The 72,089-nt window shown below is 37.1% G+C and overlaps 3 protein-coding genes across 8 annotated transcripts in view; all 3 read right to left on the bottom strand.

The window, feature by feature from the left end:
* The window catches only part of TMEM267 (transmembrane protein 267), a 12,719-nt gene extending 11,711 nt beyond the window's left edge, over nucleotides 1-1,008 (bottom strand). Inside the window, exon 1 of one of the 2 annotated variants that reach the window (XM_019736258.2) lies at nucleotides 166-1,008. The gene's annotated coding sequence lies outside the window, so the exon portion shown is untranslated. The other variant, XM_019736250.2, reaches the window with a different exon arrangement.
* Nucleotides 1,009-2,322: 1,314 nt separating this feature from the next.
* Nucleotides 2,323-25,919, bottom strand: LG03H5orf34 (linkage group 03 C5orf34 homolog). 3 transcript variants are annotated; one of them, XM_074328958.1, is made up of 15 exons: nucleotides 25,539-25,919; nucleotides 24,024-24,062; nucleotides 23,828-23,927; nucleotides 22,130-22,361; nucleotides 21,888-21,977; nucleotides 18,900-19,546; nucleotides 17,318-17,419; nucleotides 16,054-16,177; nucleotides 10,700-10,791; nucleotides 9,770-9,839; nucleotides 8,930-9,100; nucleotides 7,947-8,041; nucleotides 6,632-6,727; nucleotides 3,604-3,644; nucleotides 2,323-2,670 (listed from the first exon to the last, which is right to left on the bottom strand). In XM_074328958.1, exons 4-15 carry the CDS (start codon nucleotides 22,322-22,324, stop codon nucleotides 2,477-2,479), a joined length of 1,917 nt encoding a protein of 638 aa, XP_074185059.1. In that variant the 5' UTR covers nucleotides 22,325-22,361; nucleotides 23,828-23,927; nucleotides 24,024-24,062; nucleotides 25,539-25,919; the 3' UTR covers nucleotides 2,323-2,476. The 3 variants fall into 3 exon arrangements, with proteins under 3 accessions (XP_074185059.1, XP_074185060.1, XP_019591766.2); XM_074328959.1 differs by lacking the exon at nucleotides 23,828-23,927; XM_019736207.2 differs by lacking the exons at nucleotides 23,828-23,927; nucleotides 24,024-24,062.
* A 4,669-nt stretch (nucleotides 25,920-30,588) lies between these two features.
* PAIP1 (poly(A) binding protein interacting protein 1) lies at nucleotides 30,589-58,312 on the bottom strand. Of its 3 annotated transcripts, none has more exons than XM_019736231.2 (11): nucleotides 58,095-58,312; nucleotides 56,610-56,779; nucleotides 49,319-49,504; nucleotides 45,732-45,844; nucleotides 42,251-42,362; nucleotides 40,758-40,883; nucleotides 39,015-39,121; nucleotides 38,418-38,535; nucleotides 37,598-37,652; nucleotides 32,817-32,910; nucleotides 30,589-31,783 (listed from the first exon to the last, which is right to left on the bottom strand). In XM_019736231.2, the coding sequence occupies exons 2-11, from the start codon at nucleotides 56,706-56,708 to the stop codon at nucleotides 31,690-31,692; spliced, it is 1,104 nt and encodes a 367-aa protein (XP_019591790.2). In that variant the 5' UTR covers nucleotides 56,709-56,779; nucleotides 58,095-58,312; the 3' UTR covers nucleotides 30,589-31,689. The 3 variants fall into 3 exon arrangements, with proteins under 3 accessions (XP_019591790.2, XP_019591789.2, XP_019591788.2); XM_019736230.2 differs by lacking the exon at nucleotides 58,095-58,312 and adding an exon at nucleotides 57,600-57,733; XM_019736229.2 differs by lacking the exon at nucleotides 58,095-58,312 and adding an exon at nucleotides 57,360-57,627.
* Nucleotides 58,313-72,089: the final 13,777 nt, after the last annotated feature.

Genomic DNA, 72,089 nt, shown 5'->3' with positions numbered 1-72,089 from the left:
GGGACAACAGGGTAAGAAGTGAAAAGCGCCTTGTTGGTTTACTTCTGTCAAACCTGAGAATTCGTCCTGGGTTTACCCGGCGCCGGGCCACAGATGTGGCCGCTGACATACCCACAACGCACCCAAGTGGCGGCGGGGAAGCTGGGGACGCAGAATTAACCTCACCGAATGTCACATGCACAGGCCTTATGCCCAGACGCTTGAACTAGGAGCCACAGGCCATCGTGGATCCCAAAGGTGTAGAAATAGTTCCGACTTCCTTCAATGGATCCTTCAGGTTGGGTGTCAGAGTTTGTCGCGAGACGGAGAGACCGCGCGACCTTGCAGACCTGACGCTCCTCCGTAGCGCTTCACCGCCCCCTGGGGGATTTCTTGATAATTATTCGTTACTATGCGGGCGTACATGTGAACAGCAGTGACTTGGCTAGAACAGTTTATCATGACTTCTAAATGCCCAAGAGCCGAAAAAGCAACTGCATAGAGGGTAGCTTGATTAACTGGACTGACAAGATGCAGCCTGTTTACCGGTACTGTGGTCTGTTCCCATTCCCGTCACCCTGCCTCCGGGTAGTGGGTGCTCTCAGCACCCAAAGGACATCTAGCTTGACATTTGGCTCTAGGCAGTACTGGCCCAAAAGGGGAGGCTCAAAGAGCAACACTCCTCCTTTCTGCCTACAGTTTCTCAAAACAAGTGTCAGGGGGAAAGCAAGGCAGTAGTGGGATTATACTTACAAAGCTGAAAGAGACCATAGAAAATTGGAATCTTCAACCTCAGGCAAACTCACAGGTTTCTCACAGAACTTTCAAGTGTGGCTCAGTATCTCCGTTATAGAACTTTTCATTGCTTGTCACACTCTTGGTTTAACAGGGGAGGGGAAGGATTACAAATTTTATCCACACAGCATAAAAGCTGATTAAAAATAGCACCGAATACATTAACCACAATACTGGGTGTTTTCAGTCATGTTAAGGACACATTTTTTTCTGTAATAACAATTTGGCATTACCCACATGGCCGCATGGTATATGTCTTATTATATAGTATAGGCTTTCCAGAGCTACTGAGGGACAACATACGATGTAGATGGCTTCCTGCTACCAAAACAGAACCTACAGTTTGTCTGTAGTCCATCTACTGCCCAAAGGCACTGATTCATTTATACAAAACTTACTGAGTGCTCTCAATATGGCAGGCATTGTGTTTGGTTATAGAATAATTTAATGGAGCTCAAGTTCTAGTGGGGGATAGAGACCACAACAAAGTTGGATGATTGGAATATGTGCTGTAAAGTATATAAATAGGGTAATGTAGTAGAGAATAACTAAGGGAGGCCAACTTTAGATACGGTCGTCAGAGAGGGACCTCTGAAGAAGTGATATTTGTTCTGACACCTGAAGGTGGCAAGGGACCCTGCATGAAAGGAGCTCAAGAAAGCACTGTGCCCACTGAAATAGCTGACATTATCAGTCCTAATCTCCTATGCTCTACTTGCTTTGCTCTCAGTTTTTTCTCCTTGTTTCCTCTGTTGCTTCCCTTTTACCGTGTTTCCCCGAAAATAAGACCTAGCTGGACCATGAGCTCCATTGAGTCTTTTGGAGCAAAAATTAATATAAGACCTGGCCTTATTTTACTATAAGACCGGGTCTTTATAATAATATAATAAACATAATATAATATAATACCAGGTCTTATATTAAATTTTGCTCCAAAAGACACATTAGAGCTGATGGTCAGGCTAGGTCTTATTTTCAGGGAAACATGTTATGTGAAGAGGGTCTTTTCTAGAAATCAGAAGTTAATTTAGAACATTTCTGGTTATATTTAGTATAATATTGAAGTCTTTTTAGATATATGGTTTTGTTCTTTCCCAATAGACAAGGTGTAATAAATAGCACTTTTGGTGAGCTCATTTCTCTTAGTTTCACACACTTTGTAGCATAGATCTTTTTAGATGTTCAAAAGAAATGAACAAATCTGGTTCACGAGACAGTTCAGATAAAATTTAGTCATTGCTGAAGTACTTGATTCTTAGCCTGAAGCAATATTACCTACATTCTTTTTTTAAAGATTTAATTCTCTTTTCATACTTCTATTGAAAAATACTTGGAGTAGAGAGACTAAATAGCAAATGACCAAATGCACATAATATTGCACATTGAAAAACAAAATAAACCTTGAAGATTAATAGTGAATGCTCTATAAAATAAAATAACTCTTATTTTATAAAAAAAATTTTCATAAATCTGAAATAAGAAATTGTTCAAAACTTCAAGTTATTTATTAATAAAGTATATTATAAATACATATTTTTAAGTTTATAGGTTAGATAAAGTACCTCCAAAATTAAATGTCACTTCCCATATAATCACTGTGCAGAAGTCATATATACAATTTTTTGGCTTTCTAGTAATTTTATACCAAGCACTTGAAACAACATCGTTAAGGTTTAATAATATATTGCAATAATTCCATTTTTCACTTTTTAGAGTTTGATAGAAGACAGTCAATATCCTGAAGAATTTCAGAGGTTTTTTTCAGTGCCACTGATACTCTGTTTTCATTATCTTCTTCTAGCAAGATTTCTGAATATTTTGGTTTGTAATTATCAGAAGACTGTTCATTTTTTTTGTTAGAAATCTGGTTTAAGACACCACTATTCTCCAATAACACTGAGTTGCTTAGTTAAGGAACTTTTGCCCACATTTTTCATTATATAAGTATTTTTAATTTCAGAAAGCCTGGCCTTCATATTAAAATATGATTTCTCCATTGGGAGGAAGACCTCTTGGATACATCACAGAGTTGGGACTTCAGAACTCATGAAGTCTATCCCTTATAGATGTAGAAACTAGAGTACAAGAGAGGGGGAAAAGAAAGTATGTATGTGTGTTTGGATGGCGATTTGTTGATAGGGAGGAAATGAAAGAATAAAAATCTCAGCAAACCTTTAGCTAGATTTACCAAGAGAAAAAGAGAGAGGACTCAAATAAAATTGGAAGTGAAAAAGGAGATACCACAACTGATACCACACGATACAAAGGCTCATAAGAGACTATTATGAACAATTATACACCAACAAATTGGACAACCTAGAAGAAATGGATAAATTCCTAAAAACATACAATTTACCAAGACTGAATCACGAATTAATAGAAAGTCTAAACAGACTGAATACTAGTAAGGAGATTGAATCAGTAATTAAAAACCTCCCACAAACAGGAGCCCAGGACCAGACGGTTTCACTGGTGAATTCTACCAAACATTTAAAGAATATCAACCAATCCTTGAACTCCTCCAAAAAATAGAAGAGGAGGGAACACTTTTCAAACCATTTTATGAGGCCAGCATTACCCTGACAACCACAACCAGACAAAGATACTACAAGAAAAGAAAATTATAGGCCTATATCCCTGATGAACAGAGATGTAAAAATCCTCAACATGATGTACCTTCTACAGACAAGATATATCCTGAATATCTTAAATATTATTCAGTGAAGCTCCACAGTATATGTCTGGATTCATATAAACTACAGTAATGAATTAAGCCTAGAATGGAAAGGGAATAATTATGCAGGAGAATAAGTTGTGTTTAAAGGATACAGTTAAACTTCTGTATCTTTTCAAGTTCAGAAGCCACACACCTGTGGAGAAAAGAAAAGTTAAGTTCATGCTAGTTGTCTTGATTCTTTTTTATCCACAATATTTCAAATAAGCACTCTTGATTTTCTTTTTAATAAATATTAGAATTTTATAAGAACCTAAAAGTTAATTCTCTTTATATTGGCTTTATCAACATATCAACTTGATTCAACTGATACATACTGAGTGCTTTTAATGAGTAAGCTAAGTGAATAAAAGTCCCCACCTCAAGGACTCTTTTTTTCTTGTGGGTGGGGAACAGTGTGTTTCTCCAGGGCCCATCAACTCCAAATTATTGTCCTTCAATCTAGTTGTGGAGGGCGCAGCTCAGCTCCAAGTCCAGTCACCGTTTTCAATCTTTGGTTGCAGGGGGCACAGCCCACCATCCCATGCAGGAATTGAACTGGCAACCTTGTTGTTGAGAGCCTGCGCTCTAACCAACTGAGCCATCCGGCCGCCCCTTAAGGACTTTTTAATCAAGTATTGATGTTTGAAGGTAATGGCCTTCCTGCTACAACTTCTTAGTACTAATCTGGCATACCCTCTATTTTCCTCTTTGAAGTTTACTTAAAATTTTAAAACCTACTAACATCCCATCACTTTTTGTAAAAGAAGTGATCTTCCTTGAAGTGATCTCTCGTTCCCTGAATTCCTGTCGATTATTTTAATTAATAATATACTTACTTGTAATGTCTTCTCTTGAACTATTTTATTTTCTGATCTTCATACCTAGATTGTCTCTTTCAGGAAAATGGATATTTTCTTATTCTATATTCTGCACACACAGTAAGACTTCATTGATATGGAACTCTTAGGGAATGGATGGTTTTGGAGGGCCAACTTTTTACACAGTTGAACTAGGTTGCAAAACATACATATTTTCTATTAAATTCCTTCTGGAATAGACTACCTACTCATTTCATTGTTTTCTTAAGCACAGTCTGTATACTAAACATGCTCTTCTTGACTTGAAGCATTAACATTAACATTGGCTCTTACCATGTTTCACAGAAACAGATTTTGGGGCAACTGGTATGGAGTAGAGGGATGTATACAACTCCAGCAGAACCTCTTGTGTGTTCTTTCTCTTTTTCCTCATCAATAAAATATGAGCAGTGGCACACAACTAAAAAATAGCATAACTCATCTAGCTCTCTAAAAAATTAATGAGGACATTAATGTCTAAAAGATCTCTTTATTCAAGTCACTAAGAAAGTCTTCTTCACATTTCATAATAGGGTATGTGACTTGTCTACTGGCTTTACAAAGTGGACCACATGTACCTTCCTTTCTGCTTACACTCTTGTACTCCAGCCTATGGATGAAGAATGAAGGAGAACATTCATCATTTTAAGCATCTGTGGCAAAGACTTGGATTCACTTACTCTAGGCCTGATGATTCTTCATCGCAAAACACCATCTTTTTTATTATTATTTTTTTTTTACATAAGACACATTTTTCTGGTCATAAGCAACAATACAAACTACCCTTAATGCTGTTGCTCATATGATGAATCAACTTCTTATAAAAGATCTTCTATACTATTTTTTGACTAGCATCCCTATTAAAAAGTTGAATCAGTGAGCTAACAATAGATGATTTGGAAATAGAAATACTGACGTACAATTTAGGTAGCTGTTTATTGTGCAATCTGTCTCCAACCTACTCTCTTTGACAAGAAAAAAATTTACAGTTGGAGATGTCTTAGGCTTTGCAAAGGAAATGGACCTATGGCAGGTGGCTGTATCTCCTCTCCCTACACCTCCTCAATTCCTTGGTCTCTCTGCTGTTCCTCATTGCTTCTACCCATAGCTGCTATCACCAATCTGCACTTCTCTACTCCCTCACTTTTTTATATGTCCTGACAGTTATCCTCTTCTAAGCTTTCATACAAAAAAGCATTTTACAAACTGTACCAACTGGGCAATGATGAAGTGACTAATTTTATAGCTGTGTACAATTTCCCTTTCTTTGCAACTATGTCTTCTGCTAGCTACCTGGACAACGTTTCTGCTCCCAAAGTCTGTAGTTGAAGAAGGAGGGATCTGGAAAGCTGAATCCTTAGACCTGAGTTATTCAAATAACATCTACGGATTTGATTTGTACCTCTTTCTCTAAGTAACTGCAGAAAAGGTGATAAGAATCAGTCTTAATGTTTATATTATTTTCATGCTATGCTCAAACACCTTACAACTTACTTTAAAGCTTCCTAAATTATTCCTGGTATCCTTTTTTCTCCAATATATTCAGATTACATCTCAGTGATACTAACCTTCCTACGGTCATTTTTTTCTATTTAGGAACTTGTAATCATCAAGTCTGAATTCCTTTATTGATTACAGCATCCATTCAAAACTCACACTATAGCTAACAAAGAGCATCTGCTCCATAAAAACTATCTTCTACTAGCTCCACAGTCCAAAATATCCTTTCTTAGCTCTGTCCTTGCTTCCTCCCTAAAATGTCTCAAGTTCCCTAAATATTCCTTTGAAGCCCAGATCTAGTCCCCTGCACACTGAAAGGCACACAGGAGGGACTAAAATACTCCCTTTATTTGTTGATTTGCCCATTAATTTTGTGGAGGTCAATATGATAGAAATTATTTTAAAAATCAACTTTTCTGAAAGCTTGTTATGTTAGTCAACATTTTATTTCCTTTAAAGTTACTGTTTGAAAAAAAAAAACTTTAAAATTTTCCATAAAGTTTTCAGGATGAATTTCTCACATTGAAAGAGTCACCCATTTTGACATGAAGTTTTCTGAACTTCAGATGAAATATAATATGAATTGTAATAAATTAGATATCTAATTAAAGATAAATTATTTTTAATCTTAAGCTATCATAAACATTATAGAGTTAAATATACTTAACTAAGAAAAGGTTTTCTTGGGAAAAACATCTTAGAGTTTACCGTTTGACATTTTAATTTTTGAGTATTAGTTGACTCTTCTAGAAACACAGATTAAATTTAAAAGAAATATAAATACCAGTTTTCTTCAAGAAAAGATGAAGGATGTGTGGGCACCTCTCTCTCACTAGTCCGGGTCAGTCTTCTGCACCATGATATTACTGTTGTCACATATCTAGATTGAATACATTAAAAGAAATATTTGGAAAATAAACTTGTATAATATTTATAAATTCAAAAAATGAAAACAAAGTCATTAAAACAATTTGGGTAAAAAGGATAAAGAAAATATTCTAAAGTGAGGCATTTTCGGGGCAATTCTCTGAATCTTTTTTCATTGGAAATAGAAAAGGCAATTTTTTCTCATTATTCATCCAGAAAAAAATTATTTACTCACATTCATGATTTAAAAAGATGAGATTTAAGAGTCAGAACAAAGTGGATACTTGGATTTCATTCAAAGTTGAAATTCAAATGTCTAAAATTCTTAGTTTTTCAAAGAAAAATGAGTTTCATTAAATGTTAGAGTTTCATTAAATGTTATCATGTAAAGGTGTTTACCCATAAGACTAAGTGAACATTTGCTTTTTAAAATTTAATACATAAATACATACACGTACACACATATATACATATATGTATAATTATATATAACTGGCTGAGTATACAGTATACAAAACAAGTATCAAGTTTAATAAGATGAATATTCTGAAGTGACTGGCTGAAACAAATAGTAATGTTTGCTAAAAACACTATCTTTTTGAGGCAAATTATTCAAACTAGCAATGAGTGTTGGAGTATTTAGACCAAAATGCAATAAATCCCAACAAAAAAATAAATTCAAGAGGTAAAAAAGCAATTCTTTTGTGAACATTCTCAAAATAAAATCATCAAAATGTCAAGAATATCACAAGTACAATGTTTATAATAACAAACTATATAAACCAAAAGAAGCATATTCATAAAAAGCTGATTTCAAGAATCTTCTCCATTTTAAGAATAACCATCAGCTAATTAATTTTTTCCACTTTATAGAAATACACAGAAGTTTAGTTATTTGTGTTTGCAAAACTTATTTAAAATTGGTTAGGGGATTAACTGGTTAACACAGTTGACCACAACCTCCACAGCAAGCCAGTTATATCTATAACACATTCATTTTGAAAAATCACTTGAATACAAATGGAAATGATTAAACCTGGCCTGATCTCTTTAGTTACGCTAGATGCCAATATGATTGTAAACTCTGGAACCTGTTGAAATGACTTCAATCACATTGTCCACATGTAAAAACTAAAACAATATATAACATGTAAACAATGTTTATGTTTTCTCTCTGTCAATTAAAAGTTATTTAGTAACATGTAAATAATTAAAAAAAAATTTTTCAGTACCTTTCATATGGTCCAGGATGTTCAATCTGAATTAACTGATCATGTCCATCAGGAAAAGTTAACTTACACCAACCTAAGTTGAGACCTTGATTTACCTTAAGAAGCAAGGAGGAAAGGTAAGTTTTATCATTATAAAACTGAAAAGAAAAAAAAAAACAACAAAAAAAATCCTCTTCTAACTTAACACTATAAAAAAGTATATAAATCGGGGGCCGGCCTGGTGGCTCAGGCGGTTAGAGCTCCATTCTCCTAACTCCGAAGGCTACCGGTTTGATTCCCACATGGGCCAGTGAGGTCTCAACCACAAGGTTGCCGGTTCAACTCCTCGAGTCCGGCAAGGGATGGTGGGCTCCGCCCCCTGCAACTAAGATTGAACATGGCACCTTGAGCTGAGCTCTCCCCGATGGCACAGTTGGAGCGCATCCTCTCAACCACCAAGGGATGGTGGCCTGTGCCCCCTGCAACTAGTAACAGTAACTGGACCTGGAGCTGAGCTGCACCCTCCACAACTAAGACTGAAAGGACAACAACTTGACATGGAAAAAAGACCTGGAAGTACACAATGTTCCCCCAATAAAGTCCTGTTAAAAAAAATGTATATAATCTATGTAATTTTACTATCAATTGTCACCCCAATAAATTTAATAAAAAAATAAAGTACATAAATCATTAAAAATTTACCTGACTAATTTAAAAGTTATATTTTACATGAAATACAGGTAATACTTAACCACCACTCATATAATTATCAGAAGAACAAAAATATTAGTCCCTCTCTGTATAATGAGTTATCTTTATAAAAAAGACTATCTGCCACACCTATCTGATATTTGGTAGGAATCCAATGAGATCAGTAAAGCCTCTTGACAGATTTTTATACTCCAAAATACAAATTGAGATAGAACAAAGAAAATAAAGTACCACAGTATTTCCACCGATAAAAAAAACAATAAAAAATACATTTCAGTCTGAAGTATACTCACATGTCTCTTTTCGATAAAAGAGCCAAAATTCCAATTTAGGGTTAGAGTAACACCATTTAAAAAAATCACATGTACTTTGTCATCAGAGTATGCAAGAAATCTTCCCACGCTGGGTATGACTGATTCTCTCAAAAGAAAAGGCAGTATACTGTTATCATTTATCCCAGATACCTAAAACCAAGTAAATAAAAAGGAGCAAGAAGTAGAGTTATCCGTTAATAAGATTTAAATGATTAATGAACTCGGAGGCAACTTGCAGATTCTTATGCAGAAGTTTAATATTGTAGAATCCTTATGTAAAAGTCTTAACTTTTCCAGAAGTGGATACCCAAAACAGTCTATTAGAAACAGTTTAAGTTCTAATGTCTTAGGAAAGTCACCATTCTGCTCTGAACTTTACATAGAACATAGGAAAAATTAGGAACTGCAGCAACATATAAGTTTATAATCAAATTAGTGCAGATACAAAAATCAAAAAGTCTGAGAATTACTTCCTCCAAGTCGGCATTACAGAATTTACTTTTACAGTTATGGAAAGAGTAAATACTATAATATCAATGTTTACAATAACTATGTTTTTACATACAAATCCAATCAGTTCCCCTGCCCTTCCCCCTTCATTTAAAAGAAAAAACAAAAACTATATAGAATAAAAATATAACATAAAAGCCTGATTTTGCAGTGTTTGTTAAGTGGATATTTTTCTGAATAAACCAATATTATGTTACAAAGAATTTCTCTCATGACTTAGATGAAAGTAATTTGAACTCAGGAGTATGTCTGTGTATAAACAATAAAACAATTTAAAAATATATTGCTTTTGAAATAATTTTAAGATACCATTTTCCAGCACCATATACGATAATTATGGCTTAATGAAAGCCTCATCTTGGCACAATGCTGAAGAATCCTGTGAAGATGAAAAACACTACTTAAACATTTGCAAATGATGGCATTTTTCCAATTCTAGCAAACCATTCTCAATGCCATATGGCATTTTAGGCAAGTAGTTCATTTCCACTGAAATATGTGCAGACCTCTTCTTCAGAAATCCTTATGCCCTAAGGAAACTACCACTGTTGTTTCCCTTTGTGCTAATCTTACCTAGTTAAGCTTATTCTTCTAATTTTTAGCAATGAAATGACTCCAAATAGAATTTTCAGGTGTTCCTTTATAAGAGGTGACAGATTCACAGTGCCTAAAAGGTTTAGCATAGAGTGGATGTAAATCAACTGTCCCTAGGAAATCAAATTACAAATCTCCTTCAAATCTACTTTGGAAGTTGCTTAAACATCATTTATAAACATAATTTAATCCAGCAATCTACTTTCATTCTTCTGAGTGCACTAGAGATTAAAAAATTTAAAAACATATTAACCCAAGAATGAAACTACATTTCATCTTCTGTACACTCTCAGAAATATTTATTACTATGATAAATAAGTATGAAAATCTTAAATGTATCATCAAATCCTCAACTTGATTCCAAGGAACCATAATGATGCCAAACTTACCCAGAGAAGCCACCTATTTCCTACTAGCACTTACCATGTATGGATGTTTCCCCATATTTAACTTCCCATTTCAAAGATGGAAATACTCTTTTAATGATATAGTTATTACCTTATTTTATAAATGATGAGACCAGAAAACTTGACAGATTTTACCAAAGACATGTATTTCCATTCTATCTACCAATTCTTAATTTTGACCATTAGAAAAGGTATCAAGGTTCTCATTACACGATTCAGTTGAATATAAAGAACTTACCTGGTTGCCTGTTTAATTACAGAACACAAAGAAAACAGACTTCTGGGTCTATCTGGAGGAAGGTTATTTACTGAATATGTTTTCTCTTCTCTCTGAAAATTAATTAATTGAAAATGAAAAATCTCAATAATAAATACGGGCCATTATCACTTAGCTATTTTTTTTCTTGAAATATGTATTTACATAGTGACAAAGCATGCAGTTATTTTAACTTAATCTAAAGACCATAAAAGGTATATTTTTAAAGGTATTTTATGATACTTTTCCATTTCCCCTATCTATTCAAAAGTTATAGTTTCATAGCCTATAACTTACTGTCCAATTTAAATCCTGACTATACTTCACATGGTTACAAACTAATTTTCCTACACATTAGCAGGAAACGTATCACATAAGCTTTTTCCTTTAGACAAAACAAAACAAAACAAAAAAACCCTGCACATCAAAAAACTATTTTAATTGAATGAACATATTTTATTACACTTTATTGATGGAGTAACTTGCTATAGTTTGTGGAAGATGACATTATTTACAGCCTTGGGTTCTTGAATTTTTTAAAAAGTTATTTTGTTATTCCTTCTGTATTTTGTCTTTCTCAGACTCTTTAATGCTAGTGATTCCCAGCACTCTGCCTCCAGCCTTCTCTTCTGGCTTCCTGATTTCTTCTTGGGTTATTTCCACAGGGTTCAAAGCTATAGTCATAATTATCATTATAGCAACAACTAACATTTATTGAATACGTATGTGCTAGGTGCTGTGCTATGCAGTTCACATGGATGATTTCATTTCTCAAAATAATTATGAAAGATAAAAATTATTAATGCCTATTTTTAGATGAGGAAACTGAGGCTTAAGGGCTAAGAATTAGTAGAGATCTGTTTTGAACACAAGAGAGTGCAGCCCACACTTCACCATCAGTGAGAGAAGACAGGCTTTGAAGTCAGACAGATCTGGATTCCAATCACTATAAAACGTGGGACAGAATTTAGTATATAGCAGGTACTCAAAAAACAGTTTTTGCCATTTTATCCTGGACTGTAGACTTGAATTCTAAATCTCTACTTGGCTTTCCCCCTGGATATCTGAGACATCTCAACTTCAACAAGTCAAAAAGGGAATTATCTTCATTTCAAAATTTGCATTTCTCCTTCTCTACTTTGTATGTACCTCTGGTGTGTCAAGTATCACATGCTCTTTCCTCTACTTGGTTTCCTCCTCCATCATCTCTTTGTATCTGACTCTTGCTTTTCCTTCACTTTCAAGAAAGCCATTATGGAGGTCCCACGGACAGGGTAAAATCCCCTAGTGATGTCCACAAGCACAGTACCCTCTACTGCTTTTTGGTTTTCATTATAATTTCAATTTAATATGTTTTTACTTAATGTCTGTCTTCCCCACTAGAATGGTTCTTCACAAAGGTAGCGGCTGTATTTGTTTTGCTACCCTCTGCATCCCCAGCATTTATTAGCACACTGCTTACCACATAGTAGGCACTCAAAATGTCACATTTTAATTATTTATGTCTTTTCCCATTTTAATTATTTATGTTGGATACTGAGTTCCCTGAGCGTTCTTGTTTCTTCTACTACCCTACTTCATCAATTCTAAAATGCTTATTTTTCACAATTTAACCTCTCTGAAATCTGGAATCATTTTATAATTAAGAACGTCTTACAATCAGTATTAGGCAAATGGGGTTTGAGATATAATAGAGTTTAAATCTATTGACTCATCCTGGTAATATCAACCAATGGCCATCATCGAAACAATTAAGATTTGATAAAATTTTGGTTTAATACAGTGCCTGGTACCACCAGTCAATGATTTATTCAATAATTTGGCATCATTTTCAACTCCTTCCTCATCCTCAAAATCTAGTCAGTCATCAGTTCTGTCTCCTTAATATTTTTTGTGTGTCCAGTCCTAACTTTTCATTCTCATTACCACTGCCTGGCCATCATACTTTCTTCCCGTGAACTACTGTAAATGTCTTCTAACTGGTTCTACAGCTTGAAGTTCCACCTCTTCCCCACTCCAGTTCATCTTCTGAAATGATCTAACAAAAATCTGATATCACTTCCCTTCAGTGGTTCCCCAAATTCAATAGGGTTTCTCATACCCACTTATGAGTTAGCCCACCTTAGTGGTCTAGCCTGTTCTCTGGACACCCCCCACATTCTCCCTCTGTTCTAGCCTACTGAACAACAGCATTTTCATTTCTCTCAACGCTTCACACTCGCCCCAGGCTCTAGCCTCCAGTTAGGTGACATTTATCCACTGTTGTACAGACTAGCAACAATAGTATGTTAACCAAGCCAGGGCTTACCTCAAGTGTGGGCGAGTAACTAAACAAACACTGATCCATAAGAAAAGCTCACACAGCATAAAGTGCTATGAAGAAAAAAAAGATGAGTACACCATGGTCGGGAGTGACATGGTAGCTTCTTTATTAATTTGGATACTCAGGAAGAGCCTCTTTGAGAAGGTGACATTTAAATAGAAACTTCGAAGATAAGAAGCCAGCCACGCAAAGAGTTGAGCAAGGAAAGTGTTCCCTGAGCTATATGCTCTTTTGTATAACTGTCCTTTAGAATTACAGATCCTAGATTCGCCATGTCGTCCTCCAGGTTTTTCTGGAGTTGCCAAGACTGGGTCAGGTGCTCCCCTTATGTGGTCCCAAAACAAGATCTTCTCTTTACAGGATCACTTACATTGTGAGTACTTGTCAATCTTTCCTTTTTAAAATTTTAATTATACAAGTAATAATACATTACTATGTTTTTCTTGAAAAAAAGTTCCAAGAATACAAGATTTAATCCCTCCTGATCCTCCTCCCTCACAATATTGCAGATTCCTCCCCAAAAGTAACCACTTCAGCATATATCTGCCCAGATCTTTCCCTGTGCATTTACATGTGTATTATATACAGTACAGGTTTGGGGTTTATTTTTTGTTGTTTACACAAAAGATATCATTGTGTATGTTCTTATGCAACTTTCATTTTTAACTCAACAGTGTCTTGGAGATCTTTCAATATCTGTCTCTCTTATGCACCTCCATTTTCCTCATTCTTTTGAACAGCTGCACAGCATTCCCATATCTGATCACTAAAGCTTCCTACATTTCCCTATTGATGAACATTTAGATTGCTTCCAGCATTTTGATACTACAATGACACAATCTACATCTTTGGCCATGCTTCTTTGTATATATGTGCTAATATTTTTCTGGGATACATACCTAGAAGCAGAATAGCTGGCCAGTTTTGCTTGATATTATCAAATTGGCCTCCATGAACCATTTACACTCTTAACAAATACTACGAAAGTGCCTCTTTTCCCACGCCCTTGCTGGTAGTAGATAGTATCAACCTTTTAAGTTTTTGACAAGTTGAGTGAAAAATCTTATGTCATTAATTTGCATTTCCCTGATGCAAGTAGTGAAGTTGAACATGTTTGCAAATATTATGGGGTATACATATTGTCTTTTGCATTCTTATAACTATTCTTGTCCTTTACTCATTTTTCTATTAGGATTTTTGGGGCAGGGATCTTTTTATTATAGATTTACAGTATATTTTCTTCCACACCTTTGCCTGCCTTTTTTACTTTATCTCATTTAACTTTATCTCTTTATTTAAATATTTAAAATTTAACACAAGATTGAAAATTTTTAAGCTGATCAAACTTCTGTTTTGCCTTCTGGTTTTTTGTATCGTACTTAAGAAGGGCTGCCCTACCCCAAGATTATAAACATTCTTCTTCTATATTTTATTTTAACAATTATAAAATTTTATTTCTTACATTTAGCCCTTTAATCCATCTGGAATTTATTTTGGAGTATGAGTGAAAGTAAGGAGCAAACAATTTTATCCCAAAAAGAGAGCCAATTGCTTCTAGATCTTTTCCCTCAAGTAGACATAGGAGAGTGAAAGTGCGGCATACAGAGGTCTGAGAGTGAAACCTAATGCAGTCCACCACAAAGGCACAACATGTTTGGAAGTTTTGTGTTTTATCCCCAAAGCTCATGCTTCTACTCCATATGTTTCCTTCAGTATAAAAATCATCACCCCCTCCCTCTGACACTTTTGAGTAAAGCTGAACCTCCAGGAAGATGTACTGTATTCATCTTGTAGTTTTGCAAACTCCTATTACACAGCAGTCAGCAGTAGAAATGCATACTCGCTCTATTTGCTTTTTACTTGTCGCATGCACTACACACACACACACACACACACACACACACACACACATTACTGGTCACACTTTCATTTCAGTTGCTTATTAGCTTATCTGACTACCGGACTTTGAACCTTGAGGGCAGGAACTCTTCATCTTTACCTACTGCTTAATACAGCTCCTGTCTGGGAATGTTCAATTAATATTTATTGAACAAATGAATACTTTCCTACAAATAGAACTCACCAGAGAACCTGTTCCAATATATACTAAAACAGTTATGAATGAAATAATATTTGTGATTTACTTAAAAGATAAATAGAGGGGGGGCAGAAGTATAGATGAAACAAGCTGGGTGATGGGTACATGAAGGTCTGCTACACTTCTCTTTCTACTTTTGTATATGTTTGAAACTGCACAGTTAAAAAAAATCTGTTCTATTTTTAACTCTTTTCCCTAGCATCTCTGATAATCTTATCACTTAAATACTCTATTCTGAAAAAAACAACAACACTACTCTGTAAGAGAGAAAGAAAACACATTTATTATGTTCCATCCTACAAGACAAAGCCGTGTGATACAATGGTGATCCCTGTTAAAGGGTGGATGTCAAATGTAGGATTTGGAACAAGCAAATTAAGACTTATTAACAAAATATTCACTTTATTACATTTTGATCTGATATATTAAATAGATCATGTCATGTTTCACTGTTTTCAACAACAGAAAACAATCTTGTTCAACTTTCTAGTTGTACATAAAGATTTAGGAGTTAAGAGGTATTTAAAATATGCAAACAATACATGGCTGGGGCAAAAACATTGTGCTTTTTAAAGTGCAAATGTTAATTCAAAGAAGTATATTGATTCGAAGTAATACTGCTGATTTTAGTGTTTCCTATTGATAAATTCTATGACAGAAGAAATTTAACCTCTGATTTAAACACAAATTGCTTAGGCAAATGGAAGACAGAATACAGTATGAGAATACAGTAAAAATAAGGTGGTAAATAATTATTATGCCGATGCTGGCAGTAAGGTTATATTAATTGTCCAGACTAAGTAGTTGCAAGCAATGTTATATAAAGATAAAATTTCCCATATATACATTCAGAATTATTTGGAAATAGCTATACACCAAAAATCTTCTTGAGCTGAGACCTCATTGTCAGCTTACCTCTCCTGATCCTTCTCGAATAGAGTAGTATGTAAAATAGTTCCCGAAATAAGCTCCTTCTGATTTGAAAACAGATCCATCTCCAGGATAAATCTCTATTGAGTTCATATTTTTATGGGTAAGTCTAAGGAAAAGAAATAATCACTTAAATTTTCTTTCTAATTGAGATTAAAGGCAATTATAAAAAAAAAAGCAAAGAAGTATGAGTTTTTACCTATCTAGCAAATGTATAATTTCAGACTCTATACCCCTAACCAACTAAATTAATTTGTTTGCAAAAAATAGTGGAGCACACAGAATTGGTTAAAGTATCTTTTTCAACAACTAAACTCAGCTTTTGGAAGTCAGGCATCTTGTCTTATCACACTGGTATCCCCACTGCCAATCACAGTGGCTGGCACATAATACCACCAAAGCAATACCCATTGCCTAGGAGATAAATATAACACTGTAGAACCTGAAAATAAGATTATTCTTGAATAATGAAACTAGTTGAATCAATGCCTGATGGATGATTAGCCATGTGTAGAAGGAACCATCCCTAAGAGAAAATGATTGATTGTACCTGGAGTAACCAGGTACAATCAAGGTATTGGGTGTATAATATATAAAAACTTGAGCCAAGTCAATTTTATTGAAACATATATGAAGGATATGTTGTCAGAAGCAAGTGGGTCCTCATGCAGGGAAAGGAGCCCAAAGAACAAACATTTCGCAGTACTCTTCCAGCATTATTTACAAAAGTGAACCCCTAGATCTGGCCACACTAGTATTCCCGTCACTAGGGAGATCTACTTAGTAGTGAGGTAGGGGTAATTCAATGGAATACTGCAGGCACAGAGCAGCCACTCAATGAGAATTTGCTGAGTGAATGAAAGCCGAAATCACCCTTAGGCTCCTAACTTCTCTAATTCCATGCTCAGTGGGCAATCTTCTGATATAACTAATTCAGACAACTGAATCCCGATGCTTAGAAGGGGTGTATAAATAGCTGACACAAGTATTTCATTCACTAGCGAAACTAATCCCTCACTGGCTCTGGAGTTGTCACAAAAAAGCTTGTGAATATGGTTAATGTGAATTAGCAACAAAATCCGTGTGCCCTAATGTAATTAAGTTTTGATACCTGTAAACCTCAAGACCAAACACAAGAGCATGGTGGCTCCCACAAAACTGTTGCACGAGTGTATTGGCAAGGTTAGTCCTGTCCCCTCTGTGACATCACTAAATACTCGTAACTCTAACTCTAACACAGGTGACTTACCTGTATGTAATACCCTTATACCAAACCACTTTCACTAGTTCAGGATAGGAATATTCTTCTTCATCAGACGGTCTCTGTGAAAGTGAATCACAAAAATTCCACCTGTGAAGAATAAAATACAAGCTATTGATTCTGGTAGCTCAACATAATTACCTTGAAAAGTCAACAAAATAGTGTTTCTGTAACTAGATTTATTACTTAATTTATTAGATCAAAAAAAGTAAAAATTAATATGAAAGTATATTAATTTAAAAATGAGTTAATTTTCCATGAATTTTTAATAATCTCATTATTGAATCTCAGCACAATTACATAAATTAACAATTTTACTAATTTTTAAAATTTAAGATTCAAGCAACAAATATTTACTGAAGTATCTATGGTGGGCCAGGCACTGTATATACACTGGTAATATATTAGGTTGGTGTGAAACTAATTGTGGTTTTTGCAATTTTTAACCTTTAAAACCGCAATTACTTTTGCACCAACCAAAGAGCAAACATCACTGTCCTCAATGGAAATCCCTGTCTAGATGTTATATAGTAAATACTGAGCAGAAAGAAAGTAGAATGACTGGATGTATAAGAACCTCCTCTCTAGGGACTTCAGGATAACAGCCTCAGTGAGGCTTACTGGAGACCTGGAGATGAGCATAACTTAGGGAGCTGAAAGAGATAAAGGGAGTGTTCCTGGAAGAAGAGCAAATGCAAGTGGTGAAAGAAAGCCTGAGCAGGCATTCTAGGGATTGCAAGAAATCCAGTTTAGCAAGAGTAGAGAAAGCCAAGGGCAAGGGTGGTGACAGAGTGGAGGATCACAGACACTGGAAGCGACCAGATAATGGAAGGCCTGTGAAGCCATGTTTAAGGGCAATGGATTTCAGTCTAAAACGAGAGGCAAGTTATAAAAAAGTGTTAATTTAGGAGCATAAATCTCTTTTGATTCATACTTATAATGCTGGAATTTCCTATTTTAACTAGATAATCATGACAAGACTGAAAATCATTCCCATATTTTGTTTAAGTAACAAATATGTACTCAGAGAATACCTAGGATCAAATTCCAATTCTGTAGGTACTACGCGTAGCTGTGTGACTTTGCTCAGGTTATTTAATATTTCTGTGTCTCAAGGTACAAAAGAAGGAACCTGTGACCATACTTGTCAGATCTGTGCTCCAACAACGGAGGTAACAGGCTCCACTGCGTGGCACCTGCTGCTCCCCTGTACTTGCTCCCACAGAGTCCCGTGCAGAAACCCGGGCCATCCCTTTTCACATTTTAATAATCTTTTCAGCGACAATGACCCTCACTAGACTCTAAGCTCCTAGAAAGCTTAGACTGTGTCCTAGTCATCTCTATAGTCTCTGTGCTTAACAAACCATCAGTGTAGTCAGCCTTCCAGAAGCATTCAATCCATGGACATAGGGTAAGAAACATAAGCAATACATTTGCTAGGGAAATTTACTATCAGTTTTAAGCAAAGTTCTGGATTAACTGAATGAGCTCTCCTCATAACTGGTATCAGATTAGAAAATAAAATTATCCTTAGGACTGGTGCTGACAAAATAAGTCATTCTTCCATTACCTGTGCAGGTGTGGGACAGGACAGCTGAGTAACAAGGCCCTGGGAAGAACGGAGACCTCTTTTCCTCTTTCTTCTGAAACATCAGAAGTTAAAATTCTATTCTGGGTGATGTTTACATCAATTCCAGATACATTGCTGATTTTACTATGAAAATGAAGTGCTAAAGACAAAGGGTATTTCCATTTGTCTGGACAGGAGGCCACACACCAGCGCTGTTTTACCCACGTGTATACATATGTGTGCTTCGTGCCAAGCGAAGGCAGTGCCTCACTCCCTTCACTTTTGTTTACACAGCTCTTCTTCTCTAAAGGTTCTTTGGATTTCATAATCTGACAGTGAAGTGCATTATCTTTCTTCTTCAGTGTCTGTCCTGATAAACTTTCATATGTATAGATTTTGCCTGTTTTTTCAACTAGTTTGTCCTTTTTGGCTTGATTATTTTTTTCTGACAATACTATAGATGAGTCTGGCTTCTGGCTTGTTTTACACAAAAAATGTACTGTGAATTCATGTTGAGACGTGGGCAGGCAAAGGTATGCATGGCCATCTAAGGATGATATCTTCACGGTGCCATTCTGCATGCATATCATGCCATCATCCGTATCCAGACTGGGCCATCTCACTTCTGAGATGTCAATGAAGATATGCTGAGTTGAGAGGAGAAAAAGAGATAAGTATTTTTTGTTAACACACCAATTTTTCCACACATTTGATACTTATGTATTGTGTAAGAAAACTCTTAAAGTTTTGTTTTACTACCTAGAGAACATGATAAAGGAGAGTCAGGTGTCAGCCTATATATGGTTTTCCACAGAATATTTGATATTGTTAAAATTATCTTTTTAGAAAAAGAAGTAAAACACACACACACACACACTGACAAAAATTGACAGAAAAGAAGAAAAAAATCATCCTGATTATATTTCGTATTAGACATTTTTGTTTAAAATGTACAATGAATTAGAGATCAATAGATTTTCAGCCCCTCCCAAAAGTCTACTCTGAAAAAGAATATAAATGAGGGAAGACCAGCACTATGATGTACTATATTAAAAGCAATCACAACTTAAATGGTTATGATTTAAGCATAAAAATCATTGCCAAAACAACTCAGAGAATTCAGGGGCAGACTTAATCATATCTTAGAATGTTACATGAGATAATATAAGCTTTTCAAGACAAGCAGGGGAAAGGGAAAATTATTTAATAAATGGTACTGGAATTAGTCACCCAGACTAAGAACAGATAACATATACAAAGTATATGTCCTAGATAAGCACCTGGCACACCATATACTAAAAGAAATTCCAGATGGCTTAAAGAATAACATTTTTAAAGTTGAATTATTCAATGGTAAATTGATCCTGACCAATAGCAAAAACACACTTGTAACAGGTAACAGTGCCTGATACATCTTTTCATATAAGATAAAAATTGTGAGTCATATAACAGTTTTTAATCAATTAATCTTGTCAACAGCTAAACATTTCAACTTCCATTTATGTAAAGTCTTAAATTTACAAAAACTATTGTCAAGAAATCCTCTTAAATTTACAATGCTATTTGTGTGTACAGATGTTAGTACACTAAAATTAAAGGCAGTATGCATTGATGGCAAACCTGGTATATAAGGGTGATCAGTTAAGTTCTCTCTTCTAGAATTAGACTATCTAATAATCCCACTGTAGCATCAGCAGCAAACTATGCAGTTTTAATGAATAAAGTTATTAAAAAGTTACAGTGGGAAAATTATCCTTGTAGACTAAATACAGCTTAAAATTTTTCACGGCTCCTTGCCATAAGACAATATAATAGAAAATTACTCAGTAGGCAGGCAAGCATCATGACAACAGCAGAAAGTGGTTAAAAGACACAGTCTTCAGAGTCAAACAAATTGGGTTCAAATCCTGACGTTGCCACTCAGAAAATTTCCATGGACAAGTTAGGTAACTCTGAGATTTAGTTCTCTCACCTGTAAAAAGGGGCTAATATCCATTCAATATACCTTTGCTGACAGGTTGGATACCCATTTTGATCAGTAGGTACCCAAGGCATTCTAGTGCTAGTAATTTTTTTTCTTTTTAAGAAAAGAGGAAATTTATTAGCATGATGGAAGAGCCAAGAGTTATATCTGATTCAATGTCATAAGCAATCTTTTTCCAACTCTTGGTTTTGCTTTCCTCTATGGGGGCTTCAGTCTCGGCCATGCCCTCCCAGCGTGGTGACAGAGACAGCTACCAATGGCTCCAGGCTGATGGGTTACCAGCTTAGCCACTCCAAGGAAGGATTCCCCTTTGTCCTAGAAGATCCAGCAGATGTCTGAGGGTGGAATCTCACTGGCAGGGGTGCCATTTGGACATCCCAGAACAAAGCACAGTGACCAGGCCTGGAGCTAAAAGGAGAGGTCAGTCCCTCTCAAACCATGCGAACTCAGTAAATATTTTTAATATTCCTAGTTCTTAGTACATAGTATACCCTCAATAAATGACAGTTACAATTATTCCTAAAAGTTCAAAATAGAATATAAACAAAGAATAAAAATTGTATACTCATAAGTAACTACACATCTACTACATATTATCAAATAAGTACACATAAACTATTAAAAATGGCCACACAATTTCTTAATTTTGATGTCTCTGAGAATTCAAAGAAATTGATTCACCATTTAGTATATGGAAATTGATTCGCCATATACTAAAAGAAGTTACCAATCTGAAAAGTTCTGAGTATAATCGTTGGCTTAAAAAAAAAAAAAGAAGAAGAAGAAGAAGAAGAAGGCAAAGAGATGAACTATGTACTTTCTGTGTCTCAATCAATATACAAAATATCAAGACTCCCAAGTCTAGTGAAATACAAAGGCCTATGTATTCTATAGCAGCCTGTCTATTTTCAAGTGTCACAAGGAAAAAGACTAAATATTAAAAACCTGTTTCTAATTACTTGTCCTCAAATATTACTTATAAAAATGAGATTTACAAAAATTACCTTTTTTCTCTCAGGAGGTATAATGTTTTCAGATAAAAAAGGGCACGTGGCAAAAGAATTTCGAAAATCTAGGGCTCTCTGTAGTTGCTCCTACAAAAAAGATAGAAATATAATCTTAAAAAATGATTTGAAAATCAATTTTGAATGACGGTAATCCAGAATTCAAATTACTTTCCACATTCTGGCCATCTGAACAATATTTTGGTATTAAAAAGAGTAGTTTTTGTGTCATCTTTACTTACTCGGTAAGTGCTAATAACAAAGTGTGTCCTTTGACGAATTCTTTCTGGTTGTTCTAAAGGATGTGCTGAAACAAGGGGTGCCTTTTCAAATAAAAATTCAGAGCCACAGGGAGAAAGCTGCAGTCTGGACCCATCAACATACTGTACTTGCATTGAATCATCTTCATAAAGTACCATTTGCACTTCAGCCGCCATTACTATGACTGGATAAAACGTCCTTCCAAGGGGAAGACTAAAGGAAAAAGGAAACAGTAGCACAAATAGTTCTCTTAATGTACAAAAGTTCTATCAGAATAGACAGATGCATAATCTAAGAACATAAGTAAAAACACATTGCCATTGCATTTACTTTTGTTGGAGGAAAAGTGATTATCTTACTACACACACTTAAATAATCTGAAATTAACATCCTCAACAGAATGCCTTGAGTAACTCCTTAATGCTTTGCTCCAGTGTGGGAACATAACCTAGATGGAAAAGATAGCCCACCAAGTTATAACTGCCTTTATAATTTCAGTAGCTTTACTTCTTCTTAAATTTAATTTCTGAAAATTATATGCTCAGTATGTTATTTCAAATAACAATACAAATATAGCATATCATTGTAATATATGCAAAGGGCAAGTCAAAAGTAACTATTAGGCCTAAAAGAGAACAACACCTGGATTCTTGTCCCTAGCGTGGCATTAAGGAAATAGTTTCATTTCACTGCTGAGCAAGCTAATCTCCTAGTGTCTTAGATTCATCCTCCTCTCACTGATTTCAATTTCTTCTTCTACACTTCGAAAATGATTCTGTATCTTCACCTATGCTTTCCAGATAGGTATGCTGGGAGTGGAATTAAAGGGTTGGGTTGCATTCATACCCACCGTTTACTAGCTATAAGCTTCAAGTCATTTGTTTCCTTATTTGTAAAATGGGGATAGTAAAAGGATTGTTGTGAGGATTAAATGAGACAACACATATGGCAATACCTAATACTGTGAATGTCACCTTGTAGGAGCTCAATAAACATGATTCCTTTCTAACACTAATGGCGTCTCCTTCTAGGACATTATTCTTTCTAACCCCCATCCCCTTCTAGGACATTATCTCCTTCTACTACTCAGGTGACCAAGATCCATCCAACAGAAAAAAAAAATAACTTTCCATAGATAACTCTTCCCCAGTTTACCCCTATTTCCTACCAATAAACCTTTCAAGCGTAGTACCCAGTCAATGTCCACTTTCTCTTCCATTAATCTTCAATCTATTACAATCCAGCTTTCTCCTCCACCTCTCTCTTGAAATTGTCTCACAATGGTCACTAATGTTTCCCTTACATCCAGTGACTTCAATCTTCATCCTACTAAACTAGTAAACCTTTGACAGCATTGTCCACCTTCTCTTGCAGCAAACACAGTCTTCCTCTGTCGTTTATTTAAAAACAAAAACAGGCCACCAGGGCTTCTCCCCTACATCTACCTCTGTTTTCAGTTTAATCATTCTTCATCATCCTCTGAAATCAAGAATTCTTCAAGACCTGACCTTAGTCTCCATTTCATCTCTTCTTACTATATATATTCAAGTTGGTTTTATGCCCACCCTTGCTTTTTTTCTTAAATCTTACCCCATTTCAATGTATGTAATCAGGCACATGTGATTGGCCTATAATCACTTGTGGAATATGTCAGGATATATTAAACCATATGGTCTCACCTGAAGAGATTCACACAACTTTATTTTCTCTAAAGAATCTCCATATTGACCAGACCTTTCTCCAGAGCATCCAGTTGCCTGCTAGACTCTCTTCATGTCCCTGTACCACAGATAAATCAAATGCAACGTGGAACTTAATCACTCCCACCAAAAACTGCCCCCTGTAAATATCCCCAAATTTCACTTTCACTCTTACCTCCCTCAAGTTCAGTCTCCATACAGTAGCCAGAGGGATCTTTTAAAATAAAAATGAGATTTATCACTCCTTGGCTCACAACCTACCATTCGCACTTAGAATAAAATCCAAATTCCTAACCATGGCCTATAAAAGTCCTACAATCTGGCCCCCTCTACCTCTCAAAATGTCATCTCCTAACTCTCACCTCCTTGTTCAGGACCCTTTAGCTCAATTGGCCTTTTTAATGTTTTTTAAACAAGCTCTTGCCCATCTCAGAACCTTTACACTGTTCTTTTTGCCTAGCATGTCCTTTTCCCTAGCTCATCACATGGCTGGCTCTTTTTCAACATTAAAATCTCACACAAATGTCACTTCGTCAAAGGCCTGGCTTGACCATCTCAGTTAAAGATGCTCCCAACCAAATGTAATTGCTCTGTGTGATGTCAGAGGGATAGTGGATGGGGGAGGGGGGTTCACACAGTGTGAGGGATATAAATGATAAATGTCTAAGTATTGCTTTGTCTTGTGCACCTGAAACTAATAAAATTAAAAAAGAAAAAGAAAAAAAAGATGCTCCCAACCATCTTCCAATCACTTTTTTATTCATGCCACTTTTTTTCTTCATGGCATCTATTACTATTAAAACTGATTCTTAATTAATTAATTTAAAAAACTGATTCTATTTATTTACTCACCTTTTGTCTTTTCCCATTAGGATATAAACTCAATCAGAGCACACTTCATCTTATTAACAATTATATCTCTGGCATCTAAAACAATACTTGACAAATAATAAGGATGCAATAAACACTTACCTAATGATGAAGCAATAAGTAAAATTTTAAATTCTTGCTTTTCTTGAATTTGCAATTTGAGTTAATGACATCTCAATGTTAGCAACATTTGACTTCTCACTGTTTCCCTCCACACTCTTGTAACAAGTCCTGTTGATTTTGTAAGCCTCTCTCAGGAACCTGGCTCCTCCTTTTCTATTTCAGGCCATCAACTCTCAATTCCTGTAACTATCTGGGGCCTTTTTCAATTCATTTCTAGCATTGCTGTCATAGGTAAATTTGCACAACCCAGACCATACTAACCACTTTACATCACTAGTTTACATTCTTGTTAAATGGCAATAAATATTCTTGGCCATATGATGTCTACTTGCCATTTCAGAAAAAAAAAAAAGGTGCCTATACACAGGTGGAAAACTTATATTTTCTGATACCAATTAGGAAAAGGTCTCTCTTTGGCTAGGTTTTCAATTTTTTTATAAACAGTTTATTGAAGTATATTTGTTGTTTAAGTAAGAAGCATACACAAGAAAGAGTAGAATGTCTAAAGATCCTGACATATCATAATCCGGCCCCAATCCACGTCTCCAGCAACAACTCTATAGTCTGCCTGTGTTTTCACCACCCAGCGCATTACGTATGAATATGTTTAACGATCAAAAAGCCGCAAATCTGTTGTTGACATCAACGGGAACCTAATTTTTCAAAATGCGATATCTAGTTACAGAAAAAGCCTCACCAAAACAACCAACGTCTTGAATTCACACAGCAGTTCTGAACTGACAAGTCGTGGAAATGAGACCAATCAACGGCTCATGTGCTTTAATTTGCCAAAATGCTCGAAGCTGCAACGTCTACGTCTGCCCACAGACTGCTTCTCGAGAAATATTTCTTGAATTTGACAAGTTACCAACAAGTGATGTTTCTTGATGAAAGAAAACAATCACAACCACAGAGGAGTAAGGCCACAGGGAGAGTGTTTTGGCCGACACGTCCGTCAAGTTTGAGCTGCGGGAGTAGCGGCAGCGGCAACAGCAGCGACGATCTAGGAGAAAAAAAAACACAGGCAAACAACAGAAATTCAAACCTTCCCGCACCCTGGGGAAGCGGCGTTCCTCTCCGGAAATACAAATACCGGAAGTCCCGCCCTGACCGCGCCTCCGCTGAGCCACGCCCCATCGCACTCCCAGCGATAGGCGCGACCGGAAGTGCAAATGGTTAGGGAGCTCTCAGTCCGGAATCTACTGGAGGACTCTTCCGTGTTTACTTCCGGTATCCATTCGTAACCTGTGCGCCCTGCTTGTGACAAAGCTTGTGAGGACCGGCGTCCTGACGGTCCAGCCAAGCTAACTGCACGGGTGGGTTTTAGTGGAGTGATGCTTATTTAAATATCTAACGACCGTTATACTTCAATAAAGCTGTTAAAAAAGAACTCGGCCAAATATAGACACTTCTTCCTAATTTGGTATCGGAAAATAGGTCTTTCAACTATGTATCTGCACCTTTATTTTTTCTAAATATAATGTGTGTGCTATATTTATTTATTGCCATTAAGCAAGTATTTGTGGAGTGCCTGCTATGTGCTAGGCACGCTGGGGATTAAAGCAGAGACTGAGACCCAGGGTCAAAGATGGAAACTAGAGATTAACTGGAAAGAAACAATTAGACAATAATTTGATCCCAGTTGTAGTAAGTGTTCTTTCTAAAATAAAAGAGGTTTGTGAGAGCACATAGTGGACAGGCCTAACCTAGGCTCAGGAAATATTTCCACTGAAAGGATAAATAGTTTTTAGGTAGAGAAGAAAGGTGTTTCAAGACTGGGTAACAGTCTGCGTTAAAACCCTGAGGCCCAAAGGAAAGATCTTGCCCTTAAAAGGGCTGAAAGAAAGCCAGTTTGGTTTGAGAATGATTAAATGAAAAAGAGAGGACTTTAGAGCAGAGAAGCCTGAAATGGAGCTGTAAGGTAGGCAGGGCATGATCAGTATCAACGTATGGATTGTGGACTTATCTTAAAAGCAATGGTGAACTTATCACAAAGGCTGTAAGCAAAAATGGCAGCACCAGATATGGGGAGAAATCTGACTCCTTAAATTCATCTCCATTTTTAAAAGTCTGATATGCAAATTGACTTCAACCTTATATAAAGTATAATAAAAGCATCCTTAGACAACCATATTTTCATTGATTTGTAGTATCGGTTTGTATTATATAGTGCTAACTTAGGTCTTATCGCACTCCCACCTTTTCCCTTCCAATGTCTAAAAACCTCCTGCTGTGTTTCCCCCAAAGTAAGACCTAACCGGAAAATAAGCCCTATGCATGTTTTTCAGGATGACATCCCCTGAACATAAGCCCTAATGCGTCTTTTGGAGCAAACCTTAATATAAGACCCAGTCTTATTTTCAGGGAAATACGGTATATATAAATTCTGTTTACTACTGAAGGTTTTTGTGATGCTATTTGTACTTTGGAAAGATTTCTGGAACTGCTAAGTAGAGAATGGATTGTAGGATGCAAGGGCATATGTGGGAACCCAATAGAAGTCTTCTGAAAAAGCAACAAGACAGATAATGGCAGTTCAGACAGATTGGGAAGTGAGGATGGAGAGCACAGCTCCAAGACATAGGAGATATATTTCAAGACTACAGTCTTGGTAATGATTGAATGAAGGGGTGGTAAGAGTTAAACAGTTCCAGGTTTTCTGGTTGGTGCAAGTGAGTAGGTGGCAGTGCCATCAATTGGGGGGCAGGGGCTGGAGTATAAGATCAAATTTAGGGAATAGCATAATTTAAATTAAGTCCTCCTGGTGGAAATGACAAGTTAGTAAAGGTCTAGTATCAGATTAGAAACAAACCTGGAAGTCAATGCCTGATAGCTGTTAATTGAAGCTATAGGAGAGGATGAAATAGTCCAAGGATATTGTGACATGAGAAAAGAATGCTTAGAACTAAGCTTTGGGGAACACCGATACTTACAGATTAAGGAAGAGAATCACACAAAGACATTGAGGAACAGCATGAAGCTAGAAAGCAAGTGATTGTGTTCAAGATGCTTAGAGGTTTTCAATTTTGGTGTCACAATACTGTCCGATACTGCCTAGAGAGCAAGCTAAGGAAGGAACTACTAGATTTCATAGTGACATGGAGATCTTCGTAATTCTAGTGAGAGTTGTAGACAGTGGAGGCAGAAGCTATAGTGGATTTGAAGAGCAAATAGAAGGAAATGGAAAAATGGGACAGCACTTGAGAAATCTGACTAGGAAGCAGAGATAGGACTATAGTTGGAGAGAAATATGAGGCATGTTCAACAGCTCATACAAAGAGCCAATGGAAAGACATAAAAAGTACCGACCAAGTAATAATAGAGCTCATAAGAGCGTGAGAGAGGATAGGATTTGAGCACATGTTGAATAGTTGGCCTTTAATAGGAGGAGCAATAAATCATTTATAGGAAGAGGAGGGATGAAGTGAATGTTTGTATACATATTCGTGTGTTTTTTTTTAATTTTTCCTTTGAAGCAATTCACGGGATGGAGGAGCAGATTGAGTATAGGGTTTAAAATAGTTGAAAGAAAGAAGAAACACAGTAAGATTATTGGCAGTGCTGACAGCCAAATTGAACGTGATGACTGAATTTACAGTGGTACAAACCTACCAGCAATATGACCTCCAGCTGTCTGGATGCAGCATCAGCACTGGGTTCATCCAGGGTTGGCGTCTTGCCGGACTGATACACTGGCAATAGCTTACATGATTTTAAATGACTTACATCTGCTGTCTAGTCAGCCAAAGGCCACTAAACTCAGGCCTGTAGTCCGACAAAATCATATTTAGTGACTTGAAAGCAAGGGAGCACACTCCAGAGGAACCATGAATGGTATTCAACACAGGGAGGAAGAGGGCACCATCTTTGGTGAGGTTTGGGTTCCTTCTGAAGAATTCTGAGGAAGTTCTAAGGGAAGGGAGACCAGTTCTGGGTTGGATGCTGTTTCTGAAGCAGGATTAGGAGAGGCAGGGATTAACTAGGGGTTGGGTGCTGCTGTGAGCGAGGGCAGTTTAGCAACTGGGTATCCCCAGTAATAGATGGGTGGGGATAGCAAAGAAGTCTGGAGTTGTCACACAGAGGAGTCATGACATTTTATAGCTGCAACATGACCTTGGAAGAAACAATGTTTCCTATCAACTTTGCAGCTGGCTTCATCTGTCCATCCTGCCATCCTGATTAATGGCAGGGCTGCTCCCCCCCCCCCCCCCACACACACACTTTGAACTGATTTTCAGTCCTTTAGTCCTGGATGAGTTTTGACTTTTATACCAAGCATCCTCCTCTCACTAAGTGTGACTTACTTTTTTAAAGTAAGTTATAACTTAATCCATGCCCCTATCTGTCCCTCGATAAGATTTCATGAAATACCTAATCATAGATTTGCCCCTGCTTTCTGACATCCAATCTAAAGTAAACCTCCAGTTTCTTAGACCCTCTCCCGAATTACCAACCAAAGCCCAAATCCTGTAATAGGTTGTTTCTAACACCTTAGTTGCTACACCCCTGCTTCCCCACGGTATATATTCTGCCTTATTGCAAGGTTCAAGGACAGCTGTTCCTGGTAATCTTTGGCTGGAGGGCACTAAACAACACAGAGGGTCTGAGATGACAGGACTGCCAGGTTCAGACCAGTATTTGCACTTTATTGCCAGCGACATTCACTGGCACCTTTGTGTCCTTGATCCTTGAAGACTTGTACTAATAATCCTTACTTAAGACTTAACGATGCATATTTCTGTGGAAGGTATGGCCATCCTAAAGGCCAACAACAGCAGCACAGAACCGTATTTCCCTTTATGTACTGTTGCAGTTTCAAAACATGTCCACACATTCCTCGATGGCCTCCTGATATGGCGTTAACAACTCAGAGACTGTAGTGGCAGGAATGTTCCTGCAGCTTCTGAATGCAACCTCTTTCTGGGTCTTTTGGAATGCCCACCCCCAAATCCAGCTGCCATGTTGTGAGAATTCTAAGCCATGTAGACAGGCTATGTGTAGGTGGTTCTGGCTGAGTGATACTTTCAAGTCATCTCCAGTCATCAGCCATGAGAGTGAAGAAGACTCCAGGTGATTACAGCACCTAGCTGTGCAAGTCACCAAGTCTTTAGTTTTCCCAGCTGAGGCCCCAAATGTTGCAGAATAAAGCCAGCCCTATTCTGCCTGTCCAAATTCCTGAGACACAGACACCACGAACATAACAATGCTTATTATATAAAGACACTAAATTTGGGTGGATTTTTAAGTAATGGGAACTTAAAATGGGAACATATACTGATCTTGTTGCTTAGAAGCTGTTATGAGTAGAACAGTGGGAGGTAACAATGAGCTAGTAGACAAAAGTGGATGGTTATTCATAGAGCAACTGCTGGAAGTTTCAAGTATATTCAGTTAGCATAGACTTGGCCCCTGGTCTAATGCCCTGCCCCTGAGATTTACAGTGAGCACAATCTTTAGAGAACTGCAGATTAAGGTAATAGCTACCATTTTGAAAAAAAGTTCTATTACAATTTCCAAAAAAATCCAGTTGCATATATACTTCCCTTTTACAATAAGGAATCTAAAAGTTATAATGTTTTATATTTACTAGTTTTTCCAACTAGACTTGTCATTGAACTGAATTCTTATTCAACAGGTATTAAATAGAATATCTTCTAATAGTTTCTCTGATTTCAAACCATAATTTTATGTCATGTAAAAAAGTTCAACAGAAATTCTTTAAAATACCAGGATACTGCTCCAAAAAGTTAGAGAAAACAAAACTATTTCAATTTTATTTTCAAAGTCTAATTTTAATCCAGACTGAACAAACAAGCAGAAAAGTGAGAAAACTAACTGTATTAGCAGACACAGATGTACCAAATGTAAAACAGTGGGTTATTAACAGAACTATTTACATGCATATTTACAAGCAATCCCTTTGTACATAAGTTTTAGTTAGTTGGAAAAAGATTTTTTGACATTAGGTAAAAATAGGGCTGAGGTGGTACTACATTATAGTAAAAGTATTAGAAAAGTGATCTTCAAGGTGTATCAATTATAAAGCAGATGAAAACTTGAGTGACAAAGACCTAGCAAAATTCTCTAGTAAAAAAGTCAATGCAACTCATGCCACAAAATAAAAATGAGAAAGCCATATAAATGAAGCAGAAAAATACTCCAGGCTTCTAGGTAAAGTAATGAAGATAGATGGAAAAAAAAAAAAAAAATTCTAGGACTGCAATAAATCCTCAGTGAAGAATCTTGGTTGTTTAGTTTGGAGTTCTAACTCCTTTTTTCTTTTTTTATTTAATGACATTTTAACAGCCCTTGGTATCAAACAGCATATGGATATGTAAATCAGTTAACGATATAGTCTAAGACTTGAGTGCTAAAGATTTTCGTAATTGTGAATCATACTTGAAACCCAATTTATTGAGACACTAAATGTAAAACTAAATGAACGCTATATACTTATATCTAAAAAAAGGGTGCTACATTTTTGCAGTAATATGTATTTCCAGGCTAAGACCTTTTCCCTCAAGAAAAACTGAATTTAAAGGATAAGCTTCTAACCAGCTAGCAAAATTTACTTTCAACATTTTATTTATTTCAAAATCGATTTTATTGCAGCCAAAACAGTGGAATTAACTGTACATAATAAACTATTATATATATATACACATTTTAAGTTATAGGGAATAAAGTTTATTTTGGCAGACAGTGTTAAACAAAAGTTGTATACATTAGTAATGTAACTTAACATCCTTAATTTGGTATAAGTGTGACACAATTTCTTGCTTTCTATGTTCTGCTAAATCATCATAACCTAAACTGCTTTATAAAACTGATTATGCTGACATTGAGCTTTACTGTTTTCGTTTGCGCTCTGATTCCAAACAAAACTTCTCATATGCTTCTTCTATCTCAGGGTCCATCTCATCATCGATATCATCGAAGTATCTGTGAAAGGAGCAAAGATGACTCAGACGTTTCATATTTTTCAGTTCAGAAAAGGTCTAAGATGCTAAACCATGAGAAAAAGTGACTGAGCTGTGATAGAATGCAAGCACTAACTGTTTAGAATTACATTAATTGGCAGTCCTCAGACAACAACTGCTTAATATGAGTTAAATTTTACACTGGATTTTGAGTCTCTTGTCTTCGAAGTTAAGATTCTCTTATATATTTAGACATACATTAAATTCTTTAACCTAATCTAAAAGTTAAATCAAACGCTTTACGTATAAACTCGGGGGCTCACAACTGAATTTCATAAATTTATCTTATCAACATTTATACTATAATTAGAACGTAAGTTCAGATGTGCTCTTCACCTCTAATGCTGCGTTAATATTTTATGTCTACTTAACATCAGAAATGGTATTCCTACAATGACAATTTAGTCAGATTCCATTTGGAATCAGGCTTTCATAGCAAAATGTTACTTTCAAGATCATCTATTTCAGAATTTTCCCACCTATTCAGTGGTTTAAAATGATGGAAAACAAGGCTTTCCATAGTTAAGTAAAAAGTTTAAAGTACCCTGTGAAGGGCTTAATATACACATTTTTTACCGAATTCCCACAGTCACCTTAAAAAGATAGGTACTACTATAATCTTCATTTTAGAGATTGAAAAACAAACAAACAAAAAAACTCCAGGAGATTAACATAAGATTTGCTAAGTATGTGGCAGAGGCAGAATTTGACTCCAGATCTTTTCCCTTTTCTACACTTTTCCTCCACAACAAGACACTGACTATATGTCTCCCCATCTCCCAATAACCCTTTACACCTACATGTGTGACAAAATTATACTGTTTTTCACATGGTTGTCTGAAAATTTTTGATAACTACTATATATATATACCACTATATATCATCAAATCAAAATGCACATTCTCATTAGCTACTTTTTTCCTGGTCTAAACTCTACCTACAAACCGTGGCCACAGAAATTTCACAAATAAAGTTAGTAGCTAAAGAGAACTTACGGATCACCAGCCCCCGATAAATCTGTTCCATTTTCTTCATAATCTGGAAAAAAGTCTTCTCTTTCAAGTAACTCTTGATATTTCTCTTGGTAATCTACAAAAATAAAATAAAAAAATTTAAAAGCTGAAAAAAATTCGTAAGAAATGGCCAGTTATCCCTAAGAAATTTTAGTATTATGACTTTTTAAGTAGATCCAAAGTACAAATAGCAGTAAGCTATTTTAACTTACTTGTTATTAAGTAAGCTTAATTATGTGTTTAAGAACAGCTTTTACAAATCTTATTTTCTGATTGGTTTGCTTTTGCCTCCCACATGCTCACAAATTATATATAATATTCCTCTAAATATGTTAGAAATCAAAACCACTGTGAATATACCAGAGTACGTTTCACAGCCTATGTGCATGCTGTTTACATTTTTTTACTGCTTCTTTCCATTGGACAAAATATTGGATATATAATTTGTTAGGGAAGAATGTGTTTTTTCTATACCTATTTTTCCTTTCACAAGGAGAGATTTCAATCAAACATCCTGGCTTCCGGCTTCCCCATTATTCCTCCCCAAGGAGGTAAAGTGAGCTATCTATCTGGTTAGCAGGTAACAGCCATTGGTCCATGTTTCTCAATCAGAGGAAGCTAACCAAGCATAGGTTCTGAGCATAGGGGATTTTCGTTTCTTCCCTCTACTTAAAGACAGCTGGAAGGTAGCGACCTAATAAATGTTTCAGCTATACCAACTTTCTAAGGCAATACATATGATATAGCTCTCCATCTGCCAAATGTCTTAGAGTTACTAAGTATCTTATAAGATTAGCATGTCTGTATGGAGTCCTTGCCTTTGAATAGTAAAATAGATCAGTGTATATTAAAACTAGTTTTAATAAAATTAGTTTTCTATGAACAACATTACCTCAAATTTTAAGAGAATAATATAATGACATTAGATTGGATAAAGACCATGTTCCCAAGATTGTCAGTCTCTATAACTCTAATTGGAGCTTAAAGGATTAGTGATATCTTAACATTCAATTCTGGCAATTTGGGGACCATTTTAGGTGTAAAACCTTCCTGCAACAAATACTTAAGATAACAGGTAAGATATTCTTTTAAATGTATGGGTGACAAAAAACATCATGTCATCTGATGACAGAAATGGAAGGGAACCGAAAGTCATACATAATTACTGCAGCTGGGAGGCTGGTAAACCATGTGGTAACAAATAGCCTTGGATTTTAAAACACACGGAAGTTCAGAAAGGAAGGTCTTGGGCCCATGTGAAACAGGGAGATGGAATTTATGCTCCACAACCATCTAACCTTCACAAACCCAGGACATTCAAAGGACAGATTATCTCAAGCAAAAGATGGATGGGAGAAAAGCAAAATGAAAAACACCTCAGTGAAAGGGAGCTAGCAAAGAAGTTTGGTTGTCTCTGCCTGGATTTGGTAGTACTCTGAAGAAACTGATTACCCAGAGAATTTGTAACAATGGGCCTGGAGCCACCATGACAAGACATTAAAAACTTGTCCCAAGTCACTGTTATCCTGTGGCTCCTGGCAGGAGCAAACAGAAAACCCACTTTGGACAGATGTTCCAGCAATCCGAGCCACAAGGAACGTTCATGCAGATAATCACAAGGCAGTTAAAACACTGGAGCAATCTCAAAAGGCTATAACATATGTAACTTAACTGCAAATGATTCTTTTTTTGTGTGTTTTTTTTTAAGGAGGGTGCAGCTCACAGTGGCCCATGCTGGGATCAAACTGGCAACATTGGTGTTATCAGTGCCACACTTTAACCAGCTGAGCTAACCGGCCACCCCAACTGCAAATGATTTAGAAAAAAGAATGAGTGTGGAGACAACAAATGATAAACAGAGTAAACTTAACAAAAGGTATGTCTGAGTAAAGGGTAAATGGATGTTCTTTGTACAATTTTTACATTTGTAACTTTTCTATAAGTTTGAAATCATTTCTGGAAAAGTTTAAGAAAGATGGTTGAGATTGCAATAAAAAAGATCATAACATATAAACAATTTTGGGTGTAATAATCTGAAAGAACAGCAGGATTGGAATTAAAAGGTAGAACAAAAACACGAAGCAAAAATAAGTATGTTTAGAATGATGAGAAAAAAGGACTCAAAACTTTGAGAAAAGATCAAGATACTTTGAACAAAATACAAAAACAAATTCAGTTTGAAAAACCAAACTGAATTTCTATAAAAAATAGTCACTAGAAATTAACAATTAAATAGGATCAACAGATTAGACAAAGACGAAGAACAAAGAACCAAAAGGAATCAAGGTAACATTGAAGAATAAGGGAAGAAAAATTTGTTTTATCAGACAGCAAGATGTATAATGAGAATAATTAAGAATGTGGTATTGGTGTCAAGACATACAAACAAAAGAAAGATCTACATACATTGACAGAGGAATAAGACACAAGCTTACAGAGGAGTTACATGGTACCCAACAGAGGAACATTTTATCTAAAAGAGGAAGGATGATTCAACACTTATTGCTGCGATGAGAGATGATGGAAAAAGTATACCCCATATATAAAAAGTAGCCAGACAAATTGAAGACCTAAATATAAAAAACAACAAAGTAAGACTTTTTAGAAGAAAATGGAATTTAATAGTAGGAAGGAGACTGTCCCAGAGAGCACAAACAAGACAGATACATTTAGTTTACATGAAAACTCAAAGCTTCTAAATGCTCAGACATAAACAAATAGTAGGACAGCACATCCTGGGAAAAACTAAGGATCACTTTCTAGGCTATGCAAAGAATTACAGATCAGTAAGAAAGATAAATGGTCCACTAGAAATATGGACAAAGGACACAAACAGGCAATTCTCAAAAGAAGAAATCAAAAGATCAACAGAAACATGAAAAGAAATTCACTATCATTAGTAGGAAAATAAAAATGTACAATTTCATACAATCAGACTGACAAAAAAACTAGGTCTGGTAACAATTAACTATTGCCAAGAAGGAAAAATAGAAAAGCAAACCAAGTTCTTATATAAACACTCTGAGTATTATTTGGCATTTAAAATGAATGAACCAAATGTATATATTTCAACATGAATAAATACCAAAAATAATACTGAATGAAAACTAAGTTGCAAAAGGATGTGCACTATAAGATACCATTTACATTAATACTACTATGTGATAATACCTATTGTTTACAGACTCACATAAAGTAAAAAGACACTATAGTAACACAAATGTAAAGGACAGTAATTACCTCGGGGTGAGAAGTAATAGAAGGACTGAACTTGGGGAGGAGGGTATCAATTACAGGACAGATAATGGTTTTAGTAGTATCTATTGGGTTTTTGTCTCTAAAAAGACCCACAGTATATGTTAATATGGCAAATGACATTGCCATAATCAATGAACTTGGTTTAATCTTTTTTTTTTTTTTTTTAAACATTTGCCATCGTAACTAATTTTTTTTTTTAAAGGAGGGCACAGCTCATAGTGGCCCATGTGAAGATGGAACAGGCAACCTTGGTGTTATCAGCACCACGCTCTAACCAACTGAGCAACTGGCCACCCCGAACTTGGTTCAATGTTGACTGAGTGGTTTTATCTTGTCTGGGAATCAACAGGTCAGTTTTCTGTGGTTTTTTAAATTATGAAACATTCAAAAAATTTAAGTTGAAAGTTAATCAGTCCTTCTTTTACCTCCTTTGTGCTACAGTACAGGCACAGGACAGTTAGTGCCTGCTATCCAGAGGAAACAAAAGGGAAAATTCCAACGATAAGCTGGTTGTAGTTGTACCAAATGGGAAAAATGTCTCTCTTGCTCACACTGTAGTCCCATTTATCACAATTACAGCAATCTTTTTATAAATGTCCTTTTCTGGAAGAGCAAGTGTGAAGAGACTTAGATTTTAATTAACTTTGACCCACCAAGCATTAATGAAATCCATAATTCTTAGTACCTGTGAATATTAACCCATATTAATGAAAGTTGCTGACTATGTAGTGAACTAGAACCATCTTTTCTTTCCATTCAACCACCTGGAAAGTTTAGAGTATAAAAACAAAATAGAGGAAATACAAAATAAAAATTGCTGCATTTAATTGAGGTATTCTTCCAATTCTTCATTGTTAGGGTGACAAGACACTATATACTGAGTCAGATGTCCCATCTGAAATGGTTCCAAGTGTAACTAACCATTGTAAAGAATATTCCATGAGAGGGCTGGCCTGGTGGCTCAGGCGGTTGGAGCTCTGTGCTCCAACCACAAAGTTGCCGATTCGACTCCTTGACTCCTGCAAGGGATGGTGGGCAGTGCCCCCTGCAACTAAGATTGAACACGGCACCTTGAGCTGAGCTGCCGCTGAGCTCCCGGATGGCTCAGTTGGTTGGAGCGAGTCCTCTCAACCACAAGGTTGCCGGTTCGACTCCCGCAAGGGATGGTGGGCAGCGCCCCCTTCAACTAACAGCAGCAACTGGACCTGGAACTGAGCTGCGCCCTCCACAACTAAGATTGAAAGAACAACAACTTGACTTGGAAAAAGTCCTTGAAGTATACACTGCTCCCCAATAAAGTCCTGTTCCCCTCCCCCAATTAAAAAAACAATACTTTCAAAATAATAAAAAAAAAAGAATATTCCATGAGAGACAAGCCTTTACTCTGCATTTTAGACTGATGTGAACACTTCAAAAAGCTACAGCTTTGTGCTGGTGAGGTTATGGTTTTTCTGTAATTTACTATCCTACCAAAAAATGGGGAGAAAATGACTGGCACAACATACCTGGATCAGCTGCAGTGAAAGGAACACCATCAGATGTATAAAATGTTGGTTCATTCTAGGATGAGTCAAAGTGATAAAAATGTTATCATTTCAGAACTCATTTTTAAAAAGCACATGATTAATGAAGCATGGCTGATGTCATTCATCTGCACCTGATAACGCAAAAGCAAACAAAACACTAACCTCCTAGTAGCCATTTTCATTTTATTGAGAAAGTCTATGGTTTTCAGATTTCTATTTTATTATCTCAAGTTCTTGTTCTAACACTGCAGTCTATTGTCTGTCACACTCATGGTGAATTGTTCTGCTGTACACTATGATTTAGTGTCAGCTCATTTTTAGTTGTGGTTCCTTCCCCCCTATCATTTTTTCCTCCAAGAATTTCCAGACTGGGGTTGTAGGAGCATTCGTCCATAGTTACTTTATGTTTGGTCACGTTGGGAGCTTCTGAGCATCATTGGTCTGGTGACTGTTTTTATTTTCTTGATTTACTTTACTACAACATGCAAAGTAAAGGTTTGAGATGCAGGCCTTTGGTTATGAATTCCCTGGAAAAACTGCTTCCTGGAATCCCTATGTTCACCCAAGTCCAAGCCTTATTAATTTCCCTTGCCATTGGATGGATCTTTCTCTAGCCCACCCATTCACTAGCGGATTCCATGTTTCTTTCATTTACCATGTGCTTGCTGCCATGTGACCCTAAGCGAGCAACAGGAATTAAATTCTGAGAACAGCTTTATATAGCTCATCTAGAAATTTCCAAAATTGAATGGGAAAATTCAAGCAATAAGCAAAATTTAAAATGTAAACATTGGCATACCATGAAATAGTTAGGATCATTTTCAGGTGTTGCTTCTCTGTATGTTGAGGTTACATGGACTCTACCCCAGTTACTTGACCGGAGTTCTACAAGCTTCAAGAGCATCTGTTTTACGTCTCTGCAAACAAAAGTTGAAAAAGAGTTAAAAGTATATCAACCATAAGAGTTGCCAGGCTCTAAGATACCACAGATTTCTAAAACTAGTTCATAAATTTAACATGTACATTCATTGCTTTTTCTAGACATTTCCTACAATGACACAAGTTTACATTTAAAAAAAAAAGCCTTGAAATTTGTTCCATGTAACTATATGGTTCTTAAAGGCAGTGGCTATCCTACAAACATTTTTATGCCTCCAACCGGACTTATACTAGTATTTTACCCAGATATTTATTGGACAATGGCTAGAAAATTGGCTAGGTGAGCAGAAGCCATAGGTAAAATATGATGCCTTTAAAGAAAATGTTTCTGTAGATAAATCCATAGATTTCAATTATTCTGATGAAGTATAGATTTAAAAACAGATTTAAAAACAACCCCCAAAGAAAAAGCAAGGAATTGAGACCTACTGGCTGTCTACATTACTTCATTTCTTACCTGCTGCAATTTGCATCTAGGACAACATTTTCAATTCTCTGAATAATTTCTACCATATCAGTCTTTCCTTTTTCCTTCCAGGCATCTTCCAAAACTGACCCTGTCAACTAAAATAAACAAGCAAGCAAACAGGTATCAAAATAAAGAATTCAATAAAGTATATTCTAAAAATATATTAGTAGCACTTTAAGCATTCTTTGAACAAGATGAATTTAGCAAGTTAAATATTCCCCGTACTTCTCTATCATCTGATATTCAGGGATCTCTATACCTTCTATGTTTTTCTTGATTGAGAGAACCTAAAGGAATGACCTATAGCAGAATTTTAATCATAGGTTTTATGTGTCAATGATCATATGATATACTACCTGTATGTCTCAAACAGGCTGTAAAATTTTAATCAATATATTTTTTGAAATATGCAACATACAATAAACACTGAAGCTTTGAATTAAAAAATACAAACTTCATCGGAAAAAATGAGTTAAGGATATAAATAGGTAATTCACAGAAACTAAAAAAAAAAGTCTAATAAACATGAAGAAATTCACTAATGATCAGAAAAATACAAATTGAAATGAGATTTTTGTTTTTACACATCACCTATGACCAAACAAAACCCAGGATTGATTATATCCATCACTGATAAGGATTTGGGGAGAAAGGTGTATCATTCACTGTTGGTGGGAACAGACTCCGGTTGAGCATTTGGAATGGAAATTCAGCATTACAGAAGGTCCCCAGCTTATGAGGGTTTGACTTAAAATATTCTGACTTGTCAATGGTTCAAATGCAATAAGCATACAATGGAAACTGTAATTCAAATTTTGAACTTTGGTCATTTCCTGGGCTAGCAACATGTGGTATGATACTCTCTCGTGATGCTGGGCAGCAGTGGCAGCGAGTTGCAACTCCCAGTGAGACATACAATCACGAGGGCAAACAATGAACACTCAACAGTGTATTCGTTGTGTTAGATGATTAGCCCAACTGTAGCCTAACATAAGTGTTCCGAGCATGTTTAAGGTAGGCTAGGCTAAGCTATGACGTTTAGTAGGTTAGGTGTATTAAACGCATTGTTGACTTACAATATTTTCAGCTTCCAATGAGTGTACTGGGATGCAACCCCTTCATAGGTCAAGGAGCATGTGTCCTTACCAAATTTAAGTACACATACTCTGTGATCCACCAAATTTGTACGTAGGAATTTAACCTATCTAAACAACTGCACATGTAAAGACATGGTGAAAGATTACCGACAGTGCTGCAGTAACTAAACTGAGAAAACCCAACTGTTTGACAATAGAATGGAAAAACAATGTGCAAACATACACTGGAATGCTAGGAAGCTACTGAAGAAAGAAGTAAATCTATGTGTCATGCAAAGATATTAAGATCTTATTTACGAGAGCATACATATAGACATGGGAAAGGAAGGAAAGGGAATTTATAGATGGCGGTAGAGTGAAAGACTTCCATTTTTTCACTTCTAAATTTTGCTTAAGTACATATTGCTTTTCAAAAATTTAAAAAATTTGAGAGCAAAGTAAAATGTCAGCATTTAAAGTAATAATTTTGAATTCATTTGTGTATCATACATACTTTCTTTTCTCCAAATTGTAAAATGTCAGCATTTAAAGTAATAATTTTGAATTCATTTGTGTATCATACATACTTTCTTTTCTCCAAATTGTACACTAAAGGGATAGAACTGTTACATTAAAAAAAATTAGTAAAACCTACCTTCAGTAATTTTACTGCACAAATTAAGTTGTCATCCATAGGATTAGAGAGGAGGGCATTCAGCAACTCCCGTAGACCAACCTGAAGAATATCTGCTCTTGTAACCTGTCCATTTGTTCCTTTGATCTTTGGGGACAAAAGAAAATGAAAAGCAACTATACCAAAATATAATACATATATGTAAATGCCCTAACAAAGTGTTGGCAAAATAAAGTGTTTTACATTAAAAATATACCAAAATCATAGGAACACACTCTGGTATCGTCACAAAATTAGACTTACTTTACATGTAACTAAGACCAGTAATAAAACTGGTAAACTATAGGTAAGTTTTCATTTGCCACACATAACATATGGTCACGGAATTTAAGCCTCCTTGAATGTTACTGCTTCATAAAGCATTTTCTAGTCTATTAAGCTACGCCCTTTTTTGGGAATACATAGCACTTTTTTCTGCTTCTTATACTGATTAAAAATACTGTTTTGCATTAGAATTGTATACATATCTTAGCTCTCTGGCTACAAGAATTAGGAGCCATGCCTCATCTTTGTGTTCCCCACAGACACGGCATCAGTACTTGCACATAGGAAACTCAACAGCATTCTTAAAATGGCTCCTCATTAAAAGCACATTTTAGATTGGTGCTCTTATCTTGGCTTATATAAAAAACCGAAAAAGATTAAGACATGAGATTAAAAAAAATTAAGTCCACCTGTGATAAAAAGGAATAGCAAATGAGGCACCAGACTAGACAAAGACCTTTTAAATGCACTGAGATGCATATTTGATAGTGGATTTATGTGTTTTTCCAGTGGTGTTTATGATACTAAGTCCTCAATTCAGAGTTTAAGAAATATACCTATATCTAGGACTAGTCAAAAAAAAAAAATTAAGCAAATCCATTACTAAGTAATATTCAGCACTTATGTTGCTTATTAACAAGCATATATTGAAGTATACCACCAATTTAGAAGCAAGTTTAGCTGTACACCTTGCATAAATGCATTTTATGTGGAAGATTTGTAAAATAGGACCAAGAAGCACTAATCTGTGTGAATTAGGTGAAAAAAATCAGAAACTCTAGTCTCTCCTCTCGTCATGCAAAGCTTTATTAAACATATGTTTAATATTAATGTTTCTGATGAAAGCATTGAAAAAGGTATAAATGTCTGTATTGCAAAAGCTTAAAGATGCATGTAAACCATGGCTTTCCAAAAGGACACAAAGACTTTAAAATGCTCAGTAACTACTTCCCAACACCTTGCCCATGAACAGGAAAACAAATGTTACTCACATTCCATTAAATTTCAGACACCGCCATGAGTGGGTATTAAGACCCATAAGTGGGTATTATTTTCTTTCTCTCCCATTCTCCCTCTCCCATTTCACTCATAATGTTATAAAAGTATCATGTAAACACAAAACCCTCATTAAGATCAATTTGTATTCTCAGGCTTTGTCAGTACATAGCAAAAGAAAAATTTCTCCTCACCTCCAGGTTAAGATAAAGTTCTCCCAGAAAGAGTACAAATGCATGGAATCGTTTTCGAGTCACTTCATCCCCTTTTGCAGCTTGATCTTTAACTTCATATTCAGTCCGACATCTAATAAAGATATGCCTTTTATAATCACACGACTTTTTTTTTTAATTGGGGAATATTGGGGAACAGTGTGTTTTTCCATACACATTATTTTTTTAAATAGTCAAAGAAGATAACCATTTGTCGGTTTGGTTGTCCACAAGCAATACAGAGGCAAGTACAATGTACCAACTTTCTGACATTCTATAATAAAAAGTTCCTGTCCATTGTAGAGAACAGAAAACAGTCTCTTTCATTCTAGGGTTCCTAGTTTTAAGAAACTAATAATAGTTGAAAATAAACCTATCAGATCAAGCTGTAGTAAGTTTAAACAATATAGGTTTCATGAGGTCTGCTGTATACTGGCACTAAAAAGAAGGAAAAAAAATGCCTCACCTTATTTATCTTATAAGCATTTCTGTTTAAAAAAGCACTGTTATTATCCAGATTCTCTCTGTAAAATGTTCTACTCTTTCTGAATATGAACTTTTGAAATATATCTTTAAAAATATATTACTGGCCTCCAACTAAGATGAAAATAAAATGAATTCTTATCAACTCTATTATCCTTATTATTTCCATTATATAAATCAGAGAAAAGAAACGAGGGGATAAGTCCCCAGTAGAGCAGACACATAGGAAGCGATTAATTTGGTTTCTATTTCCAAGAGATTGAAGGAGTTCAATACCTTATTTTCCCCCAACTTGGCCCAGTGGCCTTACACAAGTTAACAAAAGAAATCCTCTTCTTGGAGCTTACAGACATAGTTCCTACAAGATTTCTAAAATAATGACAATAAACTTGTCCTTGCCTGCGTCAATGAATTACGGTGTTTGGCTATTGTCACTAAAATGAATTTTTTTAAATGGTCTTTAAATGTTTACCATTTGGGTGTTAAATATTTTTTTCCTATCTTTATTGAAAAGATGGTGAGAAAACTCTAGGAACGTCATGTGTTTTATAAAACTAATTTTGATAGTTCTTTTAAAGATCAAGGGAGGAGCTTATGGAGACTTAGTGGCTTTCATACATGAGGGACCAGTTTAGGTTGCTTTGTAAAAAAATTGTTTGAAAAGAAAAAAGAAGTCACTTCAAGAATTTCCTGTGGGTCAATTTGTGAATCAACCATAAACCAGGATAACTTGTGCCTACGTGACTGATTCCAGTGTTTACAAGCTATGTTAAATGAACAACATCTTGTGCATGAGTCAGACACAGAAGATATTTGTTACCTTCTCATCCATATTAATTCCTCATCAGAAAAAAAGTTGGGATATCTATAAATAGAACATTCTGGTTAATAATGGAAAGGACCAGTTAATTAATGCCAATTCAGTTATCCAAGCACCATGTTGGCTGCTCTTTCTCTGTCCTTTCTTTTACGATTTTGCAGGTAAGAGCTTTGATGAAATGATCTTTTTGTTTTATAAATGTTATGACTATTATACATTATGTCAATGTATGTGCAAAAGCAAATCTCTCCCCCGTACATGGTTGATTATCTAGGTGAGAAGAAAGACCCAAAACCTTTTTAGGGTAAAGAGTTCAATTATAAAAACAACACATGCTTATTTCAGAAAGGTTAATGCCAAGAAAAACAAAGAACAGAGAAAAAACAAAGCAGAGAAAAATCACTGCAACCCCGAGATAACTGCTGTGAAGGTAACTTAGGTCTTTTCCAAGTATGTATATATTTTTAAGTCAGGTAATAGAATTATTCCCTGCTCTTCATTGTTATATGATTAGCATTTCTCCATGTTAATATCCTTGACAGTACCACAAAACTACAGAAGCATACAAGGGGTCGAGTCAGAACAGTGGTTCTAAACCATGGCTACACAGTAGAATCACTTCGGAAGCTTTCAAGAACCATGCCCAGGCTCCACTTCAGTCCATTACGTTAGAATTTCCAAGAGTGGGGGCAGGGTCTCAGCCCTATTTTAAGGCATAGCCAGGGGTAAGCAGCACTGGGGAAGATAAGCAAGCCCTTCTGCCACCCTACCCACTAGAGGTGCCTGCTTTCACATCTTTCCAGAAGCTATGATTTTCATTTCCTCAATTATAAGTTAAGGTTAGATCTTTCTCTCATTTATAGTTTTCCAAATTGTTCCTATTCAAAGCCATTCCAAATATTTCTATTAAAATACTGGTCTTTTTCTTACTCATTCCTAAGAGGCCCCTCTTTCCATATTGAATAAATGAGCTCATTACCATATGTTACATATTTCCTTATTTTTACTTTTCAGTTCATATAAATTTATGACTCCCCCCAAATATTATAACCTGTATGTAATTAAATTTAAATAATCTCTTTTTAGAGACTGAGGGTGTCATGTCTTGCTTAAAAGGGCTTTACCAACATAAGAGTTTTGTTTAATTGTCAATTTTTCCCCTAGCATTTACTGTTGTCCTTTTATTTAAGTCTTTAATATATCTGAAATATATTTTGGTGGGAAGACTGAGACAGGAGCCCATCTTTGTTTTGTTTTCCCCCCAAATGACTAGCCAGTTGTGTCAGCAGCACAATTTATCTTGTACATATGTATCTGAAGTATCACCTTTATCAAAAGTTTAATTTTTAAGTGTCTCTGAAGTGTGCTTTTGGAATTTTTATTTTGTTCCAGTGTAGTGTAACCACATGACGGGAGTATTTTGCAACCATTAAATGTATCTTTAAAGAACTAAGGTGCCAACTATAATAAACTCAAACACAACCTTATTATTGAAATAACTCCAATTATAAGAAAGTTCCCTAAATTAGTTAAATGTCATCCCAAAAATATCTAATAAATACCAACAAGATTTGTATAATTTCACATGCTGATTCTAAAATTCATTGGAGAAAACAAGCATGCAAGAAGAGCAAAGAAAATTCCACACAACAAAAGTGGGGAACTAACTAGATATTAAAAAATTAAGAGCTTTTTAATAGTAGGGTAATAAAACAGGAATAGAACCAGTGATGAATGGAATATAATGAAAGTCCAGAATCAATACCCAAATATAAGGATATAGTGTGATAAAGGTAGCAGTTCAACTCAATAAGGAAATGGATCATTCAAAAAAGTGGTATGGGAAAAACTGGTTAAACATGTGGCAATAAATAAATTAGATCCAAGCTCAAACCCAAAGTACAAAAGTACTAAGAAATATGTAAGTGATCATTTTTAAGATCTTGGGAAAGTCTTTTTTAAGCACAAAACCAAAGGCAGAGACCATTACAGAAAAAAATAGCCATGTGACTATAAATTTTTAATACTGTACAAATAAGAACAGTCCACCTAGTCTCCCCTGCAACTTTCTATAATATACAGTCTTTATATAAAAAAAAAGAATGGTAAAATTCCAGTACCTTTAGAAGTTTTCCTTTAATTTCATATAGTCACACTAACCTTTGAAGTAGCAATTGGCGGAAGTTGCCACTCTGTGGGCTGATTGTCAGATGATGGGACAGGTAATTACACAGGCGAGCTCCCATGTAAGAGAAATTTGGAATAGATGTGGCCTTTCAAAAAGAAAAAAGTGTTGTAGGACACAGATAAGTTGTCATTACTGCAAACACTTAACAGCAACATTCTAGAGAGGAAAAAACATTTCTACTCCCAAAAACAACCATATTGTACAGAAAAATGTACAAATCTTTTGTAATTGCTAGGCATAAGAAAATTAAGTTAACTCTCTCCCAACCTTATACCAAGAACCAGAACAGGTACAAAGAAAAGTATTTAAGGGAAGTTCTCCCAATCATTTATCTGAGATTACCAGAAAGCAAACAGACACTATTGCTTTATACTAACCCATTTTTGGGCAAAATATGTAAATGAACCCACTTGCATAGTGCCCATTACAAGAATATTTGCCAAACTATTGATATGTGGTGCTTCTCAAGACTAGGACAGCACTGACTTTGGCATCTAGCAGTCCAGAAACAGGATTCCCAAGCCTTCTGATCTGTGACTTTGGACATCACTAAACCTCTCTGAGCTTCAGTTTGATTCCTAAAGAGGTGCTTAATAGTACCTGGTGCAAGAGATTAACACTTCAAGAACAGTCCAAAAATTCTTGGGGTAAAGAGGAAATCAAAGCAGGTAAGCCATTTAAAGAAAATAAGACAGTGATGGAACACCACATATCAAAGACTGTGTGATATAGACAAAGCAGTACTCAGGAAGTTAAACTTTCATTGTAGTTTTTAAAGACTGTAGAGAACACATTAATAGTTTACTACCTAATATTAGGTACGAAAAACACACATTAAGAGGTTATGGGACTCGGCCAAAGTTACAAAGGTAGTATTAACCCGAGTCTAGATCTAACAAATGTCCTTTCAACCCTATTTTGGGTCTACTTATTAGCTGTGGTAACCTCAGATAAGTCATTTAGCTTCTCTGTTAAGATACATATAAAATGGGGGTAAAAGCATCACTCAACTACTGAGGATTAAATGAGTTAACTACAAGTCAAGTGTTCAGCTTTGTCTGGCATGGAGTAAATACTTTATAATTAGATCTTTTTATTTCTAATTATTTCCTTGCTCAACCAGGATCCTGTACATTTCTCATCAAGACTGGTTTCTCCTGACATCACATGTGTTTATGATGTATCTGGTACCAAAAAAGACTTGAGATTCAAAATTTATACTTTTCCGATTATTGGTGTTGCCTGTTTTTTTTTAGTTTACTTTTAAAATTATCACACACTTTAAAGACTAGTTCTACAGGCTGGTTATTAAAGTTTCCTGCTTCCCTGCTGCACCTCGATTTTATTCCCATAGACAACCACTTTCAATTCTTTCAGCTAAGAATTTAACCTCTGTATCTGCATGATCTGTGATTTTTCAGTTTAGACATTATTTCTTCTCACCGTGGAAGATGAGCATTTAGTTTTCACCCTGCTTAACCCCACTCCATTCCACTATTTCACAATCCTTCCACCTACCATTATGGTTATACCATGATATCATTCATTACTTTTGTTTCCATTTACAGCTAAACCACGTCTTATACTGATTTCTTTCTTGTACGACTTTCTTTTCCCTAGACTTACTCATTTTTTTCTAGTATTTTCTTTTTTATATACTTCTCATTGCTTTATTCTTAAACTCACTACTTTGTAAATTTCTTAATATCTTCTAAGTGCACCTGGGCTGGTCTCACCAGGAAAATCTTTCCCGGAGCCTTCTGCCCTATTCCAGTGACACCTAGCTCCTCCAGGACTGCTATGCTCATGGCTAATGTCTTAGGATGGATCTCCTTTCATCATCACTTAATAACACACTTAGCATCTCCTATAAAATTCCCCATTTCCTAGTGCCCATGTCTTAGTCGCTTTTTGCTAGAATGCAAGAATATCTAGAGGGTCTAGTTTTTGTTTTGTTTTTCAAGCAATTTTTTTATCCCCATTCTATCCTTAGAAATTTTTGGCGATTCTGCATTGTAAATCAGGGAGCTTCTCAGCTTTCCTCACCGGCTTGGAATTCAACTTTTTTAGATCTGCCATGTCAGTTACCACTCACCCACCTGCTTTCTAGTCTCCCAAAGTGATACTTCTATATCCTTTTCCCATCTCAGTACTTATGGGATTCTGGCTTTTAAAAATCCCCATACTGTCATTTTAATGGTATTTGGTGAGGAATCAAAGTTGAATATGTATGTTTAACCTGGTGTTTTGTTTTGTTTTGTTTTTTAACAACAGGTCTTCTTTTGTTAGTTGCTATGAGTTAATTCCTTCAATGAAATTTAAAGAACTGTTGGTAAATCTGTGTATCACTGACCACAGAATGTTAAAACTTAAAAGAACGCTGAGAACATATTTGAGGAACTAGCTTTAAGCCAAGCAAAGAAATTGTAGTCTGTCAGGTCATATCCTTCTGTTCAGCCCTAAAGAAGTATAATCAGGCAGACTATTGAAGAGCTGAAACTAAATAGAAGAGAAACCAAAAAAGAATTAAGAAATAAGTATAATTCTTCCATTTTCTTATCTCACATTCCTCCTCAATCCATTTAGAGGCCAAAAGCACTTTTCAGAACAAACAGAGTATTTCTATTTTCCTAAAATTTCAGGCATTTCCGGAAACCTGAAAGTTGGCTAGGTAATCCGGCAGGGGTCCAGAAATAATCGACAACAAATTGGAAATGTAGTCAAATCAGACACTAGATGGGATACAAAAAAAAAAAAAAAAAGTCAACCTGCTATCATAATCACCCTTCCATATATTCCAAGTCTAAGTTGTTTACTCAGCAATGACTTAAAGAACACTAAAAGTTATATTTCTGTTCATCTACTATTCTGTTTTGGCCAGTCTCACACACTCAAATGTCTTCAAAATCCAGTGTTATCTATTTTTTCCTCCTTAAAATAACATTAGTTTGTCAATGACCAATATGCTAGGATCAAAACTAAACTTTATGTGAAGAAACAATCTAGACTGACATCAGACTTTCAAGGAATTAAGGAATTAAGATGTATCCTTGAAAATTTAAATAAAGTAAAAATAAGCAGAAATGTTAAAACTTAAGATACAGTGCTTTGTGGTCTGGGTTTTTTAAAGACTCATTTATGAGACAACAAAGTTCTTCCATGATTTGTTTATTCCCTACTCTAATAATGCTATATAATTCAACATAGAAAAGAATTAGTCTTTTTAAACTATTGTTAATTACAAATCCTATAAAGCAAAGCGTGTGTGCATGTGTGTGTGTGTGTAAAAAAGGTATGACTCATGTAGCCTTCCTCATAAATGGCCAAAGCTCCTTACAACTGCTTGTATAGAGCCTTGGCTACACAGGTGCATTTGCAGTCTGGCTCTAGCTATGGATGACTAACTATAGAATTTTATCCAACAGACACGTGAAAGCTCCCATAAGCCATAAAGTTAATGAGTGAGGCAGGTGAACATGAACCTGGCCTCCCTCAAAGAGCAGTTACCATCCTTGAGCTTCAAGTAAACTATCTGATAATCACCCATCAGCCAACATACCTGTTGATAGATGAGTTCCACAAGTTCTTGCAAAGCATCATCTGTTGTAACCCACCCATTCAGGGTCTCTGCAAACTGTTCAATTTCAGTTTCAAAACTGCCAGGCTGCTCTGTAAGATGATTCAAGAAATCCTGAACATATTCTGCTAGAGTGGGATAATCCTCACAACCATCCTCATAGGATTCCTATAGATAAAAAGTTTAAAAATTATTAATCCATGCAACTGGCTAAAGTAAACATGATGCAGCTTTAGGTTGAAATGTCTCTAGCACAAATGATTTTTAGGGACCCTTCACATGATAAAATTTGTTATTTTCTTTAATAAAATTAAGTCCACTAAGGAATCCTTCTTTCATGCCCAATGGTCAAAATGTTTTAACAGAAGGGCTCCATCTAGCTGGGTAGGGAATTGTCTTCTCATCTGATAGATTCACAAGATGGTTGAGAAATAGTTTAAACCAATAAAATGTTGACCTATTTATGGATACAATAAGATCTAGGATTTGCTTCAAAATGGGAAGGGAGGAAGGGTCAGGAATATAGAATCAAGAATGGCCACATGCAGCTAAGTGACGAGGCCATGGCGATTCACTATACCATTTTCTATATTATTATAGTATTTGACAATTTCTATATTGAGAGACACTAGTAAGGTTTGTCATTCGGCTGTTAATCCCCAAGGAGAGGGAAATATATATAGTTTAGTGACTAAAAAATTTCATCATAGTGTACTGTGGCAGGAGACTTTCTGGCTGCTATATCCAGGTTTCTAGCCAACCTTGATAATAGTAGTTTCCAATTAATATCTCCACCACTACCACCTTTGGAAGTTCCCAACCTTTTAATTAATGGCAAGAGAATAAGCCAGGTGAATATTGCCAATGATAATAGATCAGTGCACCAGCTTACACTTTCAATGTCTAGAATACCACCCAAAGCATCTTGAAGTTTACATAACAGTTGTGATCTTATAATAACCATATTGCTTGATGAAATTTACCTTTCTAAAAGGAGTCAAATGAGAAACCAATATGAAAGAATTAGAATTATGACTACAGTATAGAAGAACTTTATGAAAGGGTTAGGTTCTAAAGTCAGTGACTGCATAAAGGAAAAAAAAAGTCACACCTAGTCAAAATTCCCCTTAGGAAAACTCCATCTTGGAGAAGGACATACAATCTTAAAAGACTAACACAGCCAATTTTTCCTCCATTGTTGGTGCTGACCACTATTTCTTCAGCTAACCACCATTCAGAAGCCATATTGCATAATTTTTATTTCTCTCTAGACATTAAAGTGACACATTACATGAGAAGTTGCATATACTGTATGTACGAGAGGCACTCAGGAAACACCAGCTGCAGGACAGCAGATTCATATGCCCAGATCGTGTGCATACAGCATTCACTGACAAGAGCGGGTAACCTCTCATGTATTAAATGTTTGTCTGATCACACAATTGAATCCATGACTTTCATTAATGTTGATGAAATTCAAACCATGAATCATAAACATTACAGCTGTGTAATTGAGGATGAAATGAGTTAATGAGTTAAGCAAGTTAATGAGTAAATACCCCTGGACCAGTGACTAGCACATAGTAAGGCACTAAGTGTTCAACAAATAAATTTTTAAATTTCTAGGAAAAGAGCGAAACGTATTCCAAATGCGACAGTCATGTTCTCATGCCTGAAAGGGTTAAAGCATAAAAAGCACCCAAAAAGTAGAATGATTAAAAGCTGTATTTCTTGGTACCTAGGATGGTATTCTAACTGATTAACTCATTAATAATAACCAGTATGTAATCTACTCAAAACCATTTGAGGGCTGGTCGGTTAGCTCAGTTGGTTAGAGCATGCTGCTAATAACACCAAGGTTGCCTGTTCAATCTCCACATGGGGCACTGTGAGCTGCACCCTCCTTAAAAAAACAAACAAAAAGAACCCACCATTTGAGTGTAGAGTATCTACTAAGTGCCAAAGGCTGTTCTATGTGCTGTTGTGCTGTGAATAATGGAGAAAAACTCCTCCTCCTTAGGAGCCAACCTTCCATGATGGAAGACATTATTCAAATAGTGAGATGCCCTGTGAAAAATGTGGTCAGGGAAGGATCCTAAACAGTTTACATCTAAACTGAGATGGAAAAAGAGGGGGAAAAATATCCAGCCATACAAATATCTGAGGAAAGATATTCTATGCAGTGGGTACAAGAAGCATATAGGCCTCAAGGAGACAGGTGTTTGCCTGAGGCCTGTAGGAAAGGCCAGAACACAGAAACTGAGGGTGGGTGGTGGCTAATGAGATCAATGAGGCAGATAGGGAAACACTGTAGGGTGATGGGGAACACACTAAGGAGAGTGCCTGGAAAGATAGTGGGAAAACCAGGGTGGGTGGGGAGCAGGTTAGGGTGGGTTTGATCAAGGAAGGACCATGTACCAAGGACCATGTCATTTGCACAGTCCCATAGCTAGTTAGAAAAAAGGAGTATAGAACAAAGCCTATACTTTAACCTCTATGCTATATTCCAAATAACCAACAAAGAAGCTTAAATGCCAACTTCAACTTATATACAAGGATACTCATTGCCAAAACCTCATCCAACAATCCATCAACAAGGAATTGGTTAAATATATTACCTTATAACCATATAATGGAATATTATGTATCCCCTTAAGATATATTTACATTATCAATACAGAAATATCACCAATATAGTGTTAAATTTAAAGAGCATACAGAACCATAATTTAGTACAACTTTGTTTTTTTAAAAAGAGACTTACACACAATGAAAATTTTGGAAAGATAAACAAGGGATAATAGTAGTTACCAATGGAGAAATGTTCATATTATAAATATTGACCATTTATTATAAAATTGTGAAAGCAATTATTATAAATGCATACATAAATAATATACTTAATATTAACCACATAAATGTGTGAATTTTACATTTAAAAATTAAGTTTAAGTTTTGATACAGTTTTACAGACTTGTAGTATCCTACCATTAATAATAAAAAGCAGGAAGTCTATAGGTTGCAGCTGAAGGTATTAATTTCCTAACGATCTCTATCAAATGTCATTCATTATGGCAAACTGTAGTTTAAAACACTGATTTCAGTCTTTTTTTTTATATTAGCAAAACTCTTACAAAAATCTGAATTCTGAAGGTAAAAGCAGAAAGTAAAGCCACTTTGAACATAGCAGAACAGGGGATTCAGAGCCTGTCATTTTAAGCAAAAAAAGCAAAAATATTCTGAATAAACAAGCACTCCGACATGTTTGAATCAAAGCTTGTGTGTTAGTTCTCTAGTACCAGATTTTTTTAAAGTATACATTTCTTCAGTCTTCAATGTGGAATTAATTAAATGGCTTCCAAACTGAGGAATATTTAAGTTTTATTTTTCTTGGAAATAATTCTTTGACAAGAGCTTAGGGGGGACAGCAATTAGAAAATTCATTTTTCACAGTAGGTAGGTTAAATACATTGTCAAGATGAGAACCTAATCCAAAGCAGTGGGAATAAAAGGAAACTAATCAGACACTTAGTGGAATAGTCAAGACTACAGCTGACCCTTAAACAACATGGGTTTGAACTGCGCGGGTCCACTTATAGGTGGACTTTTTTCAATACATACCTGCACTGTTGTCAATCTGTGGTTGAGGCCATGGATGAGGAGGGCCGACTATATGCATTGATGTATGCCATTTTATATAGGGGATTCTAGCAACTGTGGATTTTGATATTCCCAGGAGTCCTGGAACCAATCCCCTGTGGATACTGAGGGACAACTAAGTTTTTGGAGAGTCAGAAGTTATACGTGGATTTTTGACTGAGCCAGGGTTGGTGCCTTAACCCCCAATTTGTTCATGGGTGAACTGTACTTTAGTTAGCTGGATTGAAGGGGGGCAAGAGTATGAAAGAGAAAGGTGAACTGATATACCACCAAGATTTTAGCCTGAACAGCTAGTTAGGATATAAAATCATATGAAGTTTGAGGAGATACATGTTTTTGTACTTGAATTTAAACATGAGATCCTCACGAAGAGGTCAAAACAAATGGAAACACAAGCCTGGAGTTCAGAGAAAGAATTAGATTTCAGAGTTATGAGCAGGCAGATAAGCAATGGTTAGAGTCTAAGGGATAGGTAGGATCACCAAGGGAGGTAAGACAATGGAAAAAACAATCTCCAAGACTACAGTCTGAGGGAAGAAGGAATAAGCTGCAAGTTGTGAAGATAAAGAAAGAATACTGCCACAGAAGCTAAAAAAAAAGAAAAAAAGGTAAATGAGAAGAGGTGCTCATAATATCTAATGCTACAGAATTTTATGGGTTGAAATCTGAGAGAATAATCGCAGAGTCTTGGAAACAAAGGAGACGATGAACAGAGAAGGAAAATTAAAATAAAAAATTATTACCTTAAATATTCAGTTCTTAAAAAAAGAACTTTTCTAAGACTGAAAATCCTTGGTACCTAGCACGGGCACATTAAACCTGACTTGTTAAACTTTACAGATTATCCTCTAGTCAATAAAGTCCACGACGAGGGTTAAGAGGACAATAGATTTTAAAACCTGGAACATCAGTAAATGTTGCAAGAATAGTTTTAGTACAATTAGGGGGATCAGTTTGCAGCAGTTTGGTCAGTGAGCTGTAGTACTGACAGTGAATAATTTTACATTTTGGAGAATGTCACTACTGAAAGGCAGAAGAAAAACTGGGCAGTAACTAAAAAGGGGATGTTCTTAGAAAAAAGCTGGGATTTTTTTGTGTGTGTGTTGGGGGAATTGTGTCTCTTAATAAACGCTTTATGAATTTCTCTGTGAAAATTTTGGTTCTCATAAATGATTAAATATTCAAGACGTAATGGTTTATCTGAGAAGCGCAATGCCAGTAATAGATGGATACAGTAACTCACTGGTAAGTGGGCATAGAAAGCAGGAATTTCTAGCAATGGGATTAGAAGGACTAAAGATAAAAGAGCTTAGAGTTTTGGAAGGGTAAAGAAAGCACAGCATATGACTAATATAAAGGCTTTTAGGAAAAGCATGCATTCTTGAGAGCAGATCTAGCTCAAGGATACCAAGCAATAGATTTTCATGTGTCTAACAAAAGCAGACTCAAGGAGTTTCTGGAGACCAAACCAAGACCACTAGAATAGAGGCTCTACAAAGGTAGGAATTTTTGTCCACTTTGTTCAGTGATGTACCCCCAGTGCTTGACTCATGGTAAGTGTTCAACTATTTGTTGAATGTTCAAGGGAAAGACAAGGATACTGCTATTCTGTGACTACGGCATTGTGAAAACTCCTTAGCCTTGACAGAGGGCTAAAGGGTTAACAAGTAAGGCTTGAGAATGTACCAGTGCAGGGGTAGCAAACTTGAATGCTTATAGAATCCAGGTGGATTACAAACACATGAAGTAAGTGAGCCACTGAGCAAACTAGAGCTCACACACTCCCATCCATCTAAAGGGGCTGCCTCTATTCAGCCAATTTTTATCAAGATAACAGTCCAGTATGGCTGGATCTTATGATTTCAAGAGAAACCAGAAAATTTAGATTTGCAATATCTAATTTAAGTGTTGGTAACTTATTAAAAAGCCTTTAAAAAAAAAAAGAAAAGAAAAACAGGGCCACAAGTTTCCAGTATGCAATTCATTCTGGAGAACTGAGCATAGAAGGGATCGAGCTACTAAAGGATATCAAGAAATGCCTAAAAGATGACAATGCCTCAAAGTAAGTGAACTAACATAGCTTTATACACTGCTCTATACAGCCCAGGAGTCATTTGATCTATGTAAAACTAGTTGATACAGAACTGAAAAAAATTACATCCATCTTATAAAATAGCCCGTCCATAGGGAGACAAACAAATGGGGAACTGTAGCTGTTAGAAGGTAAGTACCCTTAAGAGTTTTTTCAACTACTCACAGCTCTCCAATGATTCCTTTCCTCTATGAGCCAAATACAATTTTCTGGCAAGAACCCAAGCTGCTTCTACTTCTTCTACTTTAATGATTGATGGCCCATTTCAACCCAAATCAACTGCTCTTCCTACTATGCATATATTTCCCTCCTTCCATCCCCAAAGCTTTTCCCTAATGCAGTCTAAGATGCATAGTTTATAAATTATGGAATACAGCTTTTCCATACTTTCTACCAAATATGGAAGCCAAAAAAAAAAAAAAAAGAAGTAAAAAAGGTGTCCCACCATTAGTTATAAGGTAAATACATATATTAAAACCACAACTAGATACCACACACCCAACAGAATGGCTACACTTAAAAAAAACAGAAAATACTAAGTGTGGGCAAGGAAGTAGAGCAACTGGAAATCACATACTACTCCAAGTATACATTGGAACAGTGTCTTAGGAAAACTATGAGGCAGTCTCCACTAAAGCTGGCTACCCTATGTCCCAGCAATTCCATTCCTAGGTATATACCACATAGAAACAAGGGCACATAGCCACTAAGACATGGCCAAGAATATCAGCCCTATTCATAATAGCCCCAAAGTGGAAGCTACCCAAATGTTCAATAGACAAATGGGACTATGGTTTAGTCACACAATGGAATGGCATGAGAATAAGTCACTTCCAATCACATGCTACAATATGGATTTTGATGTTGAATGAAAGTGAAAAACAAAAATAACATTCTGTATGATTCCATTTATATAAACTTTGAAACGAGGCAAAACTATTATAAAGGCAAAATAGTGGTTGTACTTTATCAAAACTTCTACATTTCTGCATAATAATTAGCATCAGAAACACTATTTTAACCTAACAGAGCCCATGTGTACTTCTCAACATTCAAACACCTACATGAATTAGTCTGCATGAAAATCACTTTTGATTTACCCTAAAGCAACCAATGAATATTCAGCTATCTTGCTAAAATCAAATTAAAAGTCAATTTTACCAGGCCACTATTCTATAGGCTGTCCAGAAGTATGGACAAAGATTTCAGGTTTATATATTGAAGAGCTCGTTGCCACATCAAGTTTAACCGCCTAGAGATACTCTATAGATGCTGGGAATAGGGCAGTTAACAAAACAGACAAGAATGCCTGCTCTCAAGCCGACACTCTGATACCCTGACTATAATAACCAAAAAATATATTCCTGAGTCGGGAATATACTTGAGGAATATACTATATTCTTGAGTTCAATGAATTCATGTTTTTATGTGTTGTACAGAAAGCACCAGCATACTGATTAATGGATAACCATATTATTTCAGTAATATCAACCTAGAGTTGTAGTAAAAGGGTGCACTTACTGTATAATTAGAAGAATAACCTGATGGGTAAAATTCAGGGGCGTTAACAGACAGCTTCGACATTAACACAGGAGCTACGACCACCTGGGGTTTAGCCATCACGGACTCCGAGTTCTGCTGTGGGATGTTATCCTGTGAACTAGGTGGAGCTCTCTGGGGTTTCGTTTGTTCTGAGAAAGGAAAAGAAGGGGGGTAGATGTTAGATGCGTTCATTCCTTTGTATAACAACTTACTACACAATGAAAAGTTATCTGAGAAGGGCTGGTTTTTAAGAGTTAAACAAGAACCATCACGAAATTTAAGGTTATCGCCAGGATACGTGTAGAGAGCCAGCGAAAAGGAACAATAGACTTGCTTTAAAGCTCCTTTAGGTACCTACTTGCCTCCTAAATGAATGCTTGAGAGCTTTTTTCTCTTTAAAAGAGTCGGCTGAAAAAAGGTGGTTGCTCACCTAAGATCTCCCCTTCGAGGGCTGGGGAAGGGGAGGTGATTCTTACTTCCTCCCGGGACAGCAGAACTCGGAGACCGCGCACTGGGCCCCTCCCCCCGCCGGGGCGCACAAAGGATTCCAGCAGCCACCTTCCAAACCCCGTTCCGGGCCCGTCCCCACCCCGTAACAACCCGGCTCCTCGGGGACTGCTTTCGGGGAACCGGGAAAGGAGGAGACAGCGCGCCGGCTCTCGACGCGAGCGGAGGGCCGTGGGGAAGCGTTGGCCCTGAAGGACCGAGTCCCCTAGAGCTGCTCCATACCTGGGAGCGCCCCGGGCCGGGGAGGCCGCTGGGGGCCGGCGGGGAACTCGCACTGGGCCCCTGGCGGCGGGGCCGTCCTGGGCTGGCGCAGCGGCGGCGGCTGCAGGATGCCCGGGGCTTTGGGCTGAGGCGGCGGCTGGTGCCGCGGCCGCTCAGCAGGCCCCGCTCCGTTCGGGAAACCGACGCCCTCAGGCCCGCCCCCTCCGCGGCCCAGGCCCCGGCTCCGGCCCCGACCAGCACCTGGAGCCCGATCGAAACCGTCCGACATGCTCCTCCTCCTCCTCCTCCGGGGGCCGCTGCCGCTGCCGCTGCGCTCTGGAGAGGACGCGGGGGGAGGCGCCACGGGCCGGCTGTCGCCGCTGCGCTCACTCGTCCCTCATGGAGGAGGAGGGCGGCCGGCCCCTGCTCGGCTCCTCAGCGCTTCAGGCGGAGCGGACAGCAGCTGGAGCACCCGCCCCTCACCGCTACCCTCCGCTTTCCAATTCTCCCCTAAAGCCCCGCTACCCCGCCTTCGGCGCACTGGGGGTGAAGGCAGGTCACAGCGGCCCCCCGCGGCCCGGAGGCCCCGGGCGCGTCTGCCGTGGCTCCTCCGGTTTCGCAGCGGGCTGCCAGCAGCCGCACAGCAGGCCGCCCGGCCAGCGGGGTCTCGGCTGCTGGTCGTCCTGTCCGCCGCGGGGGCCCGGCGGGGACACCTCGGGTCCCGGGGCGGGGCTGGGTGGAAAGAGGGACGCTTACCCCAGGCGGGCCCGACCTATGCGGTGGTTCTCAGGAGAGAAGTGCAAGACTGACGGTTGATGCCAGGAAAATAAAAATACGGGGGGAGGGGGCGTGAAGCCAGCGCCAGGATTCGCGGACGCGCTCCTCCGTGGCGCGCAGGTGTGTTCAATGACCGCCACAGAGCCCGGAGGCCTAGTCCTGAACCAGAGCTTCTGGAAGAAGCTCTGCCACCTGCTTGGTTTGCAGGGCCGCGGGGAGTAAAAAGAGAATAAAAATACGCTCAATCCCACCCCCTGCCTTTTTCAGTTTCAAAGTGGTTAGTTATCACAGTAAATCACACCTATTGTGATCCAGCTTCAATCTCTTCCCTTTTCTCTTCACCTCCTGAAATTTTAAGGAAATAGACGACCTTAGAAGGAAACTCCCCTTTTTCGTCTTCTACGAGTGCTGTCTAATACATAGTGCGAGCCACAAATGCAAGCCACTTAATGTAATCATACATTTTCTAGAAACCACATTAAATTAGTAGAAAGAAACAAGTGAGATTAATTGTAATTGGGTTAAGTGTTTTACTTAACCCAATATTTACAAAATGGTATTATTTTAACATGCAATTAATATAAAAAATTAATAAGATCTTTTCTTTTATTTCATAGTAATCAAAATTCAATGTATTTCACAGTGAGTATACCAGTTGGGATTAGGCACATTTGAAGTGCTCAATAGTCACATGTGGCTAGTGGCTACCACATTGTACAGCAAAGTTCTGGACATTATGTGTAAATTATTGTTTTAGGACTGACAATGTTAAAGCCAAATGAAGGGTGACTATAAGTAAAGAAAAGGAGAAAAAGAATTTCTTTTAGTTTGAAGCATCTGCACAAATTGATTGTAGCCCTGTAGTTTAAGCAGGACTTAATGTTTTTCAATCTTGTCATCTTGAAAATCATTTCAATTTGGAACAAAAAGTTATGTTAACCTTTTTCTCTAACATCTTCACCTAAGTGAATGAGAAAAATGGCTTTAAGTGAGAGCAATCATGAATAAATGATTTGTGCTGTTGATTGTTGACAATAATGAAGTCAGGGAAGGAAACCAGCAAAACGTGTGGTTCCCTGATGCTGAGAAAGAATGTAGGGTTAAAAATACCAGTAGGCCAGAGCTTGGTTTGGGTCCTTGCCTTGACCATCAATGTCTCTCTAATCTTGGGTAAGTAAAGGATTTAACTTCTCTGAGCCTCAGTTTCCTCATATATAAAGTAAGTATATTGCAGTATTAAACATATTTTACAAAGACAAGATTACAATTTAAAAATTAGATGAGGTAATGCTCAGAACATTAAAATCCATTGTTTTATCATATTATCGTTGTCAGTCACTTCTTGCCTGGACTTTCTATTATACAGGAAAGACCCATAAACTGTATGCTCATGCAGGGATAGAAAACTTTTCCTTTCTCCCCTTCTAGATTCATTGGCTGGTCTAATAACTGAATTGACTAAGTCAGATCAGCAAGAGAAAAACAAGTTGAATTTTGTACATGCAGAAGCCCATAAAAATATGAAACGCCCTAAAGTGACCAAAGCAGTCAGCTTTTATACCTTTTAGATAAAGAAACAATATGTTTGTGAAGAATTGACAAAGGGGTTTGAACTTGGGGTAGCAAATTGGTGAAGAAGTACTAAGGTTTATTTACACAATCTTCTCAGCCCTGAATTCCCTATCTCTGGCAATAAAGATGCCTTCTACCCTCCTGGTACAGGGTGGGTACCTTCACATGGGACATTTATTTCCTGTTTCCAGAGGACAAAGGAGGGTCAGAGTGTCCTTGCACTGGCTATTTTTTAATAACTTTAATTCAAAATAATCAGTATACCACAGTGGCATGATTTGGGGAGGCATAGTCTGCTCTCTTTCACTTGAAAACTGTGAGTTATCCTATATGTTCTGCTAAAGTACATGCCCCAGTCCTGTCCCAGTCTTTTGTTTGCATTGATTACCCTTTTGTTCCCCTTAGAACTTTTATCATGTATTGCACCTTTTCTACACCTGAGATTTTCTTACTGGCATCCATGGTGACATCGGTATCTTTACAGCCTCCCTTAGTTAGATAAGTTAGATAATTGAGATGTTATACTTGACTTTCTTCCTATTTACTATGATGTAACTTTAGCCCTATTCTTATGATATATGAAAGGTGGACTTGGGGATAACATGAATGGAATTAGCTTCATGATAATAACAATAGTTAACACTTATTGAATGTTTATTATGTGCCAGTCACTGTTCCAAGAACTTTACTTGTATCATTTTATTTAATCCTCACATCCCATGAGGTAGACATTCCAATCATCCCCATTTTACAGAAAAGGTGCCGAGATATTATGAAGGCTCAAATTCATCTGGGGAGTGTTTTAGGGCTAACTGGCAGGTGCTAGTTATCGCAAATTGCCAAGAGGCTACACACACACACACACACACACACACACACACACACACACACAAGTGAGCACTATATAGGACTCTGAAGAGAATCATAAAAAATGTTCCTCCTCCATATTTATGCCTTTCTTATGGGTTTATGGTGAAAAGAGAGTAGGAGGACTAAATTCAGAGAGGTTGCAAAATATGTTGTAATATGCGGAGAGGCCTGCGATGAACTATGGAAAAAGATTTATTTCCTTCAGCTGGGTTTGAAAGAGGTTTTTCAGGAAGAACTTGACAAGTTGGCTAATGTTAGATTCCCTCCTTTGTGATAGTTTAACCCTGGGAAAACTCTGTTTTGGCACTTGGCATGCTGGATTGTTAATCTTTGGTTTATTTTACTGTCTCCTCCACTAAACTAGCCGTCTGAAAGCAGAGGACACCTTTTAATCTGCGCCCTTAGATTCCAGCCCAGTACTACTTGGTACATAACAGGCTTTTAACAGTAATAGGACTCAGCTGCAACAGTCCTGTTTTCCTTTGAGTCACCAGTATAATGACGGTACAGAAAGCCAGTTTTCAGAAACCTAGCAGAATTTAATTGACTTCAAGATCATCATTGGACTATACGGGAGTAAATAGTGCAGCTTTTCAAGTCCAGCTAATGGGAGAAAGTTATTATAAATATGGGGGAGAAAAAATTTGTACACCACATATCTGACAGAAGATTTGTATCTAGAACATATCTTTATACATATAACTACTTTATAACCCAGCAGCTACATTCCTGAGCATTTATGATGGTTAATTTTTTTTAATTGGGGAATATTGGGGAACAGTGTGTTTCTCCAGGGCCCATCAGCTCCAAGTCGTTGTCCTTAAATCTAGTTGTGGAGGGTGCAGCTCAGCTCCCAGTCCAGCCACCGTTTTCAATCTTAGTTGCAGGGAGCGCAGCCCACCATCCCATGCGGGAATTGAACCACCAACCCTGTTGTTCAGAGCTCAAGCTCTAACCAACTGAGCCATCCGTCCATCCCCTATGATGGTTAATTTTATATGTCAACTTGACTGGGCCATGGGATGCCCAGATATCTGGTTAAACATTACTTTTGGGTGTGCCTGTGAGGGTATCCCTGGAAGAGATTGGCATTTGAATCCATAGACTGAGTAAACCAGATGCATCTCCCCAAGGTGGGTGAGCACCATCCTATCCACTGAGGGCCTGAAGAAAACTGAAAGGAGGAGGAAGGGAGAATTCCATCTCCCTGAAATGATTGTTTAAGTTGGGATATGGTCTTCTCCTGGTCTTGGTCTAGGACGTACATCATTGTTGCTCTGGTTCTAGGTCTTCAGACTTGAACTGGAACTACACCTCTAGCTTTCCTGGGTCTCCAGCTTGCAGACAGTAAATCATGGGACTTCTCAGCCTCCCTAATCATGTGAGCGAATTTCTTTTTTTTTTTTTTTTTAACAGGACTTTATTGGGGAACAGTGTGTACTTCCAGGCCTTTTTTTTTCCAAGTCAAGTTGTTGTCCTTACAATCTTAGTTGTGGAGGGTTCTGTTCAGCTTCAAGTTGTTCTTTCAGTCTTAGTTGTGGAGGGCGCAGCTCAGCTCCAGGTCCAGTTGCCGTTGCTAGTTGCAGGGGGCACAGCCCACCATCCCTTGCGGGAGTCGAACCGGCAACCTTGTGGTTGAGAGGATGCGCTCCAACAAACTGAGCCATCTGGGAGCTCAGCGGCAGCTCAGCTCAAGGTGCCGTGTTCAATTTTAGTTGCAGGGGGCGCTGCCCACCATCCCTTGCGGGACTCGAGGAATTGAACTGGCAACCCTGTGGTTGAGAGCCTGCGCTCCAACCAACTGAGCCATCCGGGAGGCAGCTCAGCTCAAGGTGCCGTGTTCAACCTTAGTTGCAGGGGGCAGAGCCCACCATCCCTTGCGGGACTCGAGGAATTGAACTGGCAACCTTGTGGTTGGGAGCCCACTGGCCCATGTGGGAATCGAACTGGCAGCCTTCAGAGTTAGGAGCACAGAGCTCTAACCGCCTGAGCCACCGGGCCGGCCCGTGAGCGAATTTCTTATAGTAAAGCATGTATATCCTATTAGTTCTGTTTCTCTGGAGAACCCTGACTACGACAGAAATTGGTGCTGAGAAGTAGAATGCTACTACTACAACAAATGCCTAAAAAATTTGGAAGTGACTTTGGAACTGGTTAGTGGGGAGAGGCTGGTAATTTTTGCGGGTGAGTGCTAGAAAAAGCCAACAAAACCATGAAGGGACTGTTAAAGGTAAATCTTATGAGGGCTCAGAAAAGAAATAGGAAATCTGAAGAGAACACTTCCATCTTCTTAGAAAATACAAATAATCATGTATAGAATGTTGGTAGAAATATGGATGGTAAAGGCATTTCTGATGAGGTCTCAGATAGAAATGAGGCACGTGTTGTTGGACAATGGAGAAAAGGCAATACTCATTATAAAGTGACAAAGATTTTGGCCAAACTGTGTTCATGTTATAGTGATTTATGGAAGGTGGATCTTGTAAGCAATAAATTGGATATTCAGCTGAGGAAAATTTTAAGCAAAGTATTGAAGGAGCAGCTTTATGCCTCCTGACTTATGGGAAAATGTGAGAAGAGAGAAATTAATTGAAGAAGGAATTGTAAAACAAAAAGTAACTAGAATGTAGAGATTTAGAAAATTCTCAGCCTGTTCCTATTGAAAAGAATGAAAAAGCATGTCTAGAAGAGAATACCAAGGGTAGGACTGACCAATCACTTGATAAGGAGATTAATATGGATATGAACTGCGGATCTAATCAGCCACGCCAGCAGGAACACTGCCAGGTGAACTGAAGGGGACTGAGATAGGACAGAATGAAGGAAGGCTATTGACTTTTTGATTCTACAGGACAGGATGATAAAGCTATTTGTGAATTTGCACTATTCTTCAAGAAAAGGGAAGAATGGCTCCCAAAAGCAATTCAGAGATCATCAGGGGCACCATCTCAGTTTCAACAGGCCAGATAACCTCGAACCAAAGCTGTGGGGCAATGCCACCCAGAGTTCTGGGGGTGATCTCCTGCCCAACAGAGCCCTGGGGTACTACCCCCACAGAAAACCTCATGTAGACTCACATAGATGTAGAGTGGCATCCTTTGTCACTGCAGTGGGCCTAGCGGGCGGATCATAGAGCCAAGGATGATTTCTCAAACCTTAAGATATTATGGTATTTGCCCTGCTAGATTTTGGATTTACTTGGGACCTGCTACCCCTTCCTTCTTTCCTATTCCTTCCTTTTGGAATAGGAATGTCTATCCTATACCTGTCCCACCATTGTGTTTTAGAAGCATGTACCTAACTTAACGAGTTTCACAGGTTCACAACTGGAGAGGAATTTTGCCTCAGTTTGAATTGTACTTTGACTGTCATCCATATTTGATCTGGATGATATTTAGATGAGACTTTGGACTTTAGAATTTAGAGTTGATTCTGGAATGAGTTAAGACTCCTGGGGCTGTTGGGATGGAATGAATGTATTTTGCATGTCTAAACGACATAAATTTTCAGGGGCCAGGAGCAGAATGCTATAGACTGAATGTTTGCGTCCCCTCCAAATTCATATGTGGAAGTCCTAATCCCCAATATGATAGTATTTGGAGGTAGGGTCTTTGGGAGGTAATTAGGTTAGATGAGGCCTTGAGGATGGAGCTGCCATAATGGGATTTGTGCCTTTACAAGAAGAGGAAGATACCAGGTCCCTCTCTCTTTGTGCCATGTGAGGACACAGCATGAAGATGGCCATTTACAAACCAGGAAGAGGGTTCTCACCAGAACCTGACCATGCTGGTGCCTTGATCTTGGACTTCACAGCCTCCAGACATAAATTCGTAGTTTAAGCTACCTATTCTTATGGTATTTTTGTTACAGCAGCCCAAACTAAGATTTATCCAGAGGAATGCAACTTTATTTTCACACAAAAACCTGTACTTACATTTTTATAGCAGCTTCATCCATCATAGCCCCAAACTAGAAACAACCCAGATGTTCTTTAATAAATGAATAGCTTAACTGTGGTGCATTCAAACCATAGAATACTACTCAGCAAGAAAAAGGAATAACTACTGATAGACACAACAACTTTGATGGCTTTCAAGGGAATTATGCTGAGTAAAAAAAAAAAAAGCCCATCTCAAAAGGTAATTGTGGGGACGGCTGGTTATCTTAGTTGGTTAGAGCCCCTCAGTTAGTTAGAGTGTGGTTCTCTTAACCAGGTTGCCGGTTCGATCCCCACATGGGCCACTGTGAGCTGAGCCCTCCACAACTAGGTTGAAACAATTGCTTGACTTGGAGCTGATGGGTCCTGGAAAAACACATGTAAATAAATAAATGGTGTTTTTTTTTAAAGGTAATTGTGTGATTCCACTTATACGACCTTGAAATGACAAATTTATAAAGATGGAAAACAGATTAGTGTATGCCAGAGATTAAAAAGGGGTGGAGTTTGGAGGGAAGTAGGTGTGGTAGGGTAGGTACCAGGAGGAGTCTTTGTGATGGAAGTACGTATTCTGACTATGGTCATGGTCACAAGAATATATAAAATTGCGTAGAACTAAACACATGTGTGCGCACACACATGAATGCATGTTAAACTAAGGTAGGTGAATTATATATTGTCAATAATTTGGATGTGATGTTGTATTATAGTTATGCAAGATGTAACCATTGTGGAAAACTGAGTGAAGGGTAAAGGAGATCTCTTTGTATTATTTCTTATAACTGCATGTGAATCTATAATTATCTGTAAATAAAAAGTTTTAAAGACCAAACATAAATAAACCTTATTCCATCTTATTCCATCACTCCCAACTCTTTCCAAGATCTTTCAGTTCACTCCTCTCTGCCCAAATCATCATGTCAATTTACATATCAATATAAATTAGTGGGGTATCATTAAAAGAGACAATTAGCAGTTGTGTTTGTTCTCTTGGGTCTTTTTTGTGTAAATTATCTTCCTCTAGTGTAGTCTCTTGGGTTTGAGACTTGGGTATGAAATGCAGCCCCAGCCAGTCAACACCCATCTGGATTAGGGCTCCAATACATCTTTTTTTTTTTTTTTTTTTTAAATTATCTCTTTAATTTTTTTTCCTTTTTTTTTCTCTTTTTAGATTTTTTTATTGGGGAAGGGGAACAGGACTTTATTGGGGAACAGTGTGGTTACAGGCATTTTTTCCAAGTCAAGTTGTTGTCATTTCAGTCTTAGTTGTGGAGGGCGCAGCTCAGCTCCAGGTCCAGTTGCCGTTGCTAGTTGCAGGGGGCACAGCCCACCAGCCCTTGTGGGAGTAGAACCAGCAACTTTGTGGTTGAGAGAACACATTCCAACCAACTGAGCCATCCCGTTGCTCAGCGGCAGCTCAGCTCAAGGTGCCGTGTTCAATCTTAGTTGCAGGGGGTGCTGCCCACCACCATCCCTTGCGGGACTCGAGGAGTTGAGCCAGCAACCTTGTGGTTGAGAGCTCACTGTCCCATGTGGGAATCGAACCGGCAGCCTTCGAAGTTAGGAGCATGGAGCTCTAACTGCCTGAGCCACCGGCCCGGCCATCCAATACATCTTTGAGTCTGAGATAGCCAGGAATGCTGTTTGGGATCACCCCAATATCTAGTACACTTACTTGTTTAATGTTGATCTCTTAGCTGGACTGTAAACTCCATGAAAGTAGGAATTCACTTCTTCATTTATTCAGTAAATATTTATTGCATGCCTACTCTGTGCCAGACGCTGTTCTAAGTGCTGAGGATACGCAGGGGTGTGACATTAATAGCTGTGAACTGTATGAGACTAGAAGCTGGAAGACTGTTTGGTGGCTGTAGCGGAAATTCTGGAGAGAAATGATGATGGCTGCTAAAGTAGTGGTAGTGGGGTTGGAGAGATGGGCCAAGTTAGAGATGGTTAGGAAAAAGTTGACAGATGTGTGTGAGGCTTAATGAGAGGCCAGAGATAAGGATGACTCTCAGGATTCTAGCTTTGGTACCTAAATTCCTAAGAATTGGGAATACCAGAGGGGAGCAGACTCTTCTAAAGAGGGGACTCTTACTAATTCCATTTTGGATGTTTCATTTGGCACCTAGGACATCCAAGTGGAATTGTTAGTGGACAGCTAAGTTGTGGAGCTGGAGTTCAGAGGAATGTTGCCTAGGATTAGAGATTTGATAGCTGAAGCCATGGGAAGAAATGAGATCACTTAGGAAAAGGGTACAAAGGCAGAAGAGGAAAGAGAAGCACCAAATTTAATGGCTGGGTTGAAAAGGAAGAATCTGTTCACGAACTAAAACTGAGAGAAACCGGTGGGGAATAGAAGATCAAAAAGGGAGAACCCAAGAGTGTCAAATGTTGCAGAGATATCAAATAAAAATAGGATTCTAACGAATCCATAAAAGTGTAGTGTTTCCCCGAGTTTACACACTCTAGTCACCTTGGAGGGTGTGTCCTGCCTGAATGAACAAACGCCTCTGGGAACCAAGTCCCCTTCATCAAGCAGTCTTCTGATTATAATTTGACATCTGTCTAAATTTGCATTTTAAGAGGAACAATAATAATAGCTAATATTTAGCACCTACTGTTTCAAGTAAACACTTTACATGGGTTTTCTCATTTAATTATCTCATCTAATCTTTAAAACAATCCTGTGAGGTAGGTACTATTACTGAACCCATTTTATAGATAAAAACACTGAGATTTAGAGAGGCTAATTAACTTGCCTAAAATTACATAAATAGTGAGCAGTTCTGTTAAGTCCAGAGTCCACAAGCTAAAACGATATACTACACTTTGTCTCCAGAATAAGTGGAGCATACTGATGCAAACATTTTATTCTGTTTGAGTTATATTTCTCATTATAAATTAATACATAGGCATTCCAATAATATTATTGGAACAATATAGATTTGTGAGTGACTTGGGTGCAAGCAACTGTCTGTATTAGAAATTGTAGACAGCTCTGAGCTTGACTCTGAAATAAGTGGGAGAGATACCGGAAGTTTGCAAGGAAAATAAAGATGTTTTATTGCTATTATAGTTTTTTTTGTTTTTTTTTTTTTTTTAAAGAGAGAAAAGTGTGTTTGTTAGCTAAAGACAACAAGACAAAGGAACACATCAGGGAAAATGGGGAAATTGAGGGAATAAAGGAACAGAGCAGGTGGCAGCTCCCAAATTCAGAGTACAGGTGGCAGGAATAACTTGGGTTGGGTGAAATCTATTTCACTAAGAAATGTAAACAGATGCAGATACATTGTAGGAGAAGGAAAGGTACTGGAACCTTAAGAAGGTCTCTATGTCCTCAGTATAAAAGGAGGAAATGTCTTTGCTGTGAGGGTGGGAAACATAAAATGAGGGAGCTTGAGGAAAGTGGTGACCGCTGCAAAAGCTGCTTTGGGAGAGGAAGCTAAGAAAGAGGGAGTTGTTCGGAAAAGAGCTGCTGGGTGGTACGAAGGTCTGGCTGAGGTTGGAGACAAGAATTTGCAGAGGCAACACTGAACAATTTTGTGATTTTTCTCTAGTAACTCTTGACAACCTGATGTAGGAACTGAGAAGCTTGTTAGTGGGAGTGAAATTTCATTATACAGTTAAGGCAGAAGAATAACAACAGAAGAGGCTGAGAGGCTGTCCATGGTTTAAGCTTGGTAGACAAAGGGTTGAAGATGAAAGATAAGTTGTAGATTGGAAGAAAAAGGGGAGCAAGAGACAGAAATAAGGGAGTTGGAAAGAAAAAAAGTGGTCAGAGCTGAAGATACCAGAGTTAAACATTTCAGTTCTGGATGAATAATTACAATAGGCAATATTCTACTAATTGCACAATTCAACTAATTGAACTGAAGTACTTGCTGGCCAGCAGCAAGGTAATGTAATACGGTAGTTGGAAATGCTATTTTCATAGTCCAAATTTGGCATTCAAAAGACATCAATATTTAATGGATAAATGTCAAGTAAGAGGTCTTTTGCTACTGGCACTTTCTGTTTCCCTGTCTCTCTGGCACAGTCTATTATTCATTGCCATTTCTGTTGGCATGGGGTAAAAAGCCAGTATCTTCTTTCTGTTTCAACTCCTACAGTGTACTTACCATGTTTTTCTTCCTTTTAACAAATATTTGTTGACTGCCTAATAAAACCAGTCTGTTAGGTGTTGATGGCACATCAATGGATAAGACAAAATATCTATCCTTAGGAAGCTTAAGTGCAGCAATCAGATAGGCAATAATAATAATACAGAATGATAAACACTATAATTATGTTAAAACTTGGGTCTTCATAGGAGGGTACCCTAGTCAATCTTGGCTTCCGTGAGAGGATCTCATCTCAAATGAAATATGGTAGTAGGTATAATCCAGGCAAATGAATGGGGAGGGGAAAATAGAAGGGGCTCTTGACAGTCACAGAGGCATCTTTCTCTCTGAAGGGGCCTCTGTTTTCCTTGTTTCTCTTGGTACCTTCATTTCCACAGGCCAGTCATGCCCTGTGTAGAGGACACTTTGCCCACCAGGAATCACAGAACCAGAAGATCTACATTTAAGTCTCAGCAACATCTCTTATTGATGTGACTAAGTGTGTCAGTTAACCTCAAGCCAGGTTTTATCTTAAAACAGGAATAACAATACCTACTTCAGTTACTGAAATGGTCAAATGAGGTAACACATGTGAAATGCTGTATAAACTGTAAAACATTACATAGATTTTACTATTCTCAGTGTCCTAAGGTGGCATGCATACTGTTTGCTTTTGTACTCTTGAGCTCATTAAGGAGATTAAAAAACTAAGAATCCTTAATCATTACTCCAGATTTATAGGTACTTTTCAGGTCTGTCCAGTTGAAGATCTGAAGTGAATTATTCACTGAAGTTACTTAAAATGTTTGAGTTAATGCCATAAATTATTGGAATTGATCCTCTACTCAAAAGCCACCACAAAGAAGATGTGGCAGCTAAAGCATCACCTAGCAGTACAGTGAGCAATGCAATCCTTAGAGTACCTTAGCCATTCTATGGATAAAAAAATCAGTAGAGAGGGGAATTTGATAGCAGGCCTAATAAATATTGGAAATGCTGAATAAAGGTGAGGGGCAGGATAAAAAAACATCTTTCACCGCAAATTTAGGATGACCTCTTAAACCATTAATATTTGCTTCCTCTACTTCAGAAAAGCCCCACTAATGAAAAACCATTTCATGGAATTGGTTTCTTGTTCAGTGGGCAAACTCATTTGACAAACTTATGCTATAGGGTAAGAGGCATGTAGGAATATCTCTAATGAATTGTATCTATGTTACCTTTATCCTTTAGATTATGGGAGTCGGCAGATTTTGTCTCACTATAATTACAATAGTTAACATTAAAATTTTATTCTTAATTTTACTAAGAAAAATTTAAGAACTATAGCTAATTCAAAAGAATTTTATACGCTCACCTGTATACCTACCACCTAGATTATATACCATCATTATTTTATGACACTTGCCAGGTGTATTTTTTAAATTAACTATTTTATTTTGAGATAATTGTTGATTCACATGCAATTTGTAAGAAATAATACAGAGAGAAAATCTGTACTTTTTACCTCATTTCCTCCAATGGCATCATCTTGCAAAACCATAGTATATTGTCACAACCAGGATACTGACATTGATAAAGTCAAGATATAATTTCCATAATTACAAGGATCCCTCATGTTGCCCTTTTATGGTGACATCCACCCTCACCTTAAACTCTAGAAACTACTAATCTGTTTTCTATTTCCATAATTTCCTAATTCCATGCTTCAGGAATGTTATATAAATCGAATCATATAGTATGCAATCTTTTGAGATTAGCTTTTTTTCTGTCAGCATAATTCTCTGGAGAGTCATCCAAGTAGTTGGTGTATCAGCGATTCATTTCTTTTCATTGCTGAGTATTCCATGGTAAGGATGTAACCTTTTATTCAACCATTCAGCTGTTGAAGGACATCTAGCTTGCTTCCAGTTTTTGGCTATTATGAACATTCAGGTACAGGCATACAGGTTTTTGTATGAACATACATTTTCATTTCTTAAGGATAAATGCCCAGTACAATAATTACTGGGTCACATGGTAGTTGCATGTTTAGTGTTTTAAGAAATCACCAAACTGTTTTCTAGAGTGACTCGTGCCATTTTACATTCTCATCAGCAATGTGTGAGCAGTCCAGCTTCTTCCCATCATTGCCAGCATTTGGTATTGTCACTATTTCTTATTTTAGACATTTTTATAGATATGTAGTAATGTCTCATTGTGGTTTTAATTTTCATTTCCTTAATAGCTAATGATATTGAACATTTTTTCATATGCTAATATCCCTCTGTGGTAAAATATACTTTTTGTCCATTTTCTATTTGGATTTTTTTTAACTTCACATTTTGAGAGTTCTTACATATTCTAAACACATGTCCTTTGTAGTTATGTGTTTTGCAAATATTTTCTCCCAATTTGTAGCTTATCTTTTTATCCTCTTAACCAAGTCTTTTGCAGAACCAAAGGTTTTTATTTTGATGACGTTCAATTTATCAATTTTTTTCTTTTATAAATCATACCATTGGTGTCAAGCTTAGCCTTAGGTCCTGAAGATTTTTCTCTTATTTTTTTTTCTGAAAATTTTATGGTTTTGCCCTAAAGTCTGTATTTCATTCTGATTTAATTATTGTATAAACTGTTAGACTTAGATTGAGATTCATTCTTTCTTTTTCTATGGCTGTCCAATTACTTCAGCACCATTTGTTTAAGTGGCTATCTTTCCTCCATTGAATTCTTTTTGCATGTTTGACAAAATTGAACTGGGCACACTTTCGAAAATCTATTATGTGCCAGACCCTTCTTTATACAAGTTTTGTTCTCTTCTTTACAACAACCTGAGAAATACTTATTTAGCATCTGTTCTGTTATCCGTAACCTCTAGTTTAAAAAAAGATCTATGAAGAGATGATGTTTCACAAAACTGTTTAAAAAGTGTTTGTGCGAAGCTCAGGGAACTAAGAGGCAAATAAGGCTTCATGGAATGCTTTGCAGAGGAAGAGACAAAAGCCCGACCTTGAGGATGAGCATAAACCAGAGAAGAATAGGAAAGGCAGGGAGAGCATTCCAGATTGAAGGAAAGCACGTAAAAAGGGTAGGGGGATAGAACAGCTTCATACATTTAGGAAACAGTAAATATTTTGTTATGGTTAAAAACAGGAGAGCAGGTGTGAATTTTCTCATGTTGAGTTTGTGGGGGTCAGGAACAAGTCTCCCCAGAAAGTGCCAACCTGGCATGCAGATTATTTTGAGCTGAAAACAAATCCCAATAAATTCAAGAAGAGGTTTTTTGTTTGTTTGTTTGTTTGTTTATTTTTCTTTCTTTCTTTTTTCTCCCCCTTTTCTGCAGATAGAAAAACCTCCTTAGGCCGATTGGAGGATCTAAGTAAAAATCTGTCTGCTAGATTTTCCTTTGTGTCCCATTGTTTCTGGGTGGTCCTGCAAAAATTTGTTTACCAACTGTTTGCTCTTTCTCATCTGCCTGTGAATTGCCTACCTCCCCTTCCTTAGTCCAAA

Source organism: Rhinolophus sinicus, linkage group LG03 (genome assembly GCF_036562045.2).
Source record: "Rhinolophus sinicus isolate RSC01 linkage group LG03, ASM3656204v1, whole genome shotgun sequence".
Classification (NCBI taxonomy): Eukaryota; Metazoa; Chordata; class Mammalia; order Chiroptera; family Rhinolophidae; genus Rhinolophus; species Rhinolophus sinicus.
The sequence above is the reverse complement of the archived record's forward strand: the minus strand, read 5'-3'. Positions and strand labels throughout refer to the sequence as shown.

Coding starts and splice junctions, on each gene's coding strand:
- LG03H5orf34 (XM_074328958.1), bottom strand. CDS start 22,324: ATGGCGGCTGAAGTGCAAATGGTACTTTATGAAGATGATTCAATGCAA. Junction 17,420..18,899: donor CCTGTCCCACACCTGCACAG/GTAATGGAAGAA, acceptor TATTCTTCACAG/GTGGAATTTTTGTGATTCAC. Junction 2,671..3,603: donor AAAGATACAGAAGTTTAACT/GTATCCTTTAAA, acceptor TAAGCAACTCAG/TGTTATTGGAGAATAGTGGT.
- PAIP1 (XM_019736229.2), bottom strand. CDS start 57,627: ATGTCGGACGGTTTCGATCGGGCTCCAGGTGCTGGTCGGGGCCGGAGC. Junction 56,780..57,359: donor CCGGCCCGGGGCGCTCCCAG/GTATGGAGCAGC, acceptor TTCCTTTCTCAG/AACAAACGAAACCCCAGAGA. Junction 45,845..49,318: donor TGGAACTCATCTATCAACAG/GTATGTTGGCTG, acceptor TCTTTTTGAAAG/GCCACATCTATTCCAAATTT.